Below are 70,904 nucleotides of genomic sequence, written 5' to 3'. Positions count from 1 at the left end.
TGGCTGGCGTAGCTCAGTGGATTGAGCGCGGGCTGGGAACCAAAGTGTCCCAGGTTCGATTCCCAGTCAGGGTACATGCCTGGGTTGCAGGCTAGAACCCCCAGCAACTGCACATTGATGTTTCTCTCTCTCTCTCTCTCTCTCTCTCTCTCTCTCTCTCTCTCCCTCCCTCCCCTCTCTACAAATAAATAAATAAATCAATAAAATTTTAGAAAAAAAGAAACACATATTCCAAGCCTGGCTGGAATAGCTCAGTGGATTGAGCTCGGGCTACGAACCAAAGTGTCGCAGGTTCGATTCCCAGTCAGGGCACATGCCTGGGTTGCAGGCCACAGCCCCCAGCAACCGCACATTGATGTTTCTCTCTCTCTCTTTCTCCCATCCTTCCCTGTCTAAAATAGATAGATAGATAGATAGATAGATAAAATAAACACATATTCCATCCAAGTTCTTTGGTAGCAGGCAACAGAAAATGGTATTGGTCAGTAAAAGCAAAAAAGGAATTCCTAGAAGGACATTTGGGAGCCTCCGGCATGTATGGGAGTCTGCAAAATCGGGCGTGAACAACGGTCAGGAACCGAGGCAGAACCTGATGCAGAACATCCATCAGGGGCCGTGGCCCTGGGACCATCGTCTTTCCTTGTCCACGTCAGCTCACCCACAGCTCAAGGTCCTGGCTGAGGCTCTGACTCGGCAGCCTCGGGTCGCTGGCCCAGTCTGGGCAGCAGTGGAATGAGAGGTCTCTGGGGACCACCTCTTCGGCCTTTCCGGTGAGAAGTCAGAACGCTTTGGCTGACCACACCCACGGAGGTCAAGGTAATCTCTGACAAAGAGCCCAGGATATGGTTAGAAGGGGTGGGGCATGCTGAGGGCGCGGGGAAGGTAAAGGTTAACGACAGTATAGAAGGCCATACAAATGTAAAGTAGAGGTCATTACCATTGTCCTTGTTCTTTGCAGCAGGCCCTGCTCTATACAATGGGGGGGGGGGGGGGGGGGGGGGGGCACAGCCTTTGCTTCCCCAAAGGGCTTCTCCTTACTCTTGATTTCCAGCATTATAGTAAAAAAAAAAAAAAAAAAAAAAAAAACCCACGCAGGATGGAGCAAAAGCAGGTTCACAATTGTGAGTGCATGCAACACATTGTTCCTTCTTGTCTTGTTTGCTGTATTAGTTTCCATAGGAACCGCATTTGCCCCACCCCATGTATTCCTTATTGCAAACCTGGAGTTTAAGTCTTCTTCCCAAAATACTGACCAGGTATAGCAAAAAGGTAAATCAGTAAGTGGACCCTGAGCATGAGGAAATCCGGGGGCTTCTGGGCTTCTGTGTGAAGTGACTGGTAACAAAAAACGTAATCAGATGATGATGCCTTTTTAAGGCAAAGACAGCAAGCAGTTCGCGTGCCCAGTGTAAACGTAACACATGGCCATTCGGTGGGGAAAGAATGTTCCTGTTTAGGTTCAGAATAGAATAAATCATGGCCTGAAGGTCCAAGAACATAAATTTTACCATCATCATTTACAAAATGTTGCTGTTGCAACCTAGGCCATTATGCAAAAAAACATAGTTCCTCAAGAGGAAATACTTCAAACATTAATGTAAATAATACTGTGTTAAAGTTTTAAAAATGTAACTAAGAGTGCAAGAGTTATATACATAATGCTCTCTTTTCCTCTCTCTTTTTTTAAAGTGCCATTTTAGGAAAAATGTCTTCTCTTGGGCACAAATATAACAGGCAAGAAATATTAGCAGATTATTTGTAAATGCAGTTTAGTTTTTCTACCATAAAACAAGAAAAAAAGCGTAAGGGAAATTAAATTTTTTTCATGCTTCATCTGAATCATATGTAGAAATATGTCCCAAAGAGGATGGGGGGTGGGGAGGGAAGAAAATGTAAAAGAATAAAAAGAACTCAAATTTGTAGAGCTAGAAAGAACAACGTTACAGCTCAAAAATTCCTATGTGATTTCGTTGTAAATACTAAAACCAAGCTGCAGTAAATCACCTCAGAGATTTTGTTTAATGTTTGATTGACAATATTTGAATAATCCATTTAAACACCAGTTGAATTTCAAAATGATTCAGCATGACATGAGGCAAACCTGTAAGATGGACGTAACCGTTTTAAATTACATGGTATCTTACTATCAATATAAGTGTATCCAATGTGTCTAATTTTCGCCTACACAGCCAGAAAATAAGAGGTAACAAAAGCTTTTAAGAAATGCACATTTGTATACAAGTTCCATTTTCTTTTCTCATTGTCTATTGATACTGTATCTCGTGTTGTTTTGCTGACACAAATTACGTGGCCTTACCCTTCACTCAGATTCCAAAGCAAAGATGAACGTCCTCTAAGTAAATTTTAACACCTCCTTCTCCTTTTGTTAATTTGAAAGAAGCACTGAACACCTAACAAGAGAAAAAGACGTTCTCTCCATGCACTGTTATTTGCAAATATTATGTTCTTGGAAAAAGCCCTACAGTGCTACCGTTCTTAAGTCGAGATCAATAAACATCATCCAGTGTAAAAACCGCAGTGTTTTATCTATAATGCTTAGACTTGAGGAACCAGCGTAAGATTTGTAGAGTGAAATCTCCACAAAGAATATTACTCTGGGTAAGAATTGCTGGGTATGAGCTAATAAATTTTTGTCAGGCTGGCCCTTAGGATTACTCTTCTGTCTGAATTTTGGTTTTGTTTTTCTCTCTGTCCCTCCCTCGCCGCGTCGAACCTGGAAATAGCATCAGTCTTGAGCTCGTTAGTTTGATAAACTGGCTTAAGTGCGCAAAAACAATGGGCACCTCCAGCACAGAAGCATTTATGGGTCTCCTGGAAATTCTAAAACACACCAGGAAGTGTTTAGGTACTGAATCACAGCCAAGTATTCTGAATCTTTAATTTTTTTTTCTGTGGGGATGTCAGCATTAAAATATAAAACATGCTTTTCCCACTTGGTTTCCATTACTTGTAAAGCATTCAGGAGCTTCTAGGCTAGAATTACTTCCTTCTCAGACAAGAGAACAGGCAAAAATTCCAGAGCCCATTAACCGCTCCTTTGCCCGGCTTTGTTTACATTTTTTGACCCAGCAATGTAATAAAAATGACTAAATACTAAGCCTGAGCACCGTGCTTCTAAATCCATCTTATTTTTTTTAAATAATATTTATCCGTGCCCTGTTCTCATCTTCGGTGGTTTAGATAATGCATGCTGAAATAAATTTCAAAAGATAACTAGTTTGTTCTCAGATATGATGTATCCATCATCCAAATAACCAGGCGCTTGCAACAGAGCAAACCTCTGGAATAAATGATTTGTTTTAAAGGTGGTTTAGGTTATGGTTAAAAATTAAAGTTCCCAGAGCAGAAGCAGGAGAAATAAGCCACAGTGACGGGGCTCCATTCATTTAAACACACGTTTATGCATTTCTCGGTTGTCTCTTTTAAAACGAGAACCTAGAACTGAAATCTGGGCTGGAGCATTCTTTTGTTTGGTTTACTTTTCATTTTTAATTAAGCTCATCTATTATTTATGCTAGGGTACTTCAGACAACCCATGGGGGAGAAGAGGGATTGCAACTGTGTTGTCTCAAATCTCCGCCATGTCTCTGTTTACTGACCGCGTTAGGATTTTTAAACACATCACCCCAACAACTGAACGTTACGATGTTTATTCACACACAAACACATACAGATACAGGTATGAAGACACTGAGTGCACCACATTATAACATTAACAAGTTGGAGACAATTGTCCATCAAGAGGGGATGGCGGGTACATTTTGGGGAGAGTCACGTGATCAGGATGCAGAATGCTGTACCACCTTTCTGAGAACTTGACCGATCCGCACACACGATGTAAATGTTGATGCGTGACGCCAGGAGTATTCTGCATCCGGCAAGGATAATTTATAAACGGGTAAGTACTCATAGATAAGTTTGCGCATCGCTTACATTTTAATAACTCACCGTGTGATTTACGAAGGATTATTTAAAGGGTTCGGAGGGGCACCCAACAACCTGTTAACGGCGACCGTGGTGTGCAGGACGTGAAAGAAAGCACGTCCAGGCGTTGCCTGTGCCTGTGACTCCTTTTAAACAGAAGACACCCCCGCCCCCCGTTACTTCAAACAGCGTTCAGTTTGTGTACGCACTGGTTCAGCTGGGAATCAAGCATACATCATTTGCATGAGGTGCAGGGGGATAATACAGAAAGAAATGTGAACATCAGGAACTGGGAGAGGGAAAGGACACATACCTAGTGAAACAAATGCAAAATAATAATGCTTCCTAACTGGACAAAAAGGATATTTAAACTATTTCAGCCCATGGTGGAAACAGAACTGTCTCGACCTTCCTAGAGAGTGCTTCTGCACTGTTATTTATCATGAGCTTTCAGACATTTGCGGGCTTTGTAAACCTGATCTGTTCTATTGGTTTTAGTATCATCGCATAATTGGAGGACCGAGTCCCAGGATGCCCTCCACCGTTCCCCACAACATGCGTAAAGGCATGAACCGTCATGAGCTATGCGCGCAGCGCCGCGCCCGGCACATCGCGGTGGCTGTTCGGCGCACGCAGTTCACGCGGTCACCTGCAGCGCGGATGTGTCTGCCGGGACGCAGGGTCTGACCCCAGGTCCAGCGTCGCCGACTCCGACAGTCCTTGGGTGTCGCTGTGCTCTCCCGTCCTCATTCGCTAAATCGACCGAGGGGACACTACTCAAGTAAAACTGGTTGTTGTTGAATCTTCGTATCCATTCTGCAAAATAGCCGTGGGAATTAAACTGTATACACCTACGTCATGTCTGTAATTTGTGTCTCCAGGCAAGAACCCCCCCTCCACTGGCACTCTTGAATCCAATAGTTCCACGTCTAAGAAGGCGGCCTAAGGACGGGGAGAAGCTCACGGCACTCGCTTGGCAAGCGGAGTGGGAAACAGCCTCAGTGTCCAGTTGGAGAGGATTGGGGGGTGGGGGGGTTTCCACTGCTGCTGTTTCATTACCGTGACTGCCTACGGTCTGCTGGGCACCGGCCCCAGGGCCAAGTGGCTCACGCGTTCTGCAGAACAACCTTACGAGACATCGCACTGTCACTTTCTGCCTTCCCAGGTAAGGAAACTGGGACGTGGGTCCTTCCAACAACTTGCCCAAGACCCGTCGCCAGTCAGGCAGGAGCAGAATCGGACCAGGCGGTCAAGACGCCCGAGCCCGCGTTCTCAACCAGCACCCTGGTCATCGATACGCATTGGATGGGTGGCAAGGTAAGCCATCAGAGACCCGGGGATGCCACTGACGTGGGGACATAATCATAGTTCCCTGTTGCACAAAAACGTGTAATACAGCGTGATGTGATCGTGTGGTATCTGGCTAGCGTGCATTCGCATGCAAACAGAATTTTCGAAAACGAACATATATTTCTTGCATAATCAGCATTAGACATAAAAAGATATTTTTAATCATTTTATGAATGTTTAATGGCACAATATAATGAGCAAAAAAAGTGGGAGGGACTGACTGCATATATTATAAAATAGGGTCCCAGGTTTTGGAGTCCCAGGTCCCCACGGCAATGGGCCTTTCTGGTCGAGGTCCTGGTCTGCATCCTGGTGGTCCTCTCTCTCTCTCTCTCTCACTCTCACACACACACACACACACACACACACAGCGAAAATGGGGTAAAAGCACACGAAAACATTTTCACTGATTCTCTGAAAGGAGGCATTTAAGAGTAACTTTTATCTTTTTCATCGTACTTAGAAAAAGGTTTTCCAAAATGTTACAATATAAATGTAGAAATTTTAATATAAGAAAACTATTATAATTAATACTTATATTTATACATGACCTAGATAAAGCCATACAAGATTTCTTTATTGTATGCATGTGGATTTGTGTTGTGCTTGTGAAGTTGTATTTTTTCAGTTGGAAAAAAACCCACACAATACAGTCTGACACAGACAGTGCGATGCCCCATTCACTCATTGCCCGGACGCAGTGATTAGCACCGATGGTCAGGGCTGCACCGCATTTGCCTCAGTTTACCAGGAAAGAGCTTGGGCCCAGGGCCAGGACTGGGGCGAGACCAGTGAGGCACTCCCCCTAGTGAGAAATTCAAGGTGACCCCAGAAAGCGCAGTAACCAAATCCTATGTTAATGCAATAATTTTTTAGAAATCAAAAATAACGCAAAAAAAGGTCTATGAGGAACAAATGTCAAAAGTTGACATACGGACAGATCCCCTCCCTCCTTGCACGAGTCACCCTAGCTCCCCACGCTGCCTTCTAGAGAGAGAGACGGGGGCGGAGGCGCAGGGCTCGCAGCACCGGGAGGAAGAAGAGGGAAGAGAGAGCTCAGCCCTCAGCGCAGGCCCCAGCCCGGGAGACAGAGGGGTGTGCGCCCGGAACCCACGCAGACAGAGGTGCACCGGCCCCTGCCGGAGGGAGGCAGGCACCAGCATTAAGAATGAAGTGGGGGCCTGGGCCCGGCCCGCAGCCCACGGAACTGCCCTAGTTGTGTTCCGTTCCCCGAGCAAACACTGCTGCCCCTGTGACGTGTGTAAGAAATGCTGCCGCGCCGCTGCATTCCCGCAGAGGGGAGCCGGCGGGGAGCGGAGCCCCGCCCTGCCGGAGCACCCAGTGATATCCACAAACACAAGACTCCTCATCGCATAGAATGCACATGTGGAGAAATGTGTAAAAGTTATAAACTAAGTATAGTTACCAAAAAAAGCAAAGGGAATTAGTTCATCTCTTTATACCATCTCAGATGATGGCGGAGAATATCACCCAAACGTCTAAAACTGGGAAGGATTTTCTGAGGGTATTTATTTAGGATAATATTTGAAGAATGAAATGAATCACAGTTGCTTTTTATTTTTAGCTGCGTAGATATCCTGGCAAACAAAATTAGAAGATAATACAATTCTTATCATGACCAAAAAAAAAAAAAAAAAAAACCCTATCTCCCCCCCCAAAAAAAACGAAGTCCCACAAAGCTTACAAGAACAGAAAGTTCTAGAAATATTGTCACTGATACTGCCTAGCCACTGGTTTGAAGTCTAAGACATTTCTGGAATGTCCCTAAAACTTACCGAGCATAATAGATCCCAACAAAAAGGAAACTCCCAAGTCATACGTTTCCGAAGAAAAACGAAACATCAGTTCGGAGGTTAACCCTCAGCTCTGACAATGTGCTTAATATTTTCAGCACACGCCCCCAAACTAAGTAATTATCCATACCAGAAAGGAGGCAGACAAATGACTACCCTCACGTAATTAATCTGACATTTACTCATTGTTGTAAAATTATTATTTGTCACAGAGTCATACTTTAATGTTCACATGTCAATAAGGCTGGCCAGGGGTGAGGATTTAAATAGTTTTAAGAAGGAAGACAATTAATTTTTGTTGATTGTTGCGTAAACATTGCATTCAGTGTCAAAGTAACACGTTGGAAAAATTCAAACGGCTTCATAAAATCAGAAAGGCAACATCATAATTACACATATCAGAGCACGACTGACTATTCTTTTAACAGAATTCCTTTGCTGAAAATTAACAAACAGGGGTTTTTGCCAGAATGTTCCAAACTAGGCACCACTGGTGGGACAAAAGATGAGCAAGCTTCTATTTTAACAGTTTTGAGGTTTTTCATGTGTCTTAGAAACAAATATCACCAGCACACCAAGCCTGGATTACCACAATGTGATGGTTTACAATGGAATTTTCTTTCAAGTTCATGTCGGTGAAAACATAGCTAAGTCGTGGGGCAAGTATTACTCGGGCTGTCCCGGATGCTCTCAGTGCACCCCACGGCCCTGCGGTCCCCTGTCCCCTCTCCCTGACTGTGGACTCCCCATGCACCCCCCTTCCCTGCAGCCACAGCCGGGCACGCGGGCCCTTCCGGCCCACCCCAGCTTCTGCAGCCTCGTCTGCCTGGCAGCAGGGGGAGCTAGAAATACCTTAACCCGCAGCGGGTGTGGGTGAGGGTTTAGACCAGATCTGTCCAGAAGAAATCCAGCGCCATCCGCCTCTGGCGTCTGAAAGGTTCTGATAGCTACGTTTTTACAAGAACAAAGATAAACAGCTGCGACGATTTTGACCATACACCACGGTGTTTAACCCATTATAGTCCAGTATACTGTTTCAACAGCTAATCAATATTAGGAACTACTACTGAGATCTTTCCCATTCCTTTTTTTATTGACTGATTTGAGAGAGAGAGAGAGGTGGGTTTGTTGTTCCACTTATCTGTGCATTCATTGGTTGAGTCTTACATGTGCCCTGACTGGGAATCAAACCTGCAACCTTGACACATCAGGGCGATATTTTTTTTTCTTTTTGGTATTGAGTCTTCAAAATCTGGTGTGTGTTTTACACAGCACATTTCAGTTTGGACTAACCACGTCTCAGGGACTCGGTGGCCATGTGTGACTGGGGGTGCCAGCTTGAACAGAGCAGTTCTAGACAGCTGCTGTGGAGAGGACGTCCGTGTCCCTCCAGAAGTTGCACCTCGAAACCCCGATCCCATGTGATGCTGTCTGGGGGTGGAACCTTTGGGAGATAACTAGGGCATGAGGGTGGAGACCTTGTGAACGGTATCAGTGCTCTTACAGGAAAAGATATGAAAGAGAGATGTCCTCTCTCTCTCTCTCTCTCTCTCTCTCTCTCTCTCTCTCTCTCTCTCTCTCTCTCTCTCGTATGTGTGTGTGCTCTCTCTCTCTCCCACGTCCCTGTAAATAAAACTCCCTGCTGCCTGGAGCCAGCAGGGTCCCCAAGGGGACAAATGGCTTTGAGTAGTTCTAGGGAGTCTGACCGTTAACACTCCACCCAGCATTCCTCCCTCCCAGCCTTTATTCTCCCTCGAAATAAGTTTTGGACACATATTTTAAAACCATCTGTTTGAAAGGACTTTAAAGTATAATTATGTCCCAGGAGTTCCTCTTTTGTGTGTGTGTGCGCGTGTGTGTGTGTGTGTGTGTGTGTGTGTGTGGAGGTCTGCCCTGAACAAGTCCAGCCATTGTTAATGTACCAAGAACGGTTTGCACGACATCGATGTGACCTGGCAGCCAAGGAGAGTGGATTAGAATGTGCATGCGGGGACAGTGACAACCTCACCATACTAGTCAGACGCCGTAGAGGGAGCATGTGCACTGTGTGGCCGTCACATGCAACATGACTGAGTGAGTAGAGCAACAAATCTGCATCAGAGTTTGTGTTGAGCTTGAACATTCTCCCACGGAAACTATTCGGAGGATTCAGAAGGCCGCAGCTGTGGGCAGCTGGTGACCGGCAGCTTCATGGGGACAACACGCCTGCTCACGCATCACGTCTCCTGCAGAGTTTTTTGGTGAAACACCGAATCACTGGGGTGACTCAGCCCCGCTGCAGCCCAGATTCAGCACCCTGTGACTTCTGGCTTTTCCCGAAACTAAAATCACCTTTGAAAGGGAAGAGATTTCAGACCATCAGTGAGATTCATGGAAATATGACAGGCAGCTGATGATGACTGGGAGAACTGTGTGAGGTCCCAAGGTCCCTACTCTGAAGAGTTTAAAGGAGACTGAGGCATCATTGTCCTATGTACAATTTCATGTACCTTGTATCTCCTTCAATAAGTGTCTCTGTTTTTCATATTACATGGTTGGATACCTTATGGGTAAGCCATACAGAGAGAGAGAGAGAGAGAGAGAGAGAGAGAGAGAGAGAGAGAGAGAGAAAAGTGACAGCACATTTAAATTCCCATTGTTTTCCATTTTCTAAGCCGATATGTGACAAACTTAGGATGTACTGGAGTCGCAAGGGTGGGCTGGTGACAGTACATATTCTGGGGTCCCACCCTCACATATTTGCAGCTGATATTCTAGGCCCACAAATCTGCACTTCACCAAGCTGTCCCTCTGAGGCAGTGCAAGGCGGGCAGTGTGCAGCCACGTGGGGACAGGCCCTGTTCTGAGCATGCAGGTGTGACCCCCCGGGGACTTGTGTGTGGCCCAAGAGGAAAACCAGAGAATGCCAGCCCACCGCCTGCCTGGAGGGGGAGGCAGGCCGGGGGAAGCCCAGGACAGGAGGGTGTTGCTCAGGACTCAGGGCTGCACGGAGAGCAGTCGGCAGCTAGACGTGGCTGCCGGCCAACAGAATGAGCAGGTTCATGACCATCAGTGCTCTAGCGCCACCCCCACAGTTTCAATAGATAGAAGATTCCTAAACCATAGAGCAGTGGGATTTGGTCCCCAAGGGACATTTGACAATGTCTGAAGCTTCTTTGGGTTGTCGCAAGTGGGCAGGCGCTGTTGGCATCTAGTGGGGAGAGACCGCAGACCCTGCTAAACGTCCTCCAGTGCTCGGGACGGCCCCGCAACAAGGAACGGTCCAGCCCCACGTGCCAGTCAGGTCGTGGTCAATGGGCTGTACTAGTTTCCTGAGGCTGCTGTAACAGAGGGCCACAGACTGGGTGACTTCAAACGACAGAATATATTCTCTCTCGGCTCTGGAAGCTAGAAGTCCAAGACCAAGGTGTCAGGAGGGCCGTGTTCTCTCCGAAGGCTCCGGGAAGGAGAATCTGTCTCCGCCTTTCGCTTAGTTGCCGGTATTTCTGACAACTCTCGGTGTTCCTTGGCTTCTGGCTGCATCTCTCCAACCTCTGCCTGTGTCTTCACTCCTTGTGTGTCCGCCCGTCTGTCTGCCTGTATCTCTGCTCCTCCTCTAAGGCCACCGGATCTGTCGGACTAGGGGCCCGTCTTGCTCCAGAATGACCTCGTCCTTACGTCCACCTGCAAACAAGCCTATTTCCAACTAAAGGCCCATTCACAGGTATCAGGGTTTAAACCTTCAGCAGACCTTTTCGGGTGTACCCACACCCCAAAGCCAGGCCCTAAACTACGTTCTTCATGTGTCTCGTTAGTCATTTTCCAGGTAGGGAGCCATTCACAAATAAATAAGGGCCCTGGCCAGGTACCTCAGCTGGTGAGAGCATCATCCCTATAGGCCAGGGTTGCAGGTTCAATCCCCAGTCAGGGAACATACGAGAATCAACCAATGTATAAATAACTGCAACAACAGATCTCTCTCTCTCGCTCTCAATTTTTAATTAAAAAAAAAAAGAGAGATAGAAGTGGGACTTATACCAGAAATGAGCTGTCACGAGACCTTATTGAACTCTTCTTGGTCATCTCTGTCCCTTTCCTTCCACCTCACTCTAAGCCTGTTCGGCCAAGTGCACAGGCCAAAACGCCCCCCTCCCCTTTGTTAAAAACTTGAGCCAAATACGCTGGGACACGGGACTAAAGGGTGACAACGCCTTGAAGTGCTGAGTAAGCTTTTTGGGGGGGGGAATATGTCATCTATCTGCCAACAAAAAAAATGAAGCGAGCGGTGAAGTCCCCGGTAAAAAATCAAAAAGGAAGTCAACCATCAAGGACGTGCCAACCATCAGGTCACGTTCGCGACGCGGGAGGAGAGATGAAAGCCGGTGGCATGCGCTACAGGACTTGCTGCCCCGTGGACGGGGCCTCATTAGCACCGGCTTGATTTCCGGCGACGGCAGGAGGTCTGGGGAGCCTTTCATGCGCGGCGGCGGCCGGACATGAGTGCTGACGCCACAGGATTTGTGTTCTCACACTTTCCCGTTGAATTTCTGTTACATTAATAGGGTTTCGGGGACTTGAATACATTTCAGAAACCGCATAAGTGACCCCGACACAATGAAAGCTGGCTTTAATTCAGGCAGCGGGCTTCATGTTGAGTTATTTATTAAGTCAGTGAGTCATTCGAGCGCATCTCTGCACCAGCCTTCCCATCTCGGGCCCTGGTGCTTAAGGGCTCTTTGCGTCCCAGAGTCGGGGGAAGCTTCCTCTCGCTGCTTGTACCAAAGGACCCCAAACTCGGGGACCTGAAACAACACAGATGCATTACCTTGCATCCCTGGAGGTCGGAAGTCAATCCTTAAACCTCCCTGGGCTGAATTCAGGGCGTGAGCAGCTCTGGCTGCTGGCGGAGGTGACAGAACAGGTCCAAGGGGGATTCGAAGGACAGACCAGGGATATTGAAATAAATGTGCAAAGAGGTGTGTCAGTTCCCTGCTGCTGCTGTCACTGATTACCGTGAACTCAGTGGTTTAGTTTCTCACGGGTCTCCAGGTCGGAAGTCCTAGGACCAAGCTTCTGGAGGCTGCAGGGTGGGGATCCCTTTCACAGCTCTCCAGCTCCTGCAGGCTGCCTGCAGGTCTCAGCTCCTGGCCCCTCCCTCCTCCTTCAAATCCAGCTCCGTCTTCAAGTCTCTGCCTCCCTGACCTCCTCTCATCTCCTCTGACTCGGGTCCTCCTGCCTGCCTTTGACGAGGACCCTTGTGATTACGCGGGACGCACCCAGACAATGCAGCAGGAGCTCCCCATTGCAAGGCCCTTCATCTAATCGCATCTACGGAGTACTTTCTGCCATGTAAGGTGACAAGTTCCCAGTCCTGAGAGTGAAGACATGGACGTCTTGGCAGGGGAAGGGCACCCCTCTGTCCCAGGAGGGGAAATGGGAAATGGGACACCAGCCTGGCCCGGCGAGGGGCAGCCCTGGCAGCACCTTGGTCTTGGAGCACGAGACAGCCAGAACTGTAAGGTGATGAGCCACTCGCATTCTAAGGCACCGCATTTGTGGTCACTTCAGAGGACGGAAGAGAAGGTCCCTGGACAGGGAGCTTCAGCCACAGAGTCTAAAACAAAACACTGCGGGGACAGGGAAAGGGGGGCAACCCGATTGCTGAGACCCCCCCCGACCTTCCTCCCCTGCCACCTCCTACCCCAGACCGGCAGCGAGGAGGCCGGCGTCCCGCAGGCAGGAGCGTGGGCACGTGTGTTCAGGAAAACTTGCCCAGGGCAGAGAAAGGAAGCCTAGTGACGCTGATACACGGGTGTAGGGAGCTGGGGGTCTGGGCAGTGACGTGGCCCAGCTAGGTCACCCCATGCTGACGCTCAGGTTTGACAAGCCACCCGACCCCGCCCCCACCCCCACCCCATGCTCTCAGAGCTGCAAATCAGCTCTTCGGTGCCTCTTTCTGGGGTGAGATTGCACAGCCAAGGAGCACAAGACCCTTGAGGAAACCTGAAAGACACAGGCCAAGCAACCAGGGAGAAAAGAGGCAGGCCACGCAGAGGAAACCAAACGGTGCGGGAGGAAGAACACCCCTCCCCAAGGCGAGAGAAAATGATGCAGCCACAACGTAAGAATCAGACACTGTTCTTTAAAAACCGGGGAACAGAGCCCTGACCAGGGCGGCTCAGTTGTCCTGCAAAGCCAAGGGTCCCTGGTTCGATTCCCAGTCAGGGTACAGGCCTGAGTTGTGGGTTTGGTCTCCTGGGGTGGGTGCGAGAGGCAACCGATCCCTGTTTCTCTCTCACATCAATGTTTCTCTCCCTCTCTTTCTCCTTCCCCTCCCCTCCCTCTCATACTAAAAATAGATTAAATTTTTTAAAAAATCAAATAACAGAAAGGAGTTCAAGGAAATTAAAACTACGACAGCATGACTGAAAAGCTAAACAGAAAGTTTGAAAGATACGGTTGAAGAACTATCCCAGGAAGCAGAGCAGAAAGACCAAGACCTAGAACTGGGAGAGGAAGGTAAATAAGAACACGAAGAGACCAGCGCAGGAGTCCTCGTTCCGAATACCAGGAGTTCTGGAAAGACCGCGGGGGAAAACGGGAAGGGAAAAGCTCAGTGGAATGTCCCAGGACTCCCGGCGGGGGCATGAGTTAGGAGACCACAGGAGTCCTCCGAGTGCCCCGTGCAATGGGCAGAAATAGACCAAATCAATAAGTATTACTATTATGTGCAGGTTGCTAAGGGACAAAGAAAAGTAGCTAAAAGCTGGTGGGAAAAAAAACCAAAGGTTTCATCTAAAGGTACAACAGTCCAGATGACACTGGACTTACACTGTCAGTAACATAAGACACTCCAAGACAACGGAATAACGCCTTCTCGTTTCTGAGGGAGAATGGCAGTGGATCCCCCTCACCCACAGGTTCAGCATTTGGAATTCACCCGCTCACGAAAATTCACGTTTCACGCTGAGGTCCGCGCTGGAGGCGCCCCGCTGCCCATCCAGGGACACGTGCAGAGCGGCGGCAAACCTGAGCAATGCACGCGTCCCCAGCTGCGGTCACCCGAGGCGACCCTCCGCTCCGGTCAGCTCCCGTCCTCTAAGCAAGTGTCCGCTTCACAGTCCATTTAGTGCCGCCTTTTTCGCATTTTTTCTGATCTTTGTTCGTGATTTCAGACCGTTAGAAATGGCCCCCAAGCACGGAGCTGAAGAGCCGTCCAGGGGTCCTTAGCAGCGGGAAGGCGGGGGGATGTGGCCCCGGAGAAGACTGGTCTATTGGGGGAGCTTCGTTCAGACATGAGTAACAGCGCCGCCAGCAGAGAGTTCAGTGCTACTGCATCGGCAACATCCGTCACGTAAGGGGTCTTGAGGCAGAAAACGTCAGGACCGGCAGCTGGAAGGGGCCCAGCCCTCCATTTCCTGCAGGAGCAGGGGTTCAATCCCAGCCCCCCCCCCCCACCGCGTTCGGTGGCCGTGGCGACCACAGAGCACAACCACTGCCCATAACAAGAATCAACTGTAATGTTCCCTTAGAATGCTTTTTTTGTTTGTTTTTTGTCTTACAGTATAGTGAGGTTTTTTTCTCCCAGTGTACACTTCTGGGAGTTTTAACTCATGCACAGGTTCAGGTGACCGTCTTCACAGGCAGGATGTGGACCAGTCCCGGCACCCCAAGGACTCCCTCGTGTCGCCCCTCCGGAGTCAAGCCCACCCCGCACCCTTCACCCTGGGAACCCCTGATCCGCCCTCCGTCACCGCCGGACTGATTGTCTTTGAACGAAGAGCGCATAAGTGGAATCACACAGCACAGAACCTTTTGAAACTGGCTTCCCTCCCTCAACACAACGTTTTAAATATTCACTCAAGTTTTTACACGTATCCGTGGTTCATTCCTTTTCGCGGCTCGGTGTCATACTCCACCTGGCCTGGAATTTTAAATACAGATCATCAGCACAGCATGGGGATACTGCACAGGTGCCCCCTCGTCCTCGGTCAGGGAAAGCAGGTACGCCACAAAAGGCAGCGAACCAAGCAGGCGAAGACAAAAGACTTCTGAAACCCGAGGGTCTGCCGTGAGGAAGACGCAAAAGCAACCCCAGGCTGGTGGTGAAAACAACACCCCAAGACAACAGCTGCTCAGCCGCCCCAATCCAGGCTGCAGGGTCTTCTTCAGCAGATGAAATCGACAGAAATGGTCATGTGTTTGAATACACGGAGAAGAGCCTCACGTAACGGGTGGTGGCTCACTCAGATGGAGCAGTGCACAGAAAAGGAAATTTTTTTAACTCTCATGGAAACAAGAAGTCGTGCAGAGCAGGAACATAACCAGAATATACCATGGCCCGGCTGCAGTGAGTATGTATACAGTGTAAACACTGACTCTTTGTGGAAGCATAATTCCTCTGGGGCCTGGGGAATGGGCGTGAGGAGAGCATGCTTCCTCGTAACAAGACTTGTAGCATTATTTAACCCTTTAGACTGTGTGCATGTATAATGTCGACACAAACTGATACTGAATTTTACAAGTTAACATGGTCCTAGCTGGTGTGAGTGCCAGCCTGTGAGCCAAAGGGTCGCTGGTTCGATTCCCAGTCAGGGCACATGCCTGGGTTGCTGGCCAGGTCCCCAGTGGGGGGGCATATGAGAGGCAACCACACACTGATGTTTCTCGCCCTCTCTTTCTCCCTCCCTTCCCCTCTGTCTCAAAATAAATAAAATTCTTTTTTTTTAATGTTAACATGAAGAATTCTTTTTTCTAAATTAGGACCAGGAAAAAAGGGAGTGAGCCATTCCTGCTAACATCATCCTTGAAGCCAAAGTCGTCAATTCCGTTCGACACCCACAGCAAGGAGGATGGAGATGGGAATGAAGGTAGGGAAGGGCTTTCTTCTCACATGCCCCTTCCTCTGGGGGATGGAAATCTTCCTCAGGAGGCTCCAGGAGGGGTCCTCCACGTGTGACAAAACAGAACCTGGTCACATGTCCTGAGGTGTGTGGTTTTTTCCTAACACCGAGCAATTCTCCACCCACCCACCGCTAGGGGGCGGAGTTCCCAACAACTCCGCTCAGTTCCGACACTGTCTTCCTTGGAGACGGCATCGGACCTGTAGGCTCAGGGCTCAGTCCTGCAAAACTGCCCTCCCCCACAACTTCAGAAGCCAATAGCAGGCCCAGGTTGTGGCCTGTGATTCTGACAATGGCTGCAGATCAAAAGTTCCACCACCCTCTCCTTGTGCTTGATCAATTTGCTCGAGTGTCGCCCAGAACCCAGAGAAACGTTTCACTTCATGAGATCACCAGTGTATTATAGCATGACACAACTCAGGAACAGCCCGATGGAAGGGATGCGCGGGGCGAGGTACGTGAGAAGGGACACAGAGCTTCCCGGTTCGCCTTGAATCTCTGCATGTTCAGCGACCAGGAAGCACCTCTGGAGCCCACCATCCTGGTGTTTTGTGGGGACTTTGTTACGTAGGCTTAGTTCTTTAAATCATCGGCCATTGAAGACTGAACTCAATCCCAGGAAGCAGCGGGGTGGAGGGATGGGTGGGTTGGGAGGGTATGTAGCCCACCCCCAGCTGGTTCCCCCAGCAACCAGCCCCCATCCTTATTTACCTAGGGTCTTTCCTAAGTCATCGCATTTGCAGAACACCTCGAAAATTCCACGGGGTTTTAGAGGCTAAGTTTCTAGGACTTGGCACCTTTGCATTTTGGGGAATGTTGATTTCCGTGGAAGGTACGGCCCTAACCACTTCGCAGGGCACCTTAATGAGACGTCTGGATTATCAATATGGTCATGTTGTGACTGCCTTCCGAATGGGCCACGGCCTCGGGTGGGTGAAGGGTGTTTACACGTTTTTTTGCAGCTCAAAAATAATCCGACGCTACCATCACAGGGAGCTGAGTGAAGGGCACGGGAGCACACTGGGTCGGATTTTCCAGCTTTTGGTCGATAGTTTAAGACTCACAAAAAGCTGAAAAATACTACAGAGCATTCTCAGACAGTATTCAAAACAGATTTTTTTTTTAATTTGTGTAATTTCCTACTGAAAGCTTCGGATTCCCACAAGAAGGGAAGGACCTCGGTTTCCGCTTGCATAACAGGAGAAGTAGATCGGCGTGGTGTCCACGAGGGTGTTTCAACAGCTCAGCCGGCCTCTGCTTTACTTTTTATCTTATCACGGCCATTTGAATGAAGACACACTGTTAGAGCTGACTTTGAACACCCTGGGGGCCCCGTCAAGTTCACTTGTACTTTCAGGCTAGCTCTTTGACGTTCAGTCTTTGAAGCCAAGTGTCTCCTTTCGCCACCCAGGCATTGTTCTTGCATGTCTTTAGACTCAGTAATGACATGGGCTGTAACTATGGGGTTGGCCAAGAAGTCCGTTTAGTTTTTTTTTTCTGTAAAATAAAAGACACACTTTTCATTTTCACCAATAACTTTACTGATTTGTATAGTTTGAGTATGTCGGCTATCTCCAGCTGTTGCCTTCTAGTGGGTAGAGGCCAGGGGTGCTGCTAAACATCTTCCAATGCAGAAGACAGCCCCACAGCAAAGAATTATTTGGCTAAAATGTCAATAGTACCAAGAAACTTAACAAATCACTTTTGATATGTTCCATCAGTCATAATACCTTCTCCATACACTGCACAAATCTTTTTTTTTTTTTTTTTGCATCTCAGTTGCATTTTTACCTTTCTTGGAATAATAAAACATAATATGCCAAAAATGTCTATTTTCTTCCATCTTTAATATTAAAATGGCTACACAGAAATTCACCAATTTTGATACGTTTTTAAAATGCACGCTGACAGGACAGCTGTCACGATACAATCTAACAAAATTGTTCCAAAGGAAGTTCAAGACAACTAAGTGCTACTAGAACCATCGTGCGGAAAAAACTAAACGAACTTTTTGGCCAGTCCAGTACACCGTTTAGCTTTGTTGGAAATGGGCGTGAAGAGTTTGCTTCTGTTTGCTTCAATTCGGACTTTGTTTCAGTTTAGAGAATCGCAAATCAAGTCCACCGTGGAGCATTTTTTTTTTTACCCATCAGACGGACAAAGATCAGAAAGGCGATAACACTGCGCGAGAGAGACGCGGTGGGGGCGGGCACTCAGGCGCGTTGCCGACGGGGTGCTGAGCGGTGCACCCCCGAGCAGCGCTGCAGAGTTTTAAACGCGTCTACTCTCTGACCTAGTAATCCTGTTTCAGGAAATTATTCCGCAGGTACACTCGCTCACCCACAGGTGCAAACGCAGATACAGATACTCAGTGCAGTTCTGTAGTAACAAAAAAAAAAACGGAAACAAACGGAATGTCCACCAGCAGGGACCGACCGAAGTCAGTTTTAGCGTATGTACGTACACGGTGGAAGCCCGAACGCTTCCCACAGCAATGAGGCCAGTCTACACCCATGTACAAGCAGTATTTCCCAAGATACATCGTTATGCGAAAGGGAAAAAGCCGAGTGTAAGCTGTTGTTTGTATTACCGTATCATCGGGGAGGAAAAAAGAAATGGGCAAGAAACTGGTGACAGCGGTTGCTTCCTGGGAAGGAAACTGGGAGGCTGTGGGGGGCGCTCACTCCCTTTCCCCTTACACCCCTCTGAGCATCTTCATGTTCACGCACAAACTCCGCAGAAGAGTGGAGACAATCAGCCCTGCGCGTGCTCGCCCGTGTGGACCTAAGCGAACAGACTTACAAGCTGAAGTCCAGGCAGGGGCCGGGCAAGACCCAACGCCAGCTCCCATCGACTAATCAGTTGTGTGATCAGCACTTAATGCCCAGCTGGCGGCGTCTTGAGCACATCCTACTGCAGGGGGTTTAGCACTCATTTTCAACTTCCCGGTGTGTCTTCGTTGACTTTTATGTTTACGTACGGATCGCAGGCAGTTGGTTGAATACCGGGAGTGAATCGGTGTTGGGATACACTTTCCCCTGGTCAGGTTCTGAGGCTTCTCACCGGGTTTCAGCGGTGAAGTCAGGAGTGCTCTCCAGAGTTACCCCAAGCGTGTCTCCACGCTGCATGCCCCAGGACCACGGGCCCTGCCGAGACTCTGTCCCCAGTGCAGCTGGGGGGAGGGGTGTCCTCAGCAAGTTCGCAGGAGACCATAAGGCTCTCTCCAGTTAAGAATCGCCCGCAGTGTGCAGAAAAGCAGGAAGAAACTATGAGCCCCACCAATCTCAATCTAGCTATGTCAGTCGGGGCCCAAGCGGAAAAAGACAAGTGGCTATGGATTTCAGTACATTGAATGCAGGGAATTAAATGTGCATTTAATGCACAGGTGGCCAAAGAGCTGAAAAGCCAATCGGGAATGGCTGGCCACCCGGAGACTAATCCCAGGTGGACCCCTACCCCTTCTCCCCAGGAAGGGCGCTAGGAACCAGGGGAGGGAGTGCAGCTTCCAGAGACGAGGAGCCAGAGCCAGGTGGCAGAAGCCGAGGCCACAGCGCGCCCATCTGGGACCCGGGCCATAGACCACGTGCAGCCACCGCCCCCAGAGAGGGAGGGAGGGGAGGACATGCTCTGGCTTCTCCTTCCACCGTGGGCCGAACCCAGCAGGAGCTGGAAGCCCCAGACACCGGGAAGACACGGGCAGGGTCAGCTGTCCCGACGCGCAGAGCTGAGCAAGGGGAGCCAGGAGTGGGTCCGAGGGCAGCAGACTGGGGCCACGGCGCCAGCTTCGCTTACATTTTTGCAGTCAGAACCTTGGGCTACAATTTTCTGTGGCGCTTTTGAGAAACTTTGAGTTTGTTGAAACAAGTGCTTTTGAGAATGCAAAGCCCTGACTTAGCCAATCTTATAAGCCTTTGTCTAGAAAAATAAGGGAGGCTTGGAAATATTTGAATACCAATTATCACACAATTTAAATGGACTATAATTTTTCCAGATTCTCATCATACCATACTATCATACTTATGTCTGTATGTTTACTAAAAAGGGAAAAATGCTTTTCTGTTATAATTAACGATTGGCTTTAATAGTGATCTTCCAAAGGAACCTTGATACCATCCATCCATCCATCCATCCACCCATCTATCCATCCATATGTCCATCCACGCACCCATCCATCCATTCATCCACCCACCCATCTGCCCATCCATCCATCCATCCATCCCTCCATCCATCCCTCTGTGCCTCCATCCATCTATCCATCCACCTATCGATCCATCCATCCATCCATCCATCTATCCGTCCATCCATCTACCCATCTATCCATCCATATGTCCATCCATCCATCCATCCATATGTCCATCCATCCATCCATCCATTCATCCATTCATCCATCCGTCCATCCCTTTTTACACACCAGGCACTGTTATAGATGCTGATGTACAACAAAAGAAAATAAAAGTTCCTGTCCTGAGAACTTACATTTTAGTGTACTATGCACGATTGTTATAGGAAACATTTGTTGTAATGTTTACTGTGGAACAAATTTTGGTCACCTGAAATAATGAACTGTTTTGTTAGGGGGAGGATGGATATCTTTGCTCCCAAAACTTATGTCAGTGAATCCAATGACTTCGTTATTCTTATAGTTACCATTACCAGAATTAAAAAAAAATGTGTATCCTCCTAATAATTTAAGAACGTATCTGAAAATCTCCTTCCAGAAATTATTTAAGCTAGGAAGTTTTCCTAACAGATTGATTTTTTAAAAGATTTTATTTATTTATTTTTAGAGAGGGAAGGGAGGGAGAAAGAGAGAGAGAGAAACATCAATGTGCAGTTGCTGGGGTCCGTGGCCTGCAACCCAGGCATGTGCCCTGACTGGGAATCGAACCTGTGATGCTTTGGTTCACAGCTGTGCTCAATCCACTGAGCTATGCCAGCCAGCACAGATTCGTTTTTGAAACACTAGGCAAATCTCTGCCCTTCCACCACCTCTGTTACTTCCCCTCAAGGATTCCTATCTGAGATAGCCCTTCATTGGCCTTTTGACTAGAGAAAACACATAACCTTTGTGAGACTCAGTTTCTGCATCAATAACATAGCAACGATAGCATCCAACTCTCCGTTGTTCGGAGGATTACAGGACATAGTACAGGTAATGTAGGTAATTCCTTGGCAGAGGTTTTGAGTCAAAAGAAATATTTAAACCATAGGGAAAGGTGAGTCTCTCTCTGTTAGAAATGTACTGGAAATCTTGGATAAATCCAAATACATGTAGCACAAGGGCAGTGGTCTGGTGCACTGATACTCAGTTTTAGTATCAGAAGTAGGAGGGAGGAGAGGGTGAACCGGAGAAGCCAGGCTTCGTGCAAAGGAGCTCCTTAGGCCCGGCCAAGTGCTGCTATACAGTAATCTAGGCCGAGATTTGCCAGATCTTCACATTCCTTCAAAAGGCTATACATCTCAATTTTTATAAGAAATCTACCCACTTAAAGCATTGGCAACAGATTCCAGTTATTTTAGACTCCAGATTTCAAACGTGGGGTAGGATTACCAAAAAATGTCTGTACCTCGCAGGAAGTTTGCCATTTCTAAGTTATGTCTTATCTATTAAGTGAGAAGTGGTCAAAAACTTAAGGACAGAAGAAATCACGAGCATTCTAGTCAAACAGATGCTGTTAACTTTTTAAGAAATGTAATCTTCACTGAAAATGACCTGAAAGGGGAAAGGAAGAGAAAAACGCTTCCAAATGGTGCTGAGACAACGCATCCCAGCAGCTCTGTTCAGAATGTGTTCACGTGGACCAATAAATAACAAAGCTACGGCAATGTATTACTTTTATCTAAAAACATCATTAACATCCAGTAGCACAGCAAGTACATTGCGATGAAACCTCATAACGAAAGGCTATGCCGCCGTAAACCGCCCTCAAGACTGAGAGTAGGGGGCAGAAGCCGGCAAGCGCATCAGATTCACCCAGGGAGCTTGTCAGATGCACCGCAGCCTGGCTTCACGCCAGTCCTTCCGAAGCCGTCCCCACAAACGGGGCTGGGGTGCCTGTATAATTCACAACTTCGCAGGTCGTTCTAATGCACCGTCCTAACCGAAATGCCTGCAAAACCAAAGCCAGCTATGAGGCAGTATGCACAGTATCATGTTTATTAGGGTTCCATTCAGCTGCATGTGAAAGAAACAACCCCCCTCCCCCACACACATAAATAACAGTCACTGAACCAAGATAAAGTGCATTGCTCATGTAAGTGGAGCTCAGAGGTTGGTGATCTAGTTGACATCTCGAGAAAGACGTTAATGGCCTGGGCTACATCCAACTCACCACCCCACCCTAGCTAGAGTGTAGTCTCATTCTCATAGTCCAAAATAGCAGCTGGGGCTCCAGCCCTCACATCCTCATTCTAAGCAATGAAGGCAGGGAGTGATCAAGAAGGGGCAAATGGCACATGAAAACTATTATTTTTAAGAGACTTCCCAGAATTTACACTACAATGTTTTGTTCACATTGCCAGAATTTAGTCACATAGCCATGTCTAGCCACAAAGGAGGCTGGGAAAAGTCTTTTTCAGGAAAGGCTGTGTATTCAGCTACAAATCAGAAATGCTAAAAAAAAATTTGATGCAACCAGTCTTGGGCACAGAAACAACAATCCCTAGCAGAAGCACAATATTACATACAGTATACAGCGGGGAAAAAGTAGGTTTGCAGTCATGATGCAGATAACTAATGAATAATATTATAGGAATAAAACATGTTTCATGTATTCACAACTGTAACCTACTCCCACCCCTGTAATAATTTGAACCGTGTGAGATTAATATTTTTAAGTTCAAGTCAGACAGTATCACCAGGTCATGTGGTTCCTTCTATTCTATCCCTACGGATAAAAGTTTAGAAAGATGTAGGCTGCATAAAGATGTAAATACAGTTTATCTATGACTGCGGCGATCTCAGGCGGCCAGGTGTTATTTGTGGATTTTTAAAATAATAGTCATACTATGTATGACCCCAAGAGAAGATTAAAAAACAGCATGTAAGTTACAGTCGTACTTTCATAGAATATATGACCACGAGACGCATGCGTACACAGATACACAGTGTCTGTCCAGAAAGTATCCAGCCATGTACAGTGAGAGATAGAGGCATTTTCTGAAGAAGACACAAGAAACATTGTACACAGGACAATGATGCCTCAGTCCCCTTCCAAGAAGGCACCTTGGGACCTCAACACTTCTCATTTTCGCCATCAGCTGCCCCGTGGTATTTTCCTGAATCTCATCAACGGTCTGAAATCTCTTCCTTTCCAAAGGTGATTTTAGTTTAGGAAAAGCCAGAAGTCACAGGGCACCACATCTGGGCTGTAGCGGGGCTGAGTCACCCGGTGATTCGATCTTTTGCTGAGAAACTCCGCAGGAGACATGATACAGTAGCAGCTGCACTGTCCGGATGAAGCTGCCCATAGCCCAGCCTTCCGAGTCATCTAAATTGTTTCCATGGAGGAATGGTCAAGCTTAACGCAAAATTTGATGCAGATTCGTTGCTCCACTCGCTCAGTCATCTTGAATGCAACGGCCACACAGTGCACATGCTCACTCAACAGTGTCTACCGTCCCCACTGACTAGCACAGTGAAGTCATCATTGTTCACACATGCACATTCCAGTCCGCTCTCCTTGGCTGCCAGGTTACCTCGATGTCACACAAACCATTCTCGTTATACTAACAATGGCTAGATGTCTTCCGGACAGACCACACACGCAGGTGCGCATATATGCATTAAGAAGCAAATACTGTCCTGAGCTGTAGTGCCGTGTGAATCATGTTACCTGGGGGTGGGTGTTATGGGGGGGGGGGAGGGTGGTGATGTAGTGCAGAGTACCAAGGGGGGCAGGTGCTTTAGGGAAGAGACAGGAAAGGCGACACTCCATTTGGCCCTGAGTGACAGAAAGAAGCCATCCCTGCGAAGACCAGGGAAAGGCAATGCTGGCAGAGGGAAGAGCAGATAAGGAGCCCCAGGGGCAGGGAGAGCTGGTCCAGCTGGAGCAACAGCGCGGAGGGTGGTGGGAGGATGGCGTCGCTGGCCTGAGCAAAGCTGGAGAGCAGGGCATACCTGCCGCTGGACCGGCGGGCAACAGCCAACCCGCATGGAGCTCACTCCTGCCTCGGGGTTCTTGCTCCCGCCAGTTCCCCAACCACGCCCAAATACTACCCACTCAGAGAGGTCTTCCTGGACCATTCCTGCCACCACTATCACTTCCTTGCTTTACATCTTCCGAGACCTTGTCCCTATCGAGACATGACACTGCCGATGTGATTGGCGTACACCGCATCGCAGCCACTAAGGAAGTTGTCTTCCTGGATGACCCTTGTACTTCCAGGGTCTAGCACAGTGCCTGGCTCATTGTAAACACTCAAACAGCCGCTACAGGGAGGAACACACCCTTAAAGGAGGCAGCAGGGACGACTGCATTAGTTATACAGCCGCATTTACTGAGAGCCTGCTATGTGCCGGGCACTAGGCCGAGTTTCTGGGGATGGATATGTCAGTGAAACAAAGAGATTTTTGTTAAAGGTTTTATTTATTTATTTTTAGAGAGAGGGGGAGGGAAGGCGAAAGAGAGGGAGAGAAATATCAATGTGTGGTTGCCTCTTGCACATGCCCTATTGGGGGCCTGGCCTGCAACCCAGGCATGTACCCTGATTGGGAATCGAACCTGTGACCCCTTGGTTTGCAGCCCATGCTCAATCCACTGAGCTACACCAGCCAGGGCCAAAAAGATTTTTTTTAAGAAAAAAAAATTTTTTCATAGGGACTTATTGAATGTCAGGGAGAAGGGGGAACAGGTAATAATACAGAGATTACATATCAGATAAGTAGATAGACTCTAGATACATCATAATGGTACATGTAACAGGCTCTAAGAAAAATGATAAAGCAAACGGGAGGGGGACGAGGAGCGGATGGGGGGTGGGGGAACAGAGGGCAGCAGTATAAGAATGGGCAAGCCAAGGATGGCTTCCCCAAGCAGGGACTTAGAAATACTCGTTCCCGGGCCTCACCCCAGACATACTGACTCAGAAACTTTGGGGTGGGCCCAGCAGTCTCTCACAAGCCCTCCAGGTGCTGGTGCACGGTAAAGCTGGGGCACCCCTGGAAGAAGGGGCCTTCACCGTTTGGCCCAGGTTGTTACCCGTACCTACCCGATCACTATCTTTTTTTTATTTCACTAGTTGGGCAGGGGGCCCGCCCAGCGCTCCAATGTGTGTTCAGCTGGGGTTTATCTCAAGTCCACAGCACTCCAAGCACTCACCGACCAACGGCAGCCCTTTGGGGTCCTCTCTGAAGCCCCAACTGTTGCATCCCGGCAACGTGGCTGCCTGGCCACCCTGGGGACCAAGCGTCCAGGGTGGCAGGTGCAAAGGCGCCAGAGCCAGGGAAGCCAAACACTACGCCAAGACCGCAGGGTTGCGGGCATGGGGCGCATCCCTTGCCAGCAGCGTTTGCCTACCCTCCTGGGCGCTGGTGCGCCTTCTAGATCCCAAGGGATTCCGGGAGTCCGGGGCGGGCGGCCCGGGTATCGGGATTGGCCCGCGGCTTCCCCCGGGAGCCGCTGTTGCAAAGCTGGGTTAGGGCGGCTGAGTCCGGCCAGCGCCCTCTAGGCAGCGGAAGTGCAGCTTGCTTTACATCCGTCCTCCCGCCTTGCAGAGTTGGGAGAAGGAAGGTTGAGGGGTTGTGGAAAAATAAAAGGAAAAGCCCCTATACCATGTAAAGCATTGCCCCCCGCCCTGCCATCCCGGCCGGCCGGGGATACCCCCAGTCTTTGGCCATGAACGCGAACAGCGAGGGCGAGAGCTTCCCGGGCTCCGTGCAAAGTAAGTGCTTTTCCGGGCGCAGTGCGCGCTCCGGGGCCCGGGCCCAAGCACGTCTGCTACGCAGTGAGCAGGCCCGGGGCCCCGAAATCGGGGTGACGGCCGGGTGCCTGCGTCTCGGAGACCGCGGCGGGCGCGCTGTGCAGAAGGCGCGGGAGTGGGCTTGGGGTGGGGGCACTCTATCCGGCGCAAGGCTAGGGGCGCTCCCCAGTTTTGCAAGACCCCTTGAAGGGAATGGTGGGGGAGGGAATTCTGTTCAGCCATTCCTACCCTCTTGGGACGTTTCCCGGGCCCCGCGGCGGAGTTGGGGGGGTGGGGGGGTTGGGGGTAACCGCTGCAATGCTGGTGGGAAAACTTCTGCTTCAGTGGCCCCAAATCTTTGAAGTCTGGGGATTGGAGGGTTCCACGAGGTCTGGCCGGCTAGGCTTGCTGCCTTCCTGCAAAGCCTTGTCCATATTAAAGGTGGAGATTTGAATGGGGAATGTAGCCGTGTGCTCCTTCTCCGGGAGTTTGAGGCGCATTTTTGTTTTCCCGATGAGAACAGGCAGTCCCCGATTTCGCCCGTGCAGTTTCCCAAGCAATGGCCCAGGGTTTGAGCGCAAACCATCCACCTGGGAGGACAACGCTTATTTTAAAAGACAGAATAAAGCTCTCTGGGCCCCACCCATCAGGTCAGGGCGTGGGGCGGGGATGATGGAGGAGGGGAGGGGCCCGCTGGCCTTCCCTGGGAGATAGATTCAGGTGTACTTAAAGTTGGAAAACCCCCGGCGCGGGGGTTTGCCGACCGCTGGCACAGAGTAAGCACTGGCTGTTACTGTTAACAGTTCGGGAGACTTCAGCTCCCAGACGAGGCCGGGTACGCTCGCCTAATTTGCGAGAAGCACAGATTTCCCTAAGCCCCAGTGCCCCTTCACCTCGCTCCCTCATGACTCATTCGGAAGTGGGTCTCAGAGGCGTCCTGTTGGACTGCTAGCCCACTCCCCCCCGCCCCCCGGGTCATTCTGGTGCTGAAACAGGTTTGGAGAGCTGTGCGAAGAAGATAAACTCTTTTTGATGGTGGTGAGGGCAGACGGCGCCCATTGTTTTCATTTGGTCTCAGTCGTTCTCACTCCAAGCACAAGAGGCAGGTGTGGACATTTCATCATTCCAAGTTTTCAGAGGGGGTGACCTGCAAGTTCAGACAGGATAAGGGTACCTCAGTAACAACCCAACCCAGAGACGTGGGGGGGGGGGGGGGGGGGGGACCCCTGTGCTGGCCTGTTACAAGCACCATGTCCTTGACTGTTGAACTTGTCTCCCCATTTACTTCTGGGGATCAGCCCTGTGCGATCATTAAGGAACCCTCAGCGACGCAGGTCGCTTTATCTCCTGGTTCCTGGTTTTGCAGTCGGTCCCAGGGGCACTGCAGCAGCAGTGTCCGGGGATAAAGGAAAGGTGTGCCCTTCTTCCCTCCACTGACCTGGAGGACTTAGGTGCACAGGACACAGCATCAGGGCCGCGTCTCTCCTTAGCAAGTCAGCCAAACTGTGTTTCCGTGCGAAGACTCCCCGCCTTAGTCAGACTGGGGGGCCGTGAACATAATGTAACTATTTAACGAAATTTCAGAAACTTGTGGTGCGCGGATGCCAACCGTATATGCCCAAAGTGTTTCTGTTACGTAGACATGGGGACAACTGGAAATAATATAAAGGCCTTATAGTTACTGAAGGTTATGAAGCATGGGTGAAACGAACTCATGTGAATGTATTATTACATGGTGGTATTTATAAACCTATTTTAGAGCGGTAGCACAATACCTATGCGAGGTTATGTGGGGGGAAAGTTTGACTTTACCTTATGATTTGGAACAAAGTTCAATAAAAATTTTTAATTGAAGATGAATGGAAGAAAATATTTTTAATGTTCATGGTACACATGAAAGATTGTGATTCCCCCAATGCTTCTCTTTCCAGTTCTCCAGTATACACATGTGTTTCTTTATGATAAGGAAAAAAAAAAACTTACCGTATTTTTTGGACTATAAGACACACTTTTTTTTAAGCCACATTTTTTTGCTTCAAAATTTTTTCCTCTATTTTCTTCTAAAATCTAGGTGCGTCTGGGGTCTGCACTATAAGACACACCTAGGTTTTTTGAGGAAGAAATAGGAAAAAATATTTTGAAGCAAGAAATGTGGTTAAAAATGCGTCTTACAGTCTGAAAAATACAGTAAATAACAATTAAGGTTCTCATATTAGAGACATATTAATTAGCGCTGTTCCTTTATTCAGTAAACATTTACATTGCACTTTCTGATATAGTGCCAGGCACTGCAGTGGGTGCCAGTGTTAACGCAGTATTAACTCTTGATATTGTTCCTATTGAGAAATAACGTCCTTCTCAGTTAGGAATGAATTTTGGCTACAAATAACAAAACTGAACTATGTTATCTCAGTGAGAAGTCTGGAATTGGTTGGTTCAGGAGATCAGTGAAGTAAGGACCAGCGTTTGTAGGAATCTTAGTGTTTTCCTCATGGTTTCAATGTGGCTGCACAAGCCCCTTTCATCACATCTGCATTCAAGGCAAAGTGTTCCCTTTTTATCGTGAAAGCCAAACTTTCTCCAGAAGCGCCTTTACCAGTGTGCTGGAAGGGTTCCCACGTATGTAAGGGACCAAGCTTATTTAAACTAGTGGGTCTTTTCTTTGGGGGTGGGGTAGAAGGACAGGGTTTGGAACTGTGGAAGGATAGGTTTTTGTAGTGACAGGGAAGTACAACTGCTGTGTGTGTAGTTGAGGAAGAGATGACTGCTGGTCCTTGGAAATGCAGGGTGGGTGTGCCCATCAAAGAACTTTCTTGTGTAAAACGCCCCTGGCGCCCCTCCGGACAAAACTGTGGTCTGAGCCATTACTTGGTCTCGGTATGTGGCTGCCAGGACAGCATTGGGATTCTGTTTCCCAGAAGGAAGAAGGAAGCAGAATGGGCATTGAGCCGGCACCTGGCCGTATCCGCCACCATGCCTGTTCTCCCTCCCGTGGATCCGGTTGGCGGTGTAATTTCAGGCTACTGGGAATTAACCTGTGACTTCCCCTTTGCCCCATGGAGTTCCAGGAGGCACCACGGTGCTGGTCGAGCTGACCCCCGACATCCACATCTGCGGCATTTGCAAGCAGCAGTTCAACAACCTGGACACCTTCGTGGCGCACAAGCAGAGCGGCTGCCAGCTGCCCAGCGTGCCTGGGGCGGCCCCCAACACCGTGCAGTTCGTGGCGGAGGAAACGGTGCCGGCCGCGCAGGCGCAGACCACCAGAACCATCACCTCGGAGACTCAGACGGTCACAGGTACGGCCGCGGGGTGGGGAGCCGGTCGGAGCGGGCCGTGAACCAGACGCCTCCGTGGAACTTGTGAAAATAGAGTTTCCCGGGGTCTGCCCGCGAGGGTTGCTGATTCATTATTTTTAACAAGCTCCCCTGGGAAACCAGCTGCCCAGCCAGGTTTGGGAACTGCTGGGGTAAACCATTAGGTGTTAGCATTATCAGCGTTGTCCCATGTTACACAATATAAACCAACACACAAACGAGAAGTTTCTAAATCAAAAGCCTATATACTGAGAAGAAAATACTTGTGGGAAGTACACGGCAGTTTTTTTAAAAAAGATGCTTATTTTGGGTGATGGGAGTACGTGCACGATCCTTGAATTTGCATTATTTGTATAAAGGGACAAAAAATACAGAGTTGTTAGTTGTTAAACCTACAAACAGGTGTTGCTGCCTCCTCTTCCCTGGGCTGCAACCAGAAAAACAAAAGTTCGTCCCAGTTCTGGGTTGTGTCCACTCAGTCAAAAATAAATTGCGGATGGATCCAAAATTTAAACGTGTGTAATGAAACCATGGAAGTCCTAGAGTAAACAATACACACACACATGCACTCTGATATGCACACTGAGACACCTAAACACACGCACCTAGACTCACACCTATATGACTGTCCTAGGGGATCAGACAGATAGCTTTAAGAATATGAAGTTACCCCTTTATGAGATAGTGCAGACATTGGGGATCCTGTGGGGGAATTGGAGGATGTATTCCTTAGCTAAAGGAATTCTAATTTTTATATTTTTTAAGATTTTATTTATTTATTTTTAGAGAGGGAAGGGAGGGAGAAAGAGAGAGAGAAACATCAATGTGCGGTTGCTGGGGGCCGTGGCCTGCAACCCAGTCATGTGCCCTGACTGGGAATCGAACCTGTGATGCTTTGGTTTGCAGCCCGCACTCAATCCACTGAGCTATGCCAACCAGGGCTTTAATTTTTTAATTTATATATATATAAATATATATATATATATATCCCTGGCCAGTGTGGCTCAGTTGGTTGGAGCATCATCCCATAGCCTGAAAGGTCTCACGTTCAGTTCCTGGTCAGAGCACATACCCAGGTTGCAGGTTTGATCTCTGATCAGGGCACATACGAGAAGGCAACCAATTGATGTTTCTCTCTCGCATCAATGTTTCTCCCTCTATCTCTCCCTCTCTCCCTTCCTCTCTCTATAAAAAGCAATGAAAAAAATGTTCTCAGGTAAGGATACACACACACACACACACACACACACACATATTAATACCATGCCTACCAAAGAAGACATCCTCCCCCTAAAAAGAAGGAAAAAGAATCATATATATGGTTGCAAATAAAGTTGCAATTTTTCCCAAGTGAAAACAATATTAAAAAGTCTAAATGCAACTGGAGAAAAAAATTACAGCATAGGTAACCGTGGCCTAGTGCCGCTCACACGTCAGGAACTCCTGGAATCAACAGAGCAGAGGAGAGAGCCGGCTGGAGAAGTGGGCAGAGGGCAGCAGGTGACACACAAGAGCCCCCTAAACGTCCCAGTGCGCCCTGTTGCCTGGCAGCTGAAGAAAGGCTGGTCAGTGGAAGGCCCGGGGTGAGGATCTGCTGTCCTTCATGGAGGTGTGCATTCATGTAACTCGGGCAGCTTTGTGATCGCTTTCAAATTTTAAATATTATACTTAAAATCTTTCCCATTTCAAAATACATTTACATTTCAAAATACATTTACATACAACAATACATAGAACACATTTACCCAGTTAAGTCCGCTTCCATGTATTTCTCTTTAAAAAAGTGGACAGTGTGTATGGTGCAGGAAGGGGAGCTTTCATATGTAGGCGTCAAGAAGAATTTGAAGAAACCAATATGAAGGATTCAGACAGTGTAGAGTGTGACTTAGCCTTGAAAGGGGGAGCTAGATCTGTGTGCAGACCACCCAAGGGACATTCTCAAGGTAAGTGTGAAAAGAATGTTGATGGTAAGCTTCTAGAACAGGAATGAGGCAGGTAATGCTGATGAGAGAAATATAAGCCGTGCATAAGCATTAGGGAGTGGTGGGGACTGTGGACAAGTGGAGAAAGCTGGGCACAAGGCCTCTCATTCTCGGGTGAGTCCGTGAGCAGCCGACTACCCAGACATCCGTCAGTGGGGCTGGCCCCACAGCCAGGAACCACTCCTTCTGTCCTTGTTCCTTGGTAGAGGACGTTTGCCCTCCCCTCGGCATTTCCACTGCCCTGCGACCGTTCACTCTTGCTGGGCCTCATGTCTGCTGGCTGCCCTGCATGCTCAGGGCAGACCTGGAGGAGTCCCCTTTGTGCCCGCCCACGGGGCCGCCCACTGTACCATGTCGAAGGGAGTGCCAAGCCCCGGAGGCAGGCCGCTGGCTCCACAGCCTGTCTGCAGTTAGGCGCCCCACTGCCCTAGACTGGCCAGGTCACTCAGTCACGCTCCTGTGTACAAAGGGGTCGTCATGGTACCTGACACCGTTAGGTGATAGAATTGGGCGCCTCAGACCCAGTATCGCTGGGTTATCATGAGGACTCTGCAGGCATCCGCATGAAGGACCTGGGGCAGAGTGATTGGACTCAGTAGTGACTGCGTTTGTGAATGCGGAGATGGATGAACAGGTAGGTGAGGAACGCATGGCAAGGTTTGCTGCTTTCCTGCCTGACTCCGCTGCGCTTTCTGATCGCTCCTGCTTCTGGGCCACGAAACAGGCAGGATCTTGCTGTTCCCCTTGGTTTTGCACTGTTTCGTTTGGTTTTCTGGGCCCACCTCCGCCCAAGCCTGGCCTTCAGCATCCCACTATGACAGTCCCCAGGGAGCTTGTTACAGACACTGGTGCCTGGGCCCCACCCCCTGACTCCGAGTCTCTGGGGCCAGGACTCAGGCATCTGTGTTTTTTTAACAAGCTCCCCGGAGGATTCCTGGTCTCCACCAGTTTGGAGAGTCCCTCCCTGCCAGAGGCCACCGCCCAGACCCGCACCCTGGCGGGTTGCTGCCGATGCCCTCCCCACACATCGTGCAGACTTCATTGTCCCTCTGTGGTCCCTGAGTAAGCCGAGCCCTTCCCCACTCAGCTCCCAGGTCCCCTCCCTGTCCTGTGGCCGTTGGCTGTAAAGTAAAATGTTTTCTCTGCTGGAAAGCGCCCTGTCAGTTCACGTCTGATTTAAGAACTTTCCTGTAAGAGCAGTGAAGTCAGATGTTGATGCAGGCGGGGAAAATAGCGTCCCCAGTGCGTTTTCTAAGCTGGCGGGTTGAGACCACGGGCCTTTGGCGCCGGGGCTCTGGGGTTTGAGTCTTCGCTGTCTGGGGCCCGAGCAGCCCGCCGTGCGGCCGTGGCACATTCCGAGGACTCCTGGTGTCCCGTTGTTAAAGTGAGGGTAGGGATAGATAGCAAGTTCGGGGTCCCGAGCCAGACCAGATTGAACTCCTGCAGCCGCCCCTTGCTAACCAGGTGACTTCGGGCAGGTCACTTAGGGTCTCGGTGTCTCCGTTTCCCCAGCTGTAAAATGGAAGTAATGACCGTTGCAGTCAGGTTAGAGGCTTCTAACCAGGCATTGGTGGTCCCTACATGCTGGCTCTTGCTCACTGACTTGGGAGCAGTAAAAATTAAACAAAACAGAAAGTGTTGGCACAGGGTCTGCCCCCAGCCAGTACCGATTGAACTGATCACTTGACCCAGCATGATCTTTTCACCTCTTTTGGTTAATTTTTACTCTTCAATGCTGGCTTAAAAGTCACCTCCACCTAGAAGCTCACCATGATTTCCTCTCCTGCCCCCCACCCCTGAGGTTAGGTTTCTCACTGCTTCCCCACCTAGCACTTACCACAGTGTTGATTAACCGGTTATTTAGTGAACAAGCCGTCTTTACTTAGCCAGAGAAGTGAATTCAGATGCTGCTGGGGGTCCGACAGTGTAGCTGATGCAGCAGATGGGGAATGGGAGGGCCCATGGGCAGCCAGCTGAGAAGGGAAGGCAGCCCAGACCGCCCAGAGCCACCGTGAGCGAGGTCCCGGTGTCACTAGGAGTGGGGCCGGCCCCCACAGGCCCTGCTGCTGTCCTGTTAGACAGAGCTGTTGCACAGAACATCAGCTTGAAGCAAGGCCACTCCGGGACCATGGCGGAAGGGGCAAAACCAGAACACCTCCGTCATCGTGTTTGAGCCACCGGACACCAGACACCCCCCCTTCCCCACTAATCTGAGCGACATCTGCTTCTCCACCCACTACAGCTTCAGCCTCCTCTGCTCCTTGGTAATGTTTATTAAGATGTGAAATCGTAGACTTTCCCCACTTCCCAACAGCACGCAGCGCTGGCTCCCCCAAAGTTGTCTAGCCTGAGCCCCAAACCAGAGTCCTTTCTAGCACCCTGTGACCCAGACACCCCGCAGCTCCATGGTCTGAGGGATCCCTCAGTGCAACGAACCATAAACGTATTCCCATACGTGTGTGGCCGTGGTGGTCTGTGGCCAGAGGACGAGGACGTGTGGAAGACCCAGCTCACCGAACTGCTTCTGAAAACCTTCTGCAAGAATCTGAAGGCCCCGCTCAGGCCTCTGAGCCATAAACCGGTGGTTCGGTGTCTGGTCTAGCAGACGGTCAGTCTCCCTGCAGGCAGGCCTGGCGCACACGGGCAGGCACTCAGGGAAACAGTGACCGAGCGGGTGTGGGAGAGGGCGGCTGGAAGGCTCCATTGGTTAGTGTGTGTGAAGCACGGGGCAGGGCGCCCGCCTGCCCCACCGTGAGGGCCCAGTGAGAGCTCCCAGCTTTGGGACTCTTGAGTGCCACGTGCAGGAGCGAGGATCGTGGAGGTGCTTGTCCCTGGAGGACACCCAGCCCACAAGCAGGGGGACGAGTTCATTGTGAGACTCGGGCCCGGGCATCTGTGATGCGCACGGCCTTGCAAAGAGTTAATGGAGTAGACCGGCCCCCAGGGGGAAGCCAGGGAAAACGTTGTGAGAGCGAAGGAATAGTAAGTTCTGAAAGACTCTCCTGCCTTTGACAGGAAGATGGTGGTCTGGGGGTGGGGCCGCTCGCAGCAAGAGCCGACAACGACAGTGTCTAGAGATACACTGGGAGTGTGTGGTAGGAGCCATGCTTCCCCACAAGGGTGTTGAGCACATGAGTGATGGAGAAGTCAGACCGTGTAACGATTGGCCGTAGGACCTGGCAACCACAGCACCTGCTGGTTGGTGGGTGGTGCTTATCAAGTGCCAATCACTTTTCTAAGCACTCTGTATGAAGTCCTTTCCACAACCATGAATTAGATGCTGAGAAATATCATCCCGGGCTAACTACCTTGTTTGAGATGATAGAGCAGCAGAACTGGGTCTCGAACCCAGGCTCCCTGGCAGCAGAATCTGGGCCCTTGACCGCGCCACACTGTCCCTTAGTAAACGCCTCACTGCAGTGCTTCTCCAAGGACACCTGGAGCTTCAGTGAGAAGTGTAGTCCCCCGGGCCCCTGCCCTGGGGTAACATCCTGACGGGTCTGCGCAGGGCCCTGGGAATCTGCATCAGCCACTGCTTTCCCTTGCTCTGAACACCCAACGCAGATGGGCCAGACAATCAGATACTGGTTTTCTCTAGGGGCAAGAATGAGCAGGGCACAGCCAGGGTAGGTTCTGTCATTCGAAGGTGGTGGGTTCTTTGCATCTTCTTGGTGTCCTGGTGGTGGGCTTTGTCCTTTGGCCTCATCCTTCATGTACCTCATGGTGACAAGAAGGCTGCCACTGCTTTCTGCCTCAAGTCTTCACTCAGCCACATCCACAGATTGGGAAAGGGACAGCTTGTCTTTATTAGGGAGGAAGTGCTTCCCGGAAACTCCAGATCCCATTGGCCAAGATGGGACACATGCCCAGTTCCACTGTCATGGAGGCAGCTGGGCCATCAGGGGACAGGGAGGAGGGCTTAGCAGTGGAACCCAATCCCAAGGACCCCTCTGCAGAAACCCCAACTGCCGGAAGGCTCCAGCACGACTGGGTACCAGGATGCCCTAATGCCTCCCTGTTGGCTGTAGAATTCCAGACACGTGCAACAGGGCACCATTCGTAACCACGTCCTTCATGCTCTGTACTGAGATGTTGCCTTCTTGCTGGGCCTTCCAGGGTTACCTTACTTAGAATCAGGTGCCCCCAGTCCCCCCTGCGCCACCTCCCTGCTTTAGTTTTCTCCATAGCATCTATCAGATGTACTTATTGCCTGCACACTCCCAGCTAGAGGGCCTGCTCCGTGAAGTCAGGAGTTGTTGCTGTTTGGGTTCACTCATGTGTTTCTGGTGCCTGGACCAGTGCCTAGCACAGAGAAGGTGCTTAGTAGGTACTTGCTGAATGAATCAGCGAAGAAGGACAGCAGCAACAGCAGTGTCATGTGCCTGATCTCTAATCCTTGCAGCAGCCCGCGGAGACAGGAGTGGGACTTGCCCTCATTTTTCAGGTGAGGCAATGGAGGCCCCGGGAGATGAGACTTAAAAGCCCAAGTTCTCGGACAAACCTTGTCGGTCTAGGAGCTGTCTGTCTTGGGGAGACTTGCATGTCACGTGGTTAGCCTTACCTCCAGAACGATCCCTGCAGTCGGGTGCCTGACCCTTGGCTTCCCGCGCCACTCACCCTCCGAGACGACACAGACAAGAGTGGACAGATGGGACCGCATCAAACCTCTGTGCAGCAAAGGAAACAATGGACACAGAAGACAGCCTGTGTTGCAGAGGGGAGACGATGTTTGCAAACCGCTCTTGAGAAGTGGTTAATGCCCCGAGTGCTCCCGTGAGTTGCTGTGAAGGGGATGCTGAGGCTCCTGGAGGAGGGGCAGGTGGGCAGCCAGGAGATGCAGCCCAGCCAGTCTCCCGGGGTGGGGGGGTATGTTTACTCCCTGGAGGACTGTGAGGACTCCAGGAGCAGGGCCACAGGGAGGACCTGGCCCCTCCCATAGCCCCTCCCTTGCCCCACACCTTCCAGCCTTCTTTTTGTTCAAAAAGTGGTGGAGTAGGAAGTTGGGAAGTCATGATAGCGTGAGCAGCCATCCGAGTTGAGCACTGTAAATCCCGTGTCCCCGGCCACCCTCTGTCCCAGGCAAACGGGGGGGGTGGTCGGTCCCCCTCGGTCTTGATGAAACTCCCATTGGAAGTCCGGTGCCAGGGCCTAGGTCTGTCCAACAATAGTGCCTGATGTTATTTATGAGACCAAAGCCACGTCTTGGCTTCTGAGTCCCTCAAGAAACTTTGCAACAGCCTTAGGAAGTGGGCACAGTGATTAACTCTACTTACAGGGGGGAAACTGAGGCCCAGGGAGGTTACCTACCTTGCCTGAGGTCACCCACACAATAAGTAGCTGAACCTGGACACGTACCAACCCAAAGACACATGTCAGGGTCTCTGAAATGCAGGCACACCTCGGCATTGACGCGAGTGCTCTCAGCCAGTCAGCAAACAACACCATTTCCTGTGCCTGTGAACGAGCTTGATCGGGGATGGTCACATTGCTGCCACTTGGGCCGAGTCGTGTGCGTTGCTTTGGAACTACATATATCGAGTTGCATTGCTGTTTAGAACGCCTTCCAAGATGCCAAGTGACAGTTCGGGTTGCAGATGGAAAGCAACTGTCCCCAGAAGAACCTGGAAGCACTTGTCGGGGCTCCGTCTGCCAGGGACAAAGCCCATGTGCATTGTGGGAGGGACAGCGCCTTGACTGTGCAGAGCGGCAGCAAGAGAACTGGATCCCTCCATTCCAACAAAGCGGGGCTCTCTTTCACTGCTGAGATGCACGGACAGGGGTCATCCACGCCAGCGCGTCTCACACTCAGAGTCACCTGGGCAGATTGTCAGAATGGTGCAGGGTCCGCTCCGGAGTTTCTGATTAGTGGGCTGGGGTGGGGCCCAAGAACTTCCCTGCGTAGCAAGTTCGCAGGTGGGTCTACCAATGCTGCAGGCTGGGAAGCCCAGGGCTGCCGGCCGGGGTCCGAGCAGAGCGGCGGAAACAGGAGCAGTAGCCAAATCCCACTAGTAGGTGAAGACATGTCGGTGAGAGGCAGGTGTGACCGAGTCACAAACCTGAGAGACTGGGCATGAGGACAGAGCAGCAGCTTGTCGGGATATTTGGCCAACTTGACCACAGAAGCCACCTCCCTCCGCAGGTTTCCCTTGAGAAAAAAACTTGAAACCTTGAGTTGACTCAAATACCTGGGAGTTATTTCACGGGCATCAGAATGATGTCATCCATTGCCCGAAGTATCCGAGAGGCGGCAGTCCACCTGTCCAAAGAGGCCTAAGAGAACGCACTCAGTAAATATAAAACGTCTACGGCATGTCGACGCTAGATAGAAAATAAGGAACAGGAAAGCATTGCCTCATCATGTGTTTAATGGGCAGCTTTTTGAATCTGTTACACGTAAGGTAAGGGTACATTTTATAATCTGTGACATCGTACAGTCAAAGAATGAAGACGTTTGTTTTAGGAGAACACACAACACCTCAAGTCTGAGGCATAGATAGACACTGTGGCTTCAGATGTGGCCAGAGTTAGGTCTGTGTTGACTTCAGTAAGTATATCCTGTAAATGCAACGCCAAAAATGTCAGAGGTAGTGCCTCAGTGACTGAAATTTGGGGCACAGACCATGGCAGCGGCTTTTACAATCATCATTAGGACGTCTCGGCCTGACAAGCCCACCCAGTGAATGAGCACCCTTGGTCATATGTGCTCTGTATTTGAACCCAACCCCCCTGCGACAAACGACATGTAATAAAGGAAGGAGGAAAATATTTCGGAGCCCCACACCCTGAACTTACTTAACAAACTGGCACAAAGATTTTTCATAAGCAAAGGAAAAGAAAAGAAATTTGGGACTACCTGTTTTATCTTTTATAATGATAAAAGATGTTTGGTCCCCTTTTCTTTCTTCCTCAAAACTTCAGTGAGAGTACAAGGATTTTTTTTCGGAGTACTTGTGTTAAAGAGTGTTTTTGAGTGAACTCGTAGTTGTGCCCAGAATTTCTTCAATCAGTTCCTTTCCTTTTGTTTGTTAGGATTTTGTGGTAAACTTATGAAAGTACCTAATGCATTTGGCTGGATTAACAGGAAACCCTCGTGGCATAAGCGGTAGGGACACTTCTTGTGTATTTAGTAAGTGGAGATTTGGGTGTTTTCAGAGGTCTGGCTCAACATTGGATTTCCTTGGTGTTCGTTCCCTTACGTTGACAGAATGGCTGCCACAGATCCAGGCATCACGTCTTCACTCCAGCACATCCGAAGACAGGAAGTGGTGCAACCAGGGCAGCAAGAATGAGCTTTCTTCCATCGTCTCTCTTTCTGCCCCCCCCACTTGTTCTTTTGGTTGGTTGGTTGGTTGTTTTTTAGTCAAGGAGAAAATCTTTTACAGAAGCCCCCAGCAGATATTTTCAAGAGTCTCACTGGCTAGAACAGGGTCCCACAAACACTCCCAAGCAGCTAAGGATGTTGGGAAAGCAGTCCAACCTGTTCATCCTCTAGAACGGAAGGTAGGCCAAAGGGGCAGCGAGCTGCTGGGCATCCGTACCGTGAAAATCAATAACCACTGTGTCTTGCAGTGTCAGCTCCCGAGTTTGTCTTCGAGCACGGCTACCAGACGTACCTGCCCACGGAGAGCAGTGAGAACCAGACCGCCACCGTCATCGCTCTGCCCGCCAAGTCACGCGCCAAGAAGCCTGCGGCCCCACCTGCTCAGAAGAGGCTGAACTGTTGCTACCCAGGTAAAGGTGGCACTGTGTCCTGTGTGTGCAGGAGGCGACACTGAGCAGGCTCCCGGGTTCCAACTCGTGAACTCTCAATGATGTGACAGAGACGTCGTGCCCCAGGCGGCCTGGCCTAGAACCCATAGCCCGCAGTGTTCACACCATCGCGCACGGCCCACCTGTCGCTACCTGTCGTCGCGGGGCACCTAGACTTTGATAGCCGGGGGACTTTGAAATGGGACTTGTAGGAAGTGCAGGTTGCTGTGAATTTTTTACGCTGTGCTGTGGCTTAGGAAGACATCCAGAGAGACGTGCTCTTCTTTCTTTTTGGTGGGGAAAGAACCCCAACTTTTTTATTTGGAAATAATTTCAGAATTACAGAAAAGTTACAAAAATTGTTCCCAAAAAATGTCTGTATTCCCTTCATCTGGGTTCCTCAAATGTTAACATATTACATGTGCCTTGTCATTCTTTCTGCATGTCCATAATTTTTCCCCTGAGACCATTTTAGAGTGAGTTGCAGGCACGTGGTCCCTTCACCCCTCAGTGCCTCAAGGTGTGTTTCCTAGAAACACAGAAATTCTTTTATATAACCACAGTACAGTTGTCACGGTCAGGAAATGAACATTCATACACGCTATTGTCAGATTACTGACCTTACTGAGATTTTGCCAGCTGTCTCTATCAAAAGAAAAACAGTTTTCCCTGGTCCAGGGACAGGTTCACAGTCACACGTGGCATTTAGTTGTCATGTGTCCTCTCCTTTCATCCTAAACGCTTCTTTCGTGACCCTGACATTTCTGACCAAGTCCAGGTCCCTGGTTTGGTGAAACGCCCCTCAGCTGGGGTCTGCCCGATGTTTCCTGGGGACGAGGCTCAGCGATGCGGTCCGGGCGGGGGGCGTGGCCGCAGTGTTCCCACCTGGGTGCGTCAGGCCGGGAGGCCGGGGTGGCCCTCTGTCCTGTTTCTGTGGCTTCCCTTTCGTCACCCGGTCGGAAGTGTCTGCCCCGTTTTTCCGCTCTCTGCGGTGACCGTGTTTCCCTTTGTTATGAATCTTTCCTTGCCTTTGTTCAGGTTGCCAGTTCAAGACCGCTTACGGCATGAAGGACATGGAGCGCCACTTAAAAATTCACACAGGTAAGAAACACTTCTTCAGCACGTGTGCCCGCAGTGCATGCTCAGTGCGCGGAGCTGGGGGTCCCGACCGGTCGGACACGCGATGCGACGACATAAGAGTCTCGCTGGAAAACCAGTACAGATCGAGTACAAATACGATGCTGTTCCTACACATGTTTTGGCAGAAGGTGTTTAAAGCGTGGAAATCCAGGGCTGGAACAGATACAGGCAAACTTAACTGGGGGACACGTGAGTGGCCACAGGCATTTTGAAAGCCGACCTGCCAGAATAATTAAAATGTAAATGTCCCTGTTTTTCTCATTTGGAGGAGGTGACCCCATAAATGTGTGTCTGTGTGGACGTGTGTATGTGTGTGTGTGTGTGTGTGAGAGAGAGAGAGAGAGAGAGATGATTGGTAAAGAAGAATAAGGGGGAGAATAGTAACTGTTATTCATCTTTACATCATTAGATGCAGTGTGTTCTTTTTGCAATTTTGAACGGAGATTTAATAAGTAAATACTTTTTTAAAGGAGAAAAAAAGATTGATGCGTGGAAAAGGAAAACTGTGTTTTTTTTTTCTAGTGATTTTCATTTTCTTTAATGTCTTATCTTTATGTCTCCCGGGCTTTCTGCACGGAGAAGGCATCGCTTTTTCACACTGTCTTAAACGAAGTGGGAGGTGCCCGTAACTCCGTGATACGGGCGTGTCTGATGTGGGGACGCAGCGAAATCGGGCTCAGGGGTCACTCATTGCCCAAAGTGGACATTTGCGCCCCGGCCTTTGGAAGATCTGTTATTTTTGATATTCCTTGGCCATGGCCAATAAGTGCCTTATCGCACCAGCGGTCACCATCACATCTAATCAGCCTCACGGTGACATGCCACTTGCACTTATTCTAATGATCAGAAGGTTAAGTTACTGAGGTTCAGGTATTGGTGAATGTTCTCGATGTAGCGGGCAGCGGGCCTCTCCATGGGGCTCTCCTGCGCTGATACTCTACGGGTCACTCTCGCATCGCCCACTTGTCACTGTGCAGGTGCGGCACTGGGACCGTTTGCAGGACTGGGGAGCTTTGTGAAAATGCACGTAAGGGCAGCAGCCTTCGGTCCCTTTCCACAAACCTTCGGAAAGGGTCTTTCACATCCAGTTAGCCACACTTGGGTTCGTAGGAAAGTTTCTTGCAGTGTCTCCATCAACGTCTTTGGGTTGGGGGTTGACGAGAAGGTGCCCCGCCCCGCCGTCCTTTCAGAGAAGAGGACGTGGCAGGAGCAACACCGGCACGGTTCCGGAGCAGCCGCTCACTCCTGCAAGTGCACAGGACAGGGAACCCGGGGGCACGTGAGCAACTGACAGTAATGACAAATTACTGCTCCTAGATTCGTCAGTTTGACTAGTCACATTTTTTTCATAATTTTTTTAAAGATTTTATTTTTATTTATTTTTAGAGAGGGAAGGGAGTGAGAAAGAGAGAGAGAGAAACATCAATGTGTGGTTGCTAGGGGCCGTGGCCTGCCACCCAGGCATGTGCCCTGACTGGGAATCGAACCTGTGACGCTTTGGTTCGCAGCCTGCGCTCAATCCACTGAGTTACGCCAGCCAGGGCGACTAGTCACATTTTTAATGATAAAATTATACATTTTAGATGTGTTCTTAAGCACCAGATTTTTTTTTCTATGACGATAGTGATCAGCTTTGGCTGACAATTGATGTGAGCCCTTGGCCATTCAAGATTTGTCCAAAATACCTACTGGATCTATTGTATAAAAGAAAAGGTAAAAATCCTGACTCACACCCCTCCTTTTTTTTAATCTGCTGCTCAGACGTCACCAGTCTTACCACCTAGTGTGTCTCATTCTTAGATTTTGGCATGCCTCCAACAAGCCCAAAAAACACACACAATTTACTTCCCCCATCCCTTCCTAAGTTACTAGTGTCTATCACCACGTGCCATAGAATGCGGTCTGTGACTGGCTGCTTTCTCTCTGCCACTGGACGCCTTCCCTCGTCAGTGCGTGCATGCCTATTTTATTCTTTTCAATGGCCAAGTAAGGAATGAGCTCAGCAGCTCACGGTGACATCTGCATGTGAAAGACTTCGGCCTTAACAGTCACACTGTGGATATTAACGGTGTGAAAAGATGTGGCCAGTGGGGAGGCAGCGTTGCATTGGGCTAAGAAAGCAAGACAGTCCTGGAGTCTGATTCCCGTCGTTGAGAGAATTAAGTAGAACCACTCGGAGGCACAGCGCCTTTCGGGAAGGAGGTGTTCGTGTCAGCCGAGAGTTCTTTCCATACCGAAGAAAAAGTGCAGGTGCACACAGGCAGCAAAGAGATTGGAAAAACATGTCAAAATATTGACGGGCGACAGGCTGACACGTGTCTGGTGAGGGCAGGTTAAGTTGCTGTCGCAGAGAAACCCAGGCACCAGCTCAGGCACGCTCTGGCTTCTTGTCTCCCTGGAGTTACTGATCAGAGGTGAGCGGTCTGGGGCGTGCCGGCGGCCCTGTGCTGTGGGACCACGCAGGGATCCGAGGTCCTTCTGCGCCAGGACAGTACAGTGCGTTGCATCATCCACTGCCTGCAGGCGTGCTCCCCAAACCCGCCTGCACCTGCAGCTCACCCCCATTCTGTACCACAGCTGGCAAGGAGGAGGGGAAAGAGAGATTGTAGAGGGCAGGCAATGACTTTTTACGAAAGGGACCCGTTTGCCTCCTCCGGCAGTTCCTCAATGGGCACTGCATCGCAGAATCGCACCTTGCTGTGCATGAGGCCGGGAAGTGTCACGTTTGGCTGGTCGGCCATGAGCTCCTAAAACGCACGGGTTCTGAGTTTTGGGGCGTGTCTGGTGTGAAAAGGAAAAGGGGGGCCATGGATACGGGGGACAGGGAACACTTTATATCGCCTAGCTGGACTTCAGACGTTTAGGTTGCATTCTGTTTCTAATGAACAGGAAGCTCATGTTCAGTGTAGGGAAGGTCAGCAAACACCAGGGGTATAGCGTGTTCGTCTTCAGAGCAGAGCAGAGCTGCCCCCAAGACGTCAGCGCTTTGCCCACCACATGTCCAGCTCGGGGTCCCCTAAGGCACGACTCTGGGGGTCGGGCAGCCCTCTCTCCGGAAGGCAGTGGCGGGGGCGCCCTTTCCTCTCTTGTGTGCGATTGCCCCCCTGACCCGCTCTGGTTGTGTGCCCGAAGGAGACAAACCCCACAAATGCGAAGTCTGCGGCAAGTGCTTCAGCCGGAAGGACAAGCTGAAGACCCACACGCGCTGCCACACGGGCGTGAAGCCCTACAAGTGCAAGACGTGTGACTACGCGGCCGCCGACAGCAGCAGCCTGAACAAGCACCTGCGCATCCACTCGGACGAGCGGCCCTTCAAGTGCCAGATCTGCCCCTACGCCAGCCGCAACTCCAGCCAGCTCACCGTGCACCTGCGCTCCCACACAGGTGAGGCCCCGCGGCGCTCGCGCCCCCGCTCCCGCTCCCGACCCCGACTTCCTCCTGCTGCGGTTTAGACCCCTTAGAGCATTGAGTCACAATGGAAGAAAGTGAACCGGGGATGTTTGGTGGTCCCGTGGTACGCAGTTTTTGCCGTTTTCCCCTCCCCGGAAGCGCCTTTCTTAGTAAAATAGTGGAAGACATCTATTTATAAATATGCAGGGTCCAGCACAAATAAATGCCCCTTTTTTTATTACAAAACCTTTTATTACAAAATCCTAAGCATGTACTTCTGCAACGTAACAACATCACACTCAAACACACCCTGTGACCTTCTAGGTGAAACGTTCAAATTAAAACTGTAGGTTACTCCACCCAGAGTGTTGCCCTACTGGCCACACGGAAGCAGGCGTTACTCCTGCCAGACCCCGTGCATATATGTCTTCATGTAACTGTATGACTTGCCCGCTAGGTAGAGCGTTCAGTGGAGGAGACGTGCGAGATGAAATAGAGACATAAACGATGCATCTTTAGTACATTCCCACATCCTGGTTGGTCAGTCACTTCCCTCCTTTTTAAAGGATGCTCTGACTGGTCCAGCGTGGGGCGGCTTGACGGAGAGCTGAGCAGAGTGGGTCCCGTAGCAACTGTGGGTGTTTTCCTTTTGGCGGGCATGCTTGTCAGCTGTTAGAGGATGCTGCGTGACAGCCGCCACGAAACCTCAGCGGCACGTCACAGTCTGCATTTAAGGCTCATGTACCATATATGGGTCAGCAGGGGATCGGCTGGGCAACTCTGTTGACCTTGGCTGGGCTTAATCACACGTGTGGGGAAGGCCCGGTGTCCACTGACCTTGGCCCAGGATCTGCTGGCTGTGAGCTGCCTGGCTGTGCACTTGCTGTGGCTGGGGCAGTCCCATCTGCTCCCCGTATTTTATTCCTTCTCCGTCTGGGACCAGTGGGCTGCCCCAGGCTTGTCCTTGTCACAACAGTGGCAGTAACACCAGCGAGTCCACCCCAGTGCGTAACCCCATTGCAAACCTCTACATGCATCCCATTGGCTGAAGCAGGGTTTATTTGGGGTCTACGTGCATCCCATTGGCTGAAGCAGGTTGTATGTGAGGTCTACGTGCATCCCGTTGGTTGAAGCAGGTTGTATTTGGGGTCTACGTGCATCCCATTGGCTGAAGCAGGTTGTGTTTGGGGCCCGGCATCCAGAGATGGGGCTGAGCTCCCCGGCAGGAGGAGGGCACCGCAGGGCGACGTGTCAAAGGCCAGAGAGACGAGGAGGGATAAGACTCGGGGACATTTTTGCACACGGCAGTGCACCCCCCCACCACCACCACCACCATTCACCCCTTTCTGGCACACAGGCGCGTTCACGCCTTCCCAAGCCCCACCCCCCATCCCCAGAAGTGGCGTCCAGTCACAGGATCAGACTCAAAGCCCGGGACCCCGTGGTGCCCGTCAGGTCTGGCGTGAGGCTTCTTCACCTGGAGACCTGTGCCGTGACGGACAAGCTGTCTGTCCCCACACGGCCCGGGGGCAGAGCCGGGAGAGGCACCGTAAGCTCGCAGTTCGCGGGGCGAGAACAGGGGGCACACGTGGCTGCCGCACGCAGTCCCTCTGACCCGTGTCCCAGCCCCCCCGCCCTGGGGACCGGGAAGGGTTCCTGGCTGGGCTTCCTCTCCGCGCCCTGGTTCTCGACCCTGTCCACTGGCGCGTCCTTTCCAGCACCTTCCTTAGCTCCTCTGAAAGGAGTGAAACATGCACCTTGGAGAACTCTCTCACTGCATCCTGCCTGCTGACAGTCGGGGACCCTTTCAGACTTTGTTTTGGTCCAGGCTGGAGACAGCCTGGCTGGTAGAGCTGCCACCAGACTCCGTGAGTCTCCTCTGTATCTGTGTGCAAAAAGCCACACCCACGGTTCTTTCGGACACTTGCCTTTCCCCTGCACCCGGCAGTGGGCGCTGCGGGCAGCGGCCTCCTGTGGGTCGAATCCCCCGAGACTCGGAGGAGCCGTGGGCCAGCTGAGAGAATCTGCTGGGCTCCGGCTGCCGCCTTCTGGGGGTGGTGACAGGGCACCTGCCGTTCCCGTCCTTGACTTCTCCTTCGGTTCTCCCCTAGACCGGCTCCCGAGGGGGGCTTTGGCCACAGGCTGTTTTCTGGCTGGAGATGAGCATCTTTGTCCAGCCCAGCACATCCTTGGTTTTCTGTGTTCTCTCTGAGCTCCATTTAGAAAATGGCCAGTTCCTTTTCGTTTGTCTCTTCCTTGGGGTAGCCTGTTGTGCGCAGCTTCTGTGACACTTTTGGTGAGTTTGCCCAGAATTAATCTCCTTGATCACGTCCAGAATTCCACAGGCATGTTTTCCGTCTTCTAAGGCGCTGCCACCGGCAGTACCTTACATTTGCCCAAACGTTTGCCCTCACAGAATGCACAGCCAGCCTCCGCCTGCCACCCAGCCGCGCTGGAAGCCGGGGCTGCCTAGTTTGGCTTTCTCTGTGGCAACATTCCACTCCCCGGGGCTGACATCCGTGCCACTTACCTGGTGTCACAAAGTGCCGTGTAGCAACGCTCCCAAGAAACCTCAGTGTTCGCAACCTGCCGGTCTGCTCATATGCTGGGGATCAGCCAGTCTCCTCTGGGCAGCCCTGCTGACCTTGGCCGGGCTCTGTTACGGGGCCCAGGCTCTGCGGGCTGTGGCCTGGCTGCCCGCTGGGCTTGACCACAGTGTGCGAGCCCTGCCCCACGCACCTGTCATCCTCCTCCTGGGACCAGCGGATGGGTGAGGTTCGACATTCTCATGGTGCTGGGTGACAGGTGTGCAAGCAAGCACGCCCCAGGGCACAAGCCCATCTCAGGCCATCACTGGCGTCCAGTCCACATAGCTGAATAGGAGGACATGGTCGGTCCTGTCGTCAGAGGTCCTAGCAGGCCGTCCTGCCACGGCCAGGCGAGCATGCGCACAGAGGCCACAGCTGCCGGAGGGGTGGGCGATGGGAGGCTTGGGGACATCTTTGTGACCTACTTGAGCACAGTAAGACATGCACATAACTGGTACCCGACTGACTTTCCTCAGAAATCTCCGCCCCCTAAGTTGGGGTTGCGGAAGGGTTCGTGTTTGGCAATGGTTCAGAAGCGTTTTGACCACGAGGAGAGAATTGCTATCTAGCGTAGCACCTTTTACATTGGTCCCCAAAAGGTGTATTTTCTAGAACCGTGAATGTGCGCCCTGCGTGCCATTGTCTCTGTAGACTGTTCCTTCCCTCCTTTTAAGGTCGCAGCACTTGCAAATTTTACAGATTGTAAATTAATTGTAGAATCATGCTCTTCCTTCGCTGTGACTGACCGCATTGTCAGTCTGTGGATACTGAGGACCAGGCAGCGGCAGGAGCAGACAGAGCCGTTAGCCTTGGAGAGCGTGTGGTCCAGCGGGACTCTTAGGGGTAGTACGCCTTGTTTATGAAATGCGTGGTTATGGGGGCAAGAAAGAAGGCAACGACGGGATCTGAACCTTTGACTTCCCCGTCAGAAGTGCTGTTGTTAACCTCTGTGACACTGGGTCATCAGCTTTTTCTGGGTTTCACATCTGCTCGTTGCTTTTTATTTTTTATATTTTTTAAGATGTTATTTATTTTTAGAGAGGGAAGGGAGGGAGAAAGAGAGAGAGAGAGAAACATCAATGTGCGGTTGCTGGGGGTTATGACCTGCAACCCAGGAATGTACCCTGACGGGGAATCGAACCTGCGACGCTTTGGTTCTCAGCCTGCGCTCAATGCACTGAGCTACGCCAGCCAGGGCGCATTTTATTTTTTAAAAAGGCAAACAGATTGTCACTAATTTGGGCAGGGATGCAACAGGAAAACCTAGTAAAACATTCTGGGGCAGGAGGTCCTCACTCCGGGTCTGCAGACACCCCCCACCCAGCCACCCAGGGACCCGAGAATGGAACCGAGGGGGCCGTGAACTTGGGCGGGCAGTGATCTTCCGTCTCCCCTTTCACTCCCTCGCACTGCAGTGGGAGGTGCCCTTTAATCATGCGAGTGGGCAGCCAGCCTGGTGGCGGCGTGCGTGCTCTTGCTGCCCGGAGAGATCCCGGGCCTTTCCGCCACCGTGCAAGTACATCAGGGTATCTGTGTTCTCGTCTCCACTTGGAAATGGTACCGTCGCTGGACCCACCGCTGGCTCTTACTGTTCAACATGTCAATAAAGCACAGGCATTACTGTGTCACACGTTTCTTCTCTTAACTTTTTAAATAGCTGCTGCAGTATAACCGGTTTCCTTTGTGTTCCTGTCCGTGTTTAGTTTACTTTGCGTGTGTGAGCATTGTTCTGAGAGAGGGTCCCCGGGTTTCGCTGAACTGGGAACAGGGGCCGGCGGTATAAGAAGGGTTAGGAGTAACGTTCGAAGGCAGGGTCAGCAAGCTTTTTCTTTAAAGGTCAGATGGTGCATATTTTAGGCTTCACGAGCTCAGAGCCTCTGTCACAGTTGCTCGCCTGGGCCTGGAAAGCAACCGTAAACAACGTGTACACAGATGGGTGTGGCTGTGGACCAATAAAACTTTATTCGCAAAAACAGGCTGCGGGCCAGATCTGACTACAGCTTTCCACTTCTTGTCCCAGAAGTCAGTGCGCCTGACCGTGGCGGTGGTGAGTCACACATGTAGCCTTGTTCAGGTTCGGGCTTCTCCGTCTTCTCGGCACGTGCTGTATCTGCCCCCATCACTTGCAACCGCATGTATCCAGCAGCATGTGGTGACGGGGTAGGTCTTATCCCAAAAAGCCAGAACACAGTCTTACTCTTTGGGGTTTATGGCCTAAGACAGGGCTCATTGGCCATAGATACAAATAATTACCTGGCATTTAAGAGTACCAGCTTTGGAGTCAGCCTGGGGTGGAATCCAAGCCTCGCTGCAGACTCCCGGGTGAGGGCAAACGAGTTACGCAGTCTCTCTAGGCCTCAGCCCCCCCGAGAGTGTGCAATAATGGCGTTAATGGTAATGACGTTGCTAGGATTGCCGACCGCGTGGGACTGTCGGGAACATCCGAGACCATTTCGTGCTTCGTCCTCCCGGAAGCAACCATGAAGAACGTTAGCTGCTTCTGACTCAGTGTTGCAATGGGCGGGGTCACCAGGGGGCGGTAGAGCCTTTGGACTCGGCATTCAGTGACAAAACCAAATTGGAACATCCCGGCCGTTTCGATGTTCGCGATTTCACATTCCCTGCTCATCTTTCAGCAAGTGTGAAGTTAAATTTTTTTTTTCTTAAACAGTCAAGCAGTTGGATTATGTAACTTCACAAGCAAAGAATGCAGCTGGCCATGTGGGATAAATAAAGTTTGCGCGATAAACACGTCTTTATTAATAAAAAAAAACCTGCCTGAAGTGTAAGCTGGGCATTTGAATCACGGTAAAAAGAATGTTCTGATGAGTGAGCACGGAGGTGACTGATTGGAAAATGTGTCCTTCAATCTGTTGCAAGATGTAGCTCCATCACAATCAACGGATTATGCGAAACGGTACAACCGTGAACCATGCGGTGGCAGAGCGGTCACGTTAACTCTAGGAACGTTAGCTTGTTTTCAAGCCCATGTGAAGGACATTCGCACATCTTATTTTATTTGGAACCGTTGTTTCCGCTCTCCGTTTTTCTCCTGGGTTTTGTCACTGTGGCGGCGCACCGAGCACGTGGCGGCGGTGGCTCAGGTTTGGGGGAAGAAGCGAAGCGCCCCGCCCCCTTTCTCTCCTCCCAGGGGCTGCTAGGAGCCGCAGGTACACGGTCTGCGCCCGCCGGCCTTGGCCTCGGTGTGAGCGGTTTGCTGGTGTGTGCTTCGGGGGGTCTCCGCTGTGGTTGTTGCCTGCCTGTTCTCATCGAAACTCACCTTGTGTTGACAGGGGACGCCCCCTTCCAGTGCTGGCTCTGTAGCGCCAAGTTCAAAATCAGCTCGGACTTGAAAAGGCACATGCGCGTGCACTCGGGGGAGAAGCCTTTCAAGTGCGAGTTCTGCAACGTCCGCTGCACCATGAAGGGGAACCTCAAGTCCCACGTCCGCATCAAGCACAGCGGGAACAACTTCAAGTGCCCGCACTGCGACTTCCTGGGTGACAGCAAAGCCACCCTCCGGAAGCACAGCCGGGTGCACCAGTCCGAGCACCCCGAGAAGTGCGCCGAGTGCAGTTACTCCTGCTCCAGCAAGGCGGCGCTGCGCATCCACGAGCGCATCCACTGCACCGACCGCCCCTTCAAGTGCAGCTACTGCAGCTTCGACACCAAGCAGCCCAGCAACCTGAGCAAACACGTGAAGAAGTTCCACGGGGACATGGTCAAGACCGAGGCCTCGGAGAGGAAAGACACGGGCCGCCAGAGCAGCCGGCAGGTGGCCAAGCTGGACGCCAAGAAGACTTTCCACTGTGACATATGTGACGCCTCCTTCATGCGGGAGGACTCTCTGCGGAGCCACAAGAGGCAGCACAGTGAGTACAGTGAGAGCAAGAACTCGGACGTGACCGTCCTGCAGTTCCAGATCGACCCCAGCCGGCAGCCGGCCACGCCCCTCACGGTGGGGCCCCTCCAGGTGCCGCTCCAGCCCAGCCAAGTGCCCCAGTTCAGCGAGGGGAGAGTCAAAATCATCGTGGGGCATCAGGTGCCCCAGGCAAACACCATCGTCCAGGCCGCCGCCGCGGCTGTGAACATCGTGCCCTCCGCCCTGGTGGCCCAGAGCCCAGAGGAGCTCCCGGGGAATGGCCGGCTGCAGATCCTGCGCCAGGTCAACCTGATCGCCCCTCCTCCATCCTCCGGGTGTCCGAGCGAGGCGGGCGCGCTGGCCCAGCCGGCAGTCCTGCTGACCACGCACGACCAGGCGGATGGAGCCACTCTGCACCAGACCCTCATCCCCGCTGCCCCCGGCAGTGCCCAGGAAGGCTCCAGCGGCCAGACTTTCATCACCAGCTCTGGCATCACCTGCACTGACTTCGAAGGCCTTAACGCTCTGATTCAGGAGGGGACGGCCGAGGTGACGGTGGTGAGCGACGGCCAGAACCTCGCCGTGGCCACTGCGGCCCCACCCATGTTCTCCTCCGCCCCGCCAGAGCTACCCAAGCAGACTTACTCCATCATTCAGGGAGCGGCCCACCCAGCCTTGCTGTGCCCAGCGGACTCCATACCAGATTAGTGCTTACAACACAAAAGAAAGGGGGTTGGGTGTGACCAGAAAGTGTCAGACAGAGAATTCCGTGAAAGGTGTGCCCTTTATGTTTCTAAAGGTGATCGTGAGAACACGCCCGCCCCTGTCATAAACTGTAATTTTATACTGCTTACTATAATTTTTTTAATGCTGTAATACCTTTGAGACCCCCCTGTGAATCACGGTGTTGTAACTTGTAGAGAGAATCTCAAATGTTACCAGGCTGATTCCGAGCAGGGGTTGGAACCCAGTGCACTGAGGAGTGAGCACATCTGCTTCCAAGCTGATCTCCCAACTCCAATAATGGACTTTTCCACCTCGTTAATCTTGTGTAGCAGATGGTACTTCCCAGCCTTTCTTACGTGCCATTCTGAAATACCCACCCCCCACCAAGTGTGGGGCACTGGTGGTTTAAGTACATGGATACAAAGCTCTGGCATGAAGGACCATTTTCTACATAATGTTACATGGGCATTTGACCAAAACAAAAAAAAAAAGTTTAGTGTTAATGAGATGAATGGGAATGGTTTTCTAATAAATTGAGACATGATGAAAATAGACTGAATGTTCATGATTCTGTAGTCACGGTGTGATTTGGGGTTGAGGGGATGTGAATTCTCATATTAAAGAGAACTTGAAGAAGCAAAGGTCTGTAGTCCTCTCTCATACGCGTTATACAAACATCTTATCTCCTTAACGGTCAAATACAATATGCGTGGGACCTACAGGGGTGCCACTATTTGAAACTTCAGAGTTTCTGACATTTCTGTTGAGATGCAAATACGAGGCAAGTTTCTGCTGACCTTTGGGACAGAGTGTTCCAGGGTGCCATTGTGTTAGAGACAATGTTTGTGCAGTCCCCAGGAGAGGCAACAGAGGCACCTGGGTTTTCCAAACCCAAGGCTGTAGTGAGAGGGAAATTCAAATGTTACTGTTCTCCGTGGAAGTGCTGTTTGACCAGTAGATGGCGCCAGAGAGCAAGCTAGGGGGACCCAAGCTTACGCCCAGAGGCAGGAACTCAGGCAGTGGTATGGCTGATTTCCAGACTCAAGCATGATCTGCAGCTCGTGGTGGGCTCTCAGTAAGTAATGAATGATCGAACCACACTCTCACAGAGTGTCAGCAAGGGTCATGAGCTGGGGAGGTTACTCTCGTGAGAGGAGTCTGTTTGAAACGTTATAAGAACACTTAGATGCTTTTTTTATCCGAGTTTTCACATACTGTTCCTTCCCTGACACATAAACTCACTCAAGTTCTCATGCACATGAGCTCACTTTCACATAAAAGATACATAACAAACTAAGAAAAATGAAAAGCCAGCTGCCTTGGGGAGACAGAGACAGAATTGGAGCTGAGTTGGTCTTTTTTCTTTCTTTGCTCCTTAATATTTGAACACAATTCTGATAACACACTGAGTTTCCTTTGCCAGAACTTATTTATTCTCATTTTCATTTCAATGGTAGTAACTATTTGTTAACTGTGGTTTGATAAGAAATAGAAAAAGCCTGCAGGATCCTACGTTAGTATTCTAATAACATCATTGCTTTAGGATTTACATTTGTCGTTTTAGGAGGCTCAGCGATTGGATTTCAGCTGGGAAGCTTCCACTGGCCAAAAACTGTTTTTTACCTCTTTCTTTTTTCACAGAGTGCCCCCACTTTTTTTCCCCAGCTTTTAAAACGTTTTTTCCTGATTCTAAATGTAATGCAAATTCACAATAGGGAGTATGGGAAACATATTCTTTAGAAAAACTAGTCACTAACTAGTCTTACTATCCAGATGTGGACGTCGGGACCACTTTCATGGACTGTCTCCTGATCTTTTCTCCATGCTGTGTCTTATGTGTTCCTCTCCAGCTACAGAGCTGAGGCTGGATTGAGCGTACTATTTTTGCCTTTTTTACATACTATATTTCTTTTTATATCTTTCTTTCTCGACCCAACTCCTGCCCTCCATATAAACATACGCACATGTATATTTAGATTTTCTTTATACATGCTAAAACAGAAAAAAAAACTTGTTCTTCACAATACACTCTACAGAATTGTACAAAAACCAAACCAATCATCTTCAGCCCCTTTACAACCAAGGTAGAGTTTTTTTCTGTGTTCATACCAATAGACAAGCTCTCCAGATAACCTAGAAAAGGCTTTTTCCTATTTTTGTAGTAATTGGATCACACTATGTCTGTTTCTCTACAACTTGTTCCATTACTAACAGTGCCGAGGGTCCATACAGCGGTCCCTAACTTCATTATTTTTTTTTAAGCAAAAGTTAGAGTGCGACCAAACCATGCCTTAGTCCACAGTGTTCTTCTTCGTGGATATTGAGGTGGTTTTCATTTCCGTGTGCCATTACGAACTGCCCCGGTAAGCATCCTACATGATGCCTCGTATTCATGTGTGCTTTTGGAGTTCCGGCGCATCTTCATAGTTTGTACCTGTGTGGATTTCAGAAAGGTGGTCTCATCCAGTGTGGGCCCAGGCATTGCCGGTCCCAGGGGTCTTCCATGCTGAAGTTTTGTCAGTCCGATGAATGAAGCGAGTTACCTAGTCAGTCCCTGGGAATTGCCCCCATTGGTGATCCAGCCTGACTTTCTGTGACATTTCTGCATGGGCTAGCTGAGCATTTGCATCTTTCTCTTCTATGAACTTGAAACTTGTACACGCTCATTTTTCTCCTTGGGTTGTTGGGAACTCAGGGATATGAACTCCATATCTGCCACATGTTGTGGAGTTTTCTCCCCTCCTGTCCTTCATCTTTGGACTTTCCTTGTGGTGTTCTTTCTGTATAAAGAGACCCATTTTTTTAAAGATTTTATTTATTTTTAGAGAGACGGGAAGGGAGAAAGAGGAGAGAAACGTCAAAGTGTGGTTGTTCCTCACACGCCCCCTACTGGGGACCTGGCCTGCAACCCAGGCACGTGCCCTGACTGGCAATCGAACTGGCAACCCTTTGCTTCTCAGTCCGGTGTTCAGTCCACTGAGACACACCAGCCAAGGCCAAAATACCCACCTTTTTATGCCATTGGCTTCCTCTGTCACTTCGTTTGTGGCTTCTGTCTTTTTTGTGAAATCCCTTCCTTCTGAGGTTTTTCTTTAATACGTTTACTGTTCGTTTTCAGTTCAGCACCTCGCTGCCGCCAGAATTCACATTTATACACTTGTGGTGCAGGAACCTGGTTGCCCACGAGCACCAGGACCGTGTGTTGGTCAGTCTTATTTTCCTTGGACCTGAAATCCTAATTTCACCTTCACATGAAGCACAGAATATCCTTGGATCTATTTCTGGAAGCTCTATTTTGGCCTGCTGATCTTTAATATTACCTGCTCTGGTTAGCCAACAGCAAATGTTGGATTGTGTTAGCATGAAGGTAAACCTTAATATCTTTCAGACTTTTGTACAAAGCTTCTCTGTAGATATTCTTTTCCAAAATATTCTCAGCAATTCTTAGCTATCCATATGTATAAATTAGCTGTCATTTGTCCAGACCCACCGCCCCCCCAACCCAGAAAAAGAAAACCTTTTCAGGATTTTTTTTAAGATTTTATTTATTTTTAGAGAGGAAAGGGAGGGAGAGAGAGAGAGAAACATCAATGTGTAGTTGCTAGGGGTTATGGCCTGCAACCCAGGCATGTACCCTGGCTGGGAATCAAACCTGTGACACTTTGGTTCGCAGCCCACGCTCAATCCACTGAGCTGTGCCAGCCAGAGCGAGGATTTTGTTTAGAATTAATCAGTGTGATACGTGAACTTATGAAAAGAATGACTTTAAAAAATGTTAAACCTTCCACCCAAAAACTTTTATTCAATTGCTGTTGTAAACATTATTCGATGAAATTACAATACATAGTTTTCTTCATATAAAATATAGTCATCTTATATAGGCCTATATTTTCATATTCTGAATTTAATTATAAGTAGGATCTTTTTTCCATTTTTAAATAATTATTGTTGCAAGCATAAAGAATGGCCATTTGATGCGTAATTGTCTATATTGAACTGTCTTAGCAAAGATTCTTATTGACAGTATTTATTAGAAACTCTTAGTTTATGATAAATATGGTTTATGATAGTTATGACACAATCACCTTATTTCCAGGTCATTTTATCTCTTCCTTACAGTACTTATTTTGTTATCTTGTCCTATTGCATTAGCCAGAACCTCCAAACAATGTTGCCATAGCTGGCATCTTTGTTGTGCCTCTAACTCTTACTGGAAGGGCTTTAGAATTTTCCAATTTCATATAAAATTTGTGGTTCCTTTGGGTTTTGGTTTTTATGCACTTAGGTCATTTTTTTCTGCACTAATTTTTACTTAGAGTTTTTACTAGGGAGAGAGGTGGAGAGAGAGCACACAAAACTTTGATTTGTTGTTCCACTGACTTGTGCATTCATTGGTTTCTTCTTGTCTGTGCCCTCACCGGGGATCGAACCTGCAACCTTGGTGTATCAGACGGCACTCCAACCAACCGAGCTACCCAGCCAGGGCCTTGCTTGTATTTTTAAAACATGGTTTCTTAGGCTAGTCAAGATTTTGTGCAAACTCTAAATATAAAATAGAATTTTTGAATATTCTTCCTTAAATCAATCTCTTAATTTTTTCCCAAAATGTTAACTATAAAATTCCAAAAGCATTGCTTCAGGAAGCAAAGTTTGTCATGCCGATCTTGTGGTGGTTTAGCAATGCTGACAGTCATTTATCTAGTGTTAATGGTTTTCATTTTTTATATTTTTATTTTTTATTTTAATTTTACTTTTTAAATTTTTACTGAATGTATCAGAGTGACATGGGTTAATAAAACCATATTGGTTTCAGGTGTACACTTCTATAACACTGTATTTTTCTAGTGTTACCTTTTCCTGAGAGTTACTTCACTGAGTTTCGAAGGTGGGAATGGGTGGAACTTGGTTATTAGGAAAAGGAGGACTGTGAGGTGAATGGTTTGGACACTGTCGGCTGTCACAATGTCAGCTTACTGGTAGCTCCTTTGAGTACATGGGTGGGGCTGGCAGAAGGGCCAGGGAGCCAGGAGGACACTACAGTCAAGCGTAGTACAGCCGATGGCACAGCCGAGCATTGTACAGTCGAGTCTGAAAGCATCTGATTATCCAGAGTGCTGCTGTTTCTGTCTTGTTTTCTCTCCTGGAACTGTGGGTCTTGAGGGCTGCGACTGATTCTGACCACTCTGATCCCCAGACAAAAGTGCTGATTGCCCTCTTGTAGTCACTCAGTCAGTGTTTCTTGAGCACCTACTATGCGCCAGGTCCAGTTCTGGAAACTTGGGACTGTCAAGGAGCAGAGAGAGTGACTTCTGGTGAAGTCTGCCTTTTGAGTGTGGGGAAACAGACAATACATAATAAACAGAACACATGAGCACCATATACACTGTCCTAGAAGGGACGAGTGCTTAGTGGGGGGTGGGGGGTAGGGAGAAAGGGGTTTCAGTTTTAAGTAGGGTGGTCAAGGAAAGCCTCCCTGAGAAGCTGAAGTTGAGATGAGAACAAAGACTGGTCCATGGGAGGGAGGCAGGGGCCATGTGAATATCAAGAGGGAGGAAGCGCAGGCAGAGGGAACAGCCAGCATAAAAACCCTAAGACAGAAACGTGCTTGGGGTGTCTGGGGTTTAGGCAGCCGGAGAAGACGGAGCATCAGAAGGAAGAGCAGGTAGAAAATGGGTTGAGGGCAGTAGTATTCTCTGTGGGGGGTTTTTTGCATGGCTGGCATTTTATAATAATTAAAACAATAATAACAACTGCATTCATGCATGAATTACATTCATGATTGCACTCATTAGTATTCATTCACACTAATTGCCAAAGCGGCGTGTGCAGGCGGTGACGCAGGCGGTGACACAGGCGGCCAGGATCCCTGCTTGCTGGGAGTTTATAGTCCAGTAAGGCAGACAGGCGAGTGAACATGTGTCACAGCACATAAATGTGCTAAAAGGGGACACGGCGACCAGACTGGTAAGCCATACACAGCCCAGATTCGGACTGCACTGGGGAGGGAAGTCACAGTGACTCGCAGGAGCCCCACAGCTGGGCCCAGGGAGCAGAGAAATGGGGCGAGCATTCTGAGGTGGGCTAGGGAGTTATGCGGGTGTGGGGGAAGGCAGGTCCTTGGTCATTGGAGCATTTTTCCTGGAGAGAAAGCAAAATAAGAAAATGTTTAAGTTGATGCTCCTTGGTGAATGTTAGCTCCTAGGAAGGCGGTTTATTTCTGGAGAACAAAACACTGCATCGTATCCCTTATACAAGACGGCCATACAGTTTGTCATCCAAACTGGGGGCCTTTCAGGGCGGCGTGGCACTGCTGACAATTGTGCTGGGTGGGACAGAGGGTGTAAGTCAGCTTCTGACTTGACCGTCATCACTGATGAAAGGCCGAACCCAGAAGCTGCGAAATAACGGCCAGCGCTCCAGCCTCGAGGTGCAAAGCAGCGAAGATTAGAATTTCATGGCCCATGGGTCGGTTTTCCCGAAAAGGAAGTCGCATGCCATACGGCTGATCAGAATTCGGGTTTTCTATGTGATGTTTCAGATAAACATTTATTAATACTGTTACTATGTCTGTCAATCTGTTTAGTCTTAGACAAGTGATCGTATTCCTGTTTTTAACATTAGTAAACGTGGTAAATGAGATTACTGTTTCCAGTCGGCATTCCCTCCCTGGCACGGAATTGTATTTACCCACCCTCGCCCATTGGCATCATAGGGGGGTGGAGTGTGTGTCCCGGCCCCATCGATTTTGGGCCAAGCCGTAGTTCTAATTTGGCTGTTTGGCTGACACAATACCAGTGGGCCTGGCTGGAAGAGGGGCTTTAGATGTGCCTGTATGATTTGGCTCATGCTCTTGTTCTCACAGGACCTGCCTGGAGCAGAACACACCCAGTGAGACAGGGGCAGACTCGTGCACCTGACCTCAAAGGCAGGCTACAGCCAAACCCAGCAGAGCCCCAGTGAATTCACTTGGGGTGGGGGAAGCCTGGCTGGCGTAGCTCAGTGGATTGAGCACGGGCTGCAAATCAAAGCATCATAGGTTCGATTCCCAGCCAGGGCACATGCCTGGGTTGCAGGCCACAGCCCCCAGCAACCACACATTGATGTTTCTCTTTCTTTCTCCCTCCCTTCCCTCTCTAAAAGATAAATAAATAAAATCTTTTTTTAAAAAAAGAAAAGAAAATCAGTATTTCTTAAGGAAAGCCACTGAGATTCTGAGGTTGTCTGTTTCACAACAAAAACCGACTCCTGCAAGAGACGATCATTGCAGTCCTCAATTTAGAATTAGCTACTAATTCTGCAGCCAGAGGGTGTCAGCAGGGTCGTGCCCCGCGGGCCCCTTCATAGCACAGCTCACCCCACGGCAGCCGACTTCCATAAGAGGGAGCAACCAGGAAAGGATGAGACAGGGTGGGTGAGGAGAAGCCAGTCTTTCTTGTAATCTAACCTCAGAAATGACATTCCGTCACTTTGGCCAAATGTTGTTCATTAGAAGTGGGTCTGCCCTGGCTGGCGTAGCTCAGTGGATTGAGCTCGGGCTGGGAACTAAAGTGTCCCAGGTTCAATTCCCAGCCAGGGTACATGCCTTGGTTGCAGGCCATAACCCCCAGCAACCGCACATTGATGTTTCTCTCTCTCTCTCTGTCTCCCTCCCTTCCCTCTCTAAAAATAAATAAATAAAATCTTAAAAAAAAAAAAAAGAAGTGGGTCTCTGGGTGGAGCCCAACCTCTAGAGGAGGTGATTAGCAAGAGTGTCAGGGGGTGGGGCTCGGTCAGAGCCACGTCAGAAGCCGCCCACCCCTTTAAGGGAGTCCCCCTGAGGGAACCAGAGGAGCAGAGGGAGACGGAGCCCGCAGGACCGAGTGCGAGCCCCTGGATCGAGCCGGAGCTAAAACAGAAATGCACCCCCACCGTGCACTTGGGTGACACAATTCCTGCTTTCCTTCGTTCTTAAGGCCATGTTAGTTGGGTGTTTTGCGACTTCCAAGCATGCAATCCAAACTCAAAGACGCTGCATTACGGAAATGGAGTCAAAAGCTGCCTTAGGTATTTGTAGTAATGGGTAGGAAAGGGTCATTTTTTGTTGGCTTCTTCCCCTATGCCAAGTAGTGCCCTGAGCACGTGACAACGGTGTCGTCCACCCTCAGGACAGCCCGCAACATGGGCAATGTGGCACTGCTCTTCTGGCAAACGGGAGCACCACGTCCCGGAACTGGTAAGCCGTTGGCTCCGGGCTAGAGACCTAGGATTTCACCACCTCCGTGGCATGCCAGCATTTAGATGTTTCTGAGCTTTCATTAGGCTACATTACTTTCCTGTGAGTGCCTCTTTGGCAAAAAGATCGTGCTTTTTACTTCTTTGTAGAAGTAAAGCCCAGCTCCTCAAGTTAAATGCATTTGCCATGTTGATTGATGGATCGGTTGGTTGATTTAGCAGTCCGTATGAAGTTCCTCAGGCCTGAAGGCTTAGTGAGGGTGAGCCTCATTAGATCCAGCAGGGGTCATTGTTCTTGCAACTTGGAACAGGCTGCATGGGCGTTTATTGTGTCCACTTCTCAGGTGGTGACACTGGGGCCCGGAAGTCCCGGGTCCCCACTGCTCCCTGCCGGGCAGGCAGTGCCGGGACCCACCATCCCCCTCCACGCCCCCATCCCACCTGCAGCCTGGGACTCGGCCCCGCAACAGAACAGAGGGCGAGGAGGCGGGGGGCCCACACCTTTGCGATGCGGCAGCCAGCGGTGGATGTCAGACAGAAACGGGCGTCGCAGGCAGGGCTGCTCTGGCAGAGACCGTCCGCTCTCCCCTGTCACTGGTGTGCCGTCCTTGCTAGGACGAGAGCCGCCGACATTTTTGTGAGGTCCTTCATGAGTAGTTCACGTGTTCATGATCCCAGCAGCAAAGCAATCTCAGGCGGCATATGTGGTGAGTTCTCTTTCCCATCCTGTGTCCCCTTCCCGGTCCTTATGGGTGACTGCTTTTACTGATTTTTTCAAATTTTTTAAAATAATTTTTTTTGTTTTTTGATCACAGTTGATGTGCAATATCTTACCAGTTTCAGGTATACAACCCAGTGATGAGACATTATATAATTTCCTAAGTGATCACCCCCATAAATCTGGCACCCACCTGGCACCATGCAGTTATTACAGTATCATCGACCACTTTCTCTGCGCTGTGCTTTACATCCCCACGACTGTTCCGTAACTACCGATCTGGACTTCTTCATCCCTTCCCCTTTTTTCCCCACCCCCAACCCGCTTCCCACCTGGCACCGTCAAAATGTTCTCTGCACCTGTGAGTCTGTTTCCGGTCTGCTTGTTCGGGCGGGACCAGGATCCGAGAGCACGTGGGTTGTTTGGGAGGCGCTCCCGTGAGACTGCTGTAGGGGGAGGGGAGGTGAAACAGAGGTGAGAAGGAGAGAATACAGGGGCTGTTCACAGCGCGCTCGGCACGGTGGACAGCGCGCGCTTCCTCTGCTGGAAACCCTTGGAGTAGAGGTAGGAGGTGGTGCCTCCGGGTTCTCCACCCGCCAGGCAAGGGAGCGGAGCTGTTTATCCAGCGACCCCAGCGGCCGCTGATGGAGGGCTACTCCTGGGGCGGCGGGAGACCCATGGCCCAGGTCGTTCAGGCTGCTGCACAGGGAGGCGGAGGGGATGCTGGCGACCGGGGAAGACCCTCTGGAAAAGCAATGCAGGTGCTAGCCCATGAAAGTCGGTCCAGCACGCACCCAGGTGATACGGATAAGGGGATAGGGGTGAGGCACCAACAGCATTTGCTATTCCAACCTTTCTTCATGCAAATTCATAAGCAAATATGAACGTACTCTTCCATGACCCCTTCCCTTTTGCAAAAAAAAAAAATGTAGTGTACTATATACACAGTTCTATCTCTTGCTTTTTTCACTAATGTATTCAGAAGATTTTATCATGTTAATATATAAGGACCTTTTTCACTCTTTTTTTTTTTATGGCTGCAGAGTTTTTCATTGAGTAGGGCTCTACCACGGTTTATTTAGCAAGTGACCTATAAACAAACGCTTGGGTTATTTCTAGGTGTTTGCAATTTCGAAGAGTGCTACAGTGAATGACCTTGCAGACGGGTCATTGGGTGTGTGTGCCTGTGTATCTGTAGCGTAAATTCCCAGAAGTCCTCCACGTTTTAGTCAGGTACACAGCCACCCTATTAGAATCCACATCCCCAGACTCCCTTGCAGCTACACGTGACCATGTGACTAAATTCCTGCCAATAGGACACAACCAAGAATGATACACACTCTTGGTCACCTCTGTAAAGGACAGCCACTCACCCTCCTCTTCCACTTTGCTCCTTGCCATGGGCTGGATCACTGGTGTGGACCTTTGCCTCAAGGAAAACACTCCAGGGGACAGTAAAGCAATAAGCTAAGAGATGAGTCCCAAGAGGGTCTCATGGAGTGTCACCCAGCAGACATAAACCTTGATATAAACCTCTGTATTATTTAAGTTGCTTTTATTTGATCTTTGTTAAATAGCCCAAAGCAATAGCCTAACTAAAGATGGGATCATTTTGTAGTATGGCTGAACTAGTGTTGCAAACACACCCCTCCTGTCTCCTTTACAGATGTATCTTTGGCACACCTGCACAATGTAGGTATTCAATATAATTGATAAATTTACAATGATCATTAGTCTATTTTAAAATAGTTTTAAAAGTTATAGTGTAAGGGTGGCAGGTAGATGACTGCCAGTAATAATAATAATATTCTTTTAAAAAGATTTTATTTATTTTTAGAAAGGGGAAGTGGGAAAAGACTTTAGGGAGAGAAAGAGAGGAAGAGGAACATCAATGTGTGGTTGTCACTTGAGCACCACCTACTGGCAACCCAGGCATGTGCCCTGACTGGGAATCAAACTGGTGACCCTTTGGTTTGCAGTCTGGTGCTCAGTCCACTGAACTGCACCAGCCAGTGCTAATAATAATAATATTCTTGATTATTTATTGTTTGTCACCTCTTGTACATACAGCCCCTTTTAAAACTCAGAAAGACCATTTGAGGTAGGTAGAATTATCATCCTCATTTTAGAGATCAGAAAGCTGAGCCTGAGGGAAGACAAGACCTTGTTCAAAACCACATATCCATGAAGAGCTGGACCCCGGTGAGGGAACACACGTGAAGTGCCTTCTACAGTAGTGCTTAGCTACGGAGAACATCTGTGAATGCCCACTCTGTTCTGTTCATGGCCATTACCGCCGCCACCACTGTCATGCTTCGTTGTTTCTAGGTAAGGAGAGGTAAAGAAACCTTCCCGAACCAGCCTAGGACTGGCCTCTGGACGTGTCTGAGGTTCAAGGGGGAAAGAGGGGGAGGAGGACTAGGAAATGATGTGATCATCTCCTGCCTGCCTCTACCTCCCACCCACCCCGCCCACCTACGGCCAGACTGGTGTTCCTTACAAGTCCATCTCTTTGCCTCCCGGCCCACGCACAAGCTATCCGCTGTGCCTGGAACCCCCTCACCTTGCTTTGTTTGCCTTCCCAAGACCTGTACATCTGGGGGTATGAATCCACCCCTTGCAGGAAGCTTTGCCTGGCCACTGTGTGAACCTTCATTGCTCTGTCTTGTTCACTTGGTACCGCCGCCTTCCTCTGTGACTCCCCTAAAGGCTTGCTGTTGCATTCCCAGAAGTTAGCGTAACACCTCACACCCAGATGGGACCCAATTACTGTTTGTCAAGCAAATGAATGGCTCTGGAATGAACTCTAACAGAGGATGTCGGAGTCGGGGGGGACTGTGGCCGAAGCCATGGAAAACGACTCTTGGACTGGGAGATTCTGGTGTTGCTAGGAAGGGATCGGACATGCGTTTTTCTCGGGAGTAGGTAAAACAACTGCCCACCTCAGGCCACCACCCCCTGCCCCAGGTCTACAAGCTTTGAATTTCTGTTCTTGGACAGCATTCCTTTGCAGTTCAGGACCTTTCAAACCTGCAGGGCCCATCAGACGAAGTGCAGGCTGTTTATTTTCTCTATAAATAGAGCCCCCGATCCACTCTGTTGCCCACCCGGTAGCCTGTGCCAGCATTTCTTTCCTTCATTTCAGATTCAGGAGCAGGACTTGGGGTAGGAGCAGAAAGGAAGGGAGGAGGAAGGGAGGTGTCTGTCTGCTGGTTATTACATTTGCATCTGAGACTGTGCCCTAGTGGCCTTCCGACGAGGCTCCTCATTTCATTTCAGAGGTTATAGATGCTGGTGGGAACGTAAACTGATACAGCCACACTGGGAAACGGTTTGGCATCTCCTAGGAAAGCTGAGCGGGCGCACATGCTGTGATCCAGCCATTCCTCCCCCACGCTGTGCTCCTCACAGTCAGCACGCACGCACGGGAGTCACCAGGGGGCCTCGTTGAAATGCAGATTCTGGCTCCAGTGTGTCTCCAGGTGTAACATGGGCACAGGTCACCTGGGAGGCTTGTTAAGAAGCAGATTCCGCTTTCTGTGCTTCTCAGACTTTAACGGGCAGAAGAATGACCTGAGATCTTGTTAAATGCAGATTCTGGGTGTAGAGGAACTTCTCTGAGTGGGTCAGGAGACCCGTGCAAGAATGTTTATAGCAACGTTGCCCGTGATGACCAACCTGGAAACCACCCATGGGCAGTGGAGGCGTAGACAAAATTGGTGTAGTCATACTATTCACACACCGGAGGTCACGCGAGAGTGCAAACGAACAAGGGGCCGCTGGTGGCGGCCACCTGTTCCATCGCACACACTGAAAGAAGGGAAGGAAAATTACTCATACCGTTCGACAAGTGGCCAGACTGAGCAACGTTATTTGGGTGACAAAACTCTTTTTAAATAATAATTACCCGGAATTAGAAATGGGGGGGCACAAAGTGGCAGGAGGGAGGGGAAGCTTTTGGATGGGAACACGTGAACGGTTTCTTGGGTACAGAGAATGTTCTAGATCTAAAGTTGGTGGCTACCTGTTTGTTTTATTCCTTTTTTAAGATTTTATTTATTTATTTTTAGAGAGGGAAGGGAGGGAGGAAGAGAGAGAGAGAGAGAGAAACATCAATGTGTGGTTGCTGGGGGTCATGGCCTACAACCCAGGCATGTGCCCTGACTGGGAATCAAACCTGCGACACTTTGGTTCGCAGCTTGCGCTCAATCCACTGAGCTACGCCAGCCAGGGCAAAAGGAAGTATTACTGAGGATAATCTTCTCTTACATACACAGAGAACCTCTGGTTCTTCAGCCCTTCCGCCCCCACCTTACTCACCACATACATAGCCAGTGGGATGCCCTCCAGTACCTTTTTATTCTGGGTTTTCATGTTTCCTCGCCAGAAATACGTATGGATTTGCCTGTGTTTACGTCTAGGTCGAACTTGCCATTTTTCTTCGACACAGCACCCCTGGAGCCCTAGCCGTGCTTGCGTCGGTAAATCTGGCGGACTACTTTTATTTGCTGCTGATATCCTATGGTGTGGCCAGACCTCAGTTTAACCTAATCACTCCCCTACAGTCAGGCATTCAGTTTCTTCGTCAGGGTTGTTTTTGTTGTTGTTGTTGTTTTTTTTGCTATGGCCATAGTGTCGCACAAACACCTTTGGACACACTCCCTCCTGCACACGGGAAGATGTTTCTCTGGAGAAGAATAGAGGGGAAGGAGAATTAATTGCTAGATCATTGGCAGGGCAATTTAAAAATTTACTGCCAAACTGCCCTCCAAAGCAGCTATAAACATTCACGCTTCCACTAGCAATGCATTAGAAGACCAGTTTCCCTGCCTCCTCCCAACAGGAGATGCTGTCAACCCTCTTAATTTTTATTGATCTGGTAGGTGAAAAATAAAAAGAGAGCGAGGGATTGATGGCTGTTTAATATTCACTCCCTTGTAATTAGCGAGGCTAAACACCTCTTGCGCGGCTGTTGCCTGGGACCCGCCGTTAAACAAGACCTCCATTCTTCTGCCCATTAAAGTCTGAGAAGCACTGAAATCAGAATCCACTGCTTAACGAGGTCCCCAGGTGCTCCGTGTCTGCGTTAAATTTTGAGGCACACCGGAGTCAGAATCTGCATTTTAACAAGGTCCCCAGGTGATCCTCCTGCGGGGTGAGTCTGAGAGGGCAGCGCGGGGGAGGGACAGCCGGATCATAGCCCACGCTCACCTTCCCTAACACTAAAGCAAATCGAAACAGTATTCCCGTCTATTTTAACTTGCATGTCTTTAATCATAAGTGAGCTTGGACATTCCTTTCATATTTGTATGAGCCGGAGTTTTCTTTTCTGGTCTGAGCTAGTCAGTGAAGCTCACTTGACTTCCAATGCACCCAAGCCGGTCTCCTCTGAGCCGTTGCTGTGGTTTCCTCTCCCGGGAATGCCACCACCTTGGTGCTTCCCTGGGCACCTGTGACAGCCAGGTTTTAGCTTGAAGGTCCCTGCTAGCCCAACTCAGGGACTCCCTCACACACCACCACCAACCACCCTGTGACTCTCCATCACTCCACCCCATTTTCTCTTAAAAATTTTTTACTTATTTATTTTTACAAAGGGGAAGGGAGGGAGAAAGAGGGAGAAAAACATCAATGTGTGGTTGCCTCTCATGCATCCCCTGCTGGGGACCTGGCCTGCAACCCAGGCATGTGCCCTGACTGGGAATCGAACCAGCAACCCTTGGGTTCGCAGGCTGCTGTTCAATCTACGGAGCCACACCAGCCAGGGCCACCCCATTTCCTCTTGATCGCGCTGGCCGTCATTATCTGGAATGACCTTGCGCACTCATGCATTCGTGCGTGCGTTCCCTCATTCATTATCGGCTCCTTCCTTCTGTGACTGCCCTGCTGGGTCCCCTCTGGCTGGCGGGTCGCTCTGCATCCAACACCGGAGCACACCCAGGAAGTTGTGTGGGCTCAGAACATTGTCATCAGATGGGCAGACCAATTAGCTCCCGGCCAGTAGAGGAATAAGATCCGCTTCTGACTAGAGGTACACCCCACTGGGGAATCCTTTGTACCTGGGTAAACATCCATGTGTTCAGTCCCTTCCCCACGGTGAGGACAGCGGTGGTGATGACAGAGGTCAGATGAGGTGGCCGAGGAGGGCACGAGACCCAAGCGGGGTGCTCGCACCCCCGGGAGACCAGGGACAATCAGAGGGGCAATTATAACTTATTTTTATCTGTGTCTCTTGAAAAATAAAGCAATTACTTGAGCGATATTAAGGAGTAGTGTTAGATTACTCATTATATGAAACCGGTGTGAAAGCATGGGCAGCTCAGAAGGGCTGAGTGACGTCGCCCCTGGCTTGTTTTTGCCTGATTTATGTCCACGCACAACAGTGGCTGTGGCCAGTTTCATGGGAACCACCAAGGCTAGCGGGGCGCTAGCTGTCCTTGTAGGAAACTATAACTCGTAACGTACCGTCGCAAGTAATAACTGTCCACTTGCAAGGAGTACTGCCTCTGTACTGTGCGGCGCCACTGCGTGTACTTGACCCAGAGGAATCCCAGCCTCCCAACCACCCTAGCCGTCAGCCTTGCCTTGTCATGGACGAGAGAAGTGGGGCACAGAGCGGCCTCCCCCAGGTGACCGGGTTGCAGAGCCAGGATAACTGAGGCTCCCCTGTGCTCTCGGTTATCACAGTGCCAACCTCTGGAGTCGGGAATGCTCTGTAGCCGGTGGCCAGGAGGATCTGGTGGAGCTCAGAGGTGCACTGGCCACCTCTGGGCAAAACACCTGGTTATCAAAATTACAGGCATTCATTTTCTTTTACAAAATGACAAGCGCTAAAAACTTACTGACCTTCTCCATGAAGAAAGGGGACCACCTAACAACCATAATATATCAGGATAAAGGTGATACACAAAGAATGAGTAAGTGACTAGTTTGCAAGAGAAACATCCAACGGAGAAATTATTTTGAAATGCATGTTTGGCCTTGAGTCCCTTGTTAAGTGATTCCGCTGCTGAAAACGATGAAAAATCAGGACACAAAAACCTCCATGTGTGTGTTTCAACTCAGCAGCAGGATCTCTGATCTGTTCACAAACCTTCCAGGCAAGGAGCTCAGCGGGTTTGAAATCCTAGTTCAACACGGAGCGATGCATCCTCTTCAGCTGATCTGCAGAAGCCCCAGACTGGTGATCAGGAAAGGCAAAAATTTATAAGCTGGATTAAAAAAAAAAATCAGTGAATTTGTATAACCGGTAAACGGGGTGAAGAAAGGAAAATCATAGCTTATTAAGCACAGCCCGTGACACCTTGCTTTCATTTCGATCTCTATATCCCATGAGTTATGTTTTTTCCATTTTTCAATCATGACCCTTGCAATCAAGCCATAAAGACCAAACGTGGTATTAAACTGAATTTAGCCCCATAAATTTGAATGCATATAGGGTGAAATATTAAAACAATGCCTTCAAAAAAATGAAACAGATTTAATCTGTTGCTGTCATCATATTTGTGAAAAACACGTACTTGTTTTTTTCTTGAAACGCTGTGCACAGGGAACGTGCACAGTCCCCGTGAGATATTGTTGGGTATCAGGCCGGACGTGGCCCCGCCGTACTGCTCACACTGCAGGGCAAGCAGACATCAGGGCCACTGCTGTGGCCTCTCCCAGTCACCTGCCACGCAGCCAATACGGACATTCACGTAAGAAACTCTGACACTTTTTAGAAAGAGCACAGGTCATGGTTACCCTGTACACACGGCAGAGACCAGGACACAGCCTGTGTGCCCGTCGGCAGGAGCGCGGGGGGACGAAATCTGGTGTGTTCACACCGTGCAATATGACACATGGGTCAGCAGGGATGAACGCTAGTGACAGCAATTGACTGACAGATGATTTCAGTAATCTGATGAGTGTGGGAAAGGTAGTTCCTGGAAGATGACATACCCTTTCATGACGTTCTTTTAAAATTAAAATTACATATTTTTAAGTATTTTTAAAAATTTTCCTTACTGATTTTAAAGAAGGTGAAGAAAGGGAGGGAGGAGAGAGGCAGAGAGACAGAACACCAATCTGTTGTCCCACTTACTGATGCATCCATTCACTGGTTGCTCCTTGCATGTGCCCTGGCCAGAGATCCACCCGAACCCTGGCGTATGTGGGCAACACGCTGACCCACTGACCGACCCAACCAGTGCCAAGTGGTATATATTTTTAAAGAATATTTGTAAGTACCAAAAAAAAAATACCTTGCTAAAAAGCAAAAGCAAAGGAATGAGGATGCAGGGTTTAGGTTGAGGGCTATGACAGCAGAGGAAGGGACGAGGAGGGGGCGGGAGGCGTAGGTTATGGTTAAAGGCCTAGTTTTGGGGTGGGGGTTTCCCAGGTGTGTATATTATATCCCCATAAGACAAGGAACAAACCAGCAGCCAAATACAGGCCAGCGGCGGATCAGTAACGACCAGGTGTGGTGCAGCAAGGACTGATTAATCCCACTGCGTGCCCAGGAGCTGAAGGGGGAAGAGAGAGCTCTGCCCCAACGCGTGCACTTCTCAGCGGTTCCAAGGTGTCAGGTGTCACCCACCCTCCACGCCGGGTGCGCTCCCCCTTTCAGCTTCCCCAGAGGCAACCCCCGCCCCCAGTTTACCCAGTATCCTTCCGTGCCGTTCCCAAAGGAGACCCGGGGAACCCGAGCACAGATGGGCTGTGCCGGCATGACGTTTCTGCGTAGCTACGTGCACACCGCAAAGAAAACTTTTAAATCGCTTAAGAAATTTTTTTTTAATTTAACCTCGAGGGACTTCACCTTCCATTTACACAAACCTCCCTAGAGTCCAGCCACAGCTTGAGAATCAACAGGAAGGTCGAGGAAAACGGCTCAGTGTCGGAGAAATGTAAAAACGCTCTTCTCAAAGGCCTTCCTCCCCCAGGGTTCGCCCACGGTGACCTCGCAGCGGGCGTTCTCCCGGACGCGTTGCGACCCCAGGGGCCTGCACCAGCCGCAGCGGAAAATCCGCTCCCCCGCCCCCACCGCGGCGCCGTTGGGAATACAGATTCCCAGGCCCGGATTCAGAGCCGAACCTGGCCGGGTCATTGTAAATAAGGTTCCACGTGATTCTCAGGCTCGGGCAAGCTCGGGCCACAGACCCGTCTTCGGGAAGAACCCCACTGGGGAGGAAGTAAACACCTGGGGGGTGTGGGTTGGCCTTCTCGCTGCTCCCTGTAAGACACAGTTCACCTGGTGCGAGGAGGGGCTCCCCCTCCCCTCGGGCCTCACCGAAGCCCCAGCCAGTCTGAGCACGAACCCCAATTAGCGCACTCGCCCCCGCCCGCGTCCCCGCGGGACCGCGCCTCGCTCACCTGCTGGGCGGCGCCCGCGCGCGCGTCGGCCCTGAGCCTCCTCCTGTGTGGCCTTAGACGCGGGGTGGCGCTGTGCGGCCCAACGGATTCCTGGACTCCGCCACCCGAAGCCAAAACTTTCAGAATCTGTGTATTTAATCGGGTTCTCCAGGACACTGCCGTTGGGGGCTCCCTGGCCTCGTTTACATTTTAACTTCGCCTGTACAGCCGAGGTTGGGAATCACGAGGAGAGGTCGTGCCTCGCAGCCGGGGCTGCCTCTCCGGACGACTTGGGGAGCTTTCAAGACGACAACCCCAGCGCCCGGGCTTCCGTCCGGGCCAATTAAGCCCGAATGTGAAAGCGCGGCCCGTGTAACAGCAGCCGCCCAGGCTCCGCCCGGGAGCTCGGGGGGGCCCCCCCACCCCAGACCCACTGAGTCAGAATCTGCATTTTAACGAGATCCCCAGTGATTCCCGCGCACATTAAAGTTGGAGGCGAGCTGTGCTTCTGAAATTTTAATGGGCACACGAATCACCTGGGGATCTTGTTAAAATGCAGACATGGTTTCTCAAACTTGAACGCGCGCAAGAATCACCTGGGGAGCTTGTTAAAATGCAGATTCTGAAGCGGCGAGGCTGGGGTGGCGCCCGAGCTTCTGCATTCCCGACGAGCTCCGGGTTGGTGCGGGTTGGTGCGGGCGGCGAGGCCCGGGACCACGTTGCCCCAGGACCCCGAGGCCTTGGCTCTGGGCCAATCAGCCGTCAGGACTCGTGATAAATCGCCCTGCTCCGCTTCGGAGCAGAATTGCCAAGACATGCGCGCTCAGGCCGAGGGGGTGTAATTTCCGAACTCCGGGAATTGGCTGCATCGAGTAGGCCACTCGCAGGGACTTGCCGGGAGCCAGGATCGTTACGCCATGTCGCGGCGCAAGCAGACGAGGCCCCAGCACCTCCACTGCGAGGAGACGCAGCCTGCGCTCCAGGAACCGGCGGAGGCGGCCCGCGAGGTGGCCGGGGGGCCAGGTGAGTGGCGCCGCGGTCGCCCCGCCCGGGGGCCGGACGCTGTTTCTCGGGTGTTTCCGGACTCGCGCGAGTCCGAGGTCCCGGCACCAGGCGTGGAAGGGCGGAGGAAGCTTCCAGCTTGAGTCCTGGCGCTCGGACCTCGGTGCCTCTGAGCGCCGCCCCCCCCCCCACTCCGTAAATTCATCCCCTTTGGGTAAATGACTCCGCTCTCCGCTTGGACCTCTCCAGGCGCTCCCCCCGCCCCCCCCCAAACGCTTGTAAACGGCGGGCCATCTCCCAAACACGCTCCGAGGATGCTCCGAGACCCCTGCCCAGGCTGTCTTCCGGGCGTGTCGGAACTCGGGTCCCCGAGCTCCCTGGCGCTGGGCTGGGGCCAAGCGCCTGGAAAGTAGACACTGAGACCCGCGCGCAGGGCCACCCCCTAGAGGATGGAGAAATGTCTGAGAAAGGGCCGAGCCCCGGTGGGTGCACTGGGCTAAGTGCTGGGAAGGGACAGGAGCAGACAAGGAAGGCAAGATCCCAGCTCGACCGGAGCTCCTGGCCCAGTAGGGACGAGAGAGACGGCACAGGAGCTGAACCGAACCTGTGGGGTGTTGGGTGTTCAGGGGCACGTGCTGGGGGAGCATAAAAGCAGTGGAAGGAGACAGGAGGCCTGAAGAGGGGGGGGGGGGGGCTTTAAAATGCTTTGCCCAAGCCAGGCCTCACCGAGGAGGGCACCGTCGAGTGAAACAGAAGGTGGTGAGGGAGCGAGCCCTGGAGATGGCCTCGGGGGAAGAGCGTTCCAGGCCGAGGGATCAGCGAGTGCAGAGGCGAGGGCGTCGGCGGGCTGGAACCTGCAGCGAGGAGTCGGATGAGGTCGGAGAGGTGGTGGGGACGCCGGGGGGGGGGGGGGGGGGCGGCGGGGATAGGTCCCTGAGGACTTGGCGTTTCACCCTAAAGAAGTGGGGCCGTTAGGGGGAGGGGACATCTGGCAGGGC

General features: G+C 50.4%; 2 protein-coding genes across 3 annotated transcripts in view; both read left to right on the top strand.

Moving 5' to 3' along the window:
- The first annotated feature begins 25,659 nt into the window (after positions 1–25,659).
- Positions 25,660–51,286, top strand: LOC114506784 (zinc finger protein 64). Of its 2 annotated transcripts, none has more exons than XM_028524665.2 (6): positions 25,660–25,873; positions 28,960–29,190; positions 38,760–38,921; positions 39,978–40,040; positions 43,212–43,463; positions 49,351–51,286. In XM_028524665.2, exons 1-6 carry the CDS (start codon positions 25,828–25,830, stop codon positions 50,625–50,627), a joined length of 2,031 nt encoding a protein of 676 aa, XP_028380466.1. In that variant the 5' UTR covers positions 25,660–25,827; the 3' UTR covers positions 50,628–51,286. The 2 variants fall into 2 exon arrangements, with proteins under 2 accessions (XP_028380466.1, XP_028380465.1); XM_028524664.2 differs by having other exon boundaries at positions 28,954–29,190.
- Positions 51,287–68,593: 17,307 nt separating this feature from the next.
- LOC118496622 (zinc finger protein 64-like) overlaps positions 68,594–70,904 on the top strand; it is a 19,608-nt gene continuing 17,297 nt past the window's right edge. Inside the window, exon 1 of the mRNA XM_028524668.2 lies at positions 68,594–69,927. Within this exon, the coding sequence (XP_028380469.1) occupies positions 69,822–69,927 (106 nt within the window). The 5' untranslated portion in view covers positions 68,594–69,821. The remainder of the gene's footprint in view (positions 69,928–70,904) is intronic.

The sequence above is a fragment of the Phyllostomus discolor genome, chromosome 9, assembly GCF_004126475.2.
Source record: "Phyllostomus discolor isolate MPI-MPIP mPhyDis1 chromosome 9, mPhyDis1.pri.v3, whole genome shotgun sequence".
Classification (NCBI taxonomy): Eukaryota; Metazoa; Chordata; class Mammalia; order Chiroptera; family Phyllostomidae; genus Phyllostomus; species Phyllostomus discolor.
The sequence above is the reverse complement of the archived record's forward strand: the minus strand, read 5'-3'. Positions and strand labels throughout refer to the sequence as shown.

Bases quoted from the DNA above. Each gene is read 5' to 3' on its own strand.
- LOC114506784 (XM_028524664.2), top strand. From the start codon at position 25,828: ATGAACGCGAACAGCGAGGGCGAGAGCTTCCCGGGCTCCGTGCAAA. The intron at 25,874-28,953 runs GTAAGTGCTTTT...TGCCCCATGGAG, and splicing joins CTTCCCGGGCTCCGTGCAAA to TTCCAGGAGGCACCACGGTG. The intron at 38,922-39,977 runs GTAAAGGTGGCA...GCCTTTGTTCAG, and splicing joins GCTGAACTGTTGCTACCCAG to GTTGCCAGTTCAAGACCGCT.